The sequence below is a fragment of the Xenopus tropicalis genome, chromosome 5 (genome assembly GCF_000004195.4).
Source record: "Xenopus tropicalis strain Nigerian chromosome 5, UCB_Xtro_10.0, whole genome shotgun sequence".
Taxonomy (NCBI): domain Eukaryota; kingdom Metazoa; phylum Chordata; class Amphibia; order Anura; family Pipidae; genus Xenopus; species Xenopus tropicalis.
Window position 1 is genome coordinate 125,232,751 of NC_030681.2, and position 61,176 is coordinate 125,293,926.

Here is a 61,176-nt window from a genome sequence, read left to right on the forward strand (position 1 = left end):
CGTTTTATCGCACTTTAGTGAATCGGCCCCCTGGTATATACCACTACCCAAAGGCCCTGCTGTATCTGTGCCCATTCTCATGGGAAACCCTTGGGGGGGATTTAAAGGGGCAAATGATTCAGATATTATTTTACAGACAGGTGAGATTTAGATGGAAACAGATCAGCAGGTCCCTCACTATCCGCCATCAGTTTATAGGCCTGGCCATTGGTTTCCTAGAACCAATGCTCTGCCCAGAGATTTGCCCACAGTTATTTTGCTCCTATATATATATATATTAGGCAGGTAGGAGGTCAGTACAAGATGGCACATCTGCCCCATCAGCTGCTCCTTACAGCTGGGTGCCATGTATAATGCCAGGCATGACATGAGCGCATTGGAGTATAACAGTGTCAGTTCCCCAACCTGTGGCCCCCCAGCTGTTGCTGAACTACGGCTCCCTGCTTCCCTGTCAGATCTCCAACCTATGGCGCTCAGTTATTTGTGACCAATAAAGTTTGGTGGGGATATCGTGCTGCTGTGAGGCTGCTCCTCATCAGCAGGGACTGGGCCTCATGTTATAATAGAAGGGAGGAGGGATGGGGCCAAATACAACCTGTTTCACTCTCATTTCAAGGGGAACTTCACCTTATATGCTGTTATTGCACAGATTTATGTTTAGGATGCCAACCTGAGACAGTGTCACATTGCAGAAAAATATCATTTCACAATTTTGACTGAACAACAAATTCATTTAGGGTCTGTTTGTAAAATGGGAGAACTGGTCGAGGGTGCGAGTACTTATATAAAGCAGTGTATCCTGATGTGTGTAGCAGAGAGGGCCGGCGCATGTGAGCTCACAATGTCTTTTTTCCTTCACCCCATAAAGTGAAAATTGTGAGCGATTCCGAGCGATTCCGAGTGATTCCGAGCGATTCTGAGCGATTCCGATCGACTTTGGCGAGATTATTTGTGATTTTTTTTTAGAGATATTCAGCGAGTTTCCAACTCATTTTTGACGTTTCTTAGGAAATAACATCTTCCATAGACGTCGCTGATATCTCTTTTTTATACCCAACTGCTCTTTTAAGAGCAAGAAGATCGGGGCGCAATGCCATCCTGCGCCCCCTGGAGGAAGGTAAGGGAGCCGATATGGTTACATTTGAATGAAGGGTCTGGATGTGCAGAGTATAGAATGTAATAGAATCTTTCTCTTTTCCCTCAGCGAGAGGCAGGATCCAGACCCCTCTCCGAGATTTATAAGGTGAGTAGAAAAGAGGGTAAAACTGTGCCCCACTCACTGCTACTGCTGTAGGGGCTGCAGGTTTTGTACCCCGGGGAATATTATGTTATCAATAAAATCCCCCTTTTATTCTATTTTCCAGCCTCCTGATGGTCGGCTGACCAAGGGTGTGCTCCTCGGAGAGGGCGGCGCTGCAGCCGTTTACAAGGTAAGGGCCCCAGCAAATTCCTAGAGGGGTGAAAGTGCTGCCCCTGCTGTGCCCAGGATCCCAATCACTAATAACCAGATAGTTCTGTGCCCTGAGCCTAAAGAACAAATACCGGCTCATCACACATTGGGCTGCTTTAGGCAGACATATCAGACTGCTGTTTTAGGGCCACATGGGGCCCTTTCTTGAATGTAAGTGACAGCTTTGTGTCTGTGTTACAGGGTCTCCATCATCGCAGAGGAGTGGTGGCCGTGAAGATGGGGAACATCAGCTGGGTAGGGTATCTTTCTAGTTCCATTCTCCATATCATTCCTATTGGTGGGGTTGCCTATGGGAGCTAAAGGGGTTTTTTATTATTCCACCCCAGGATGAGGAGTCGGTGCGTAGGGAGCTGAGGTTTCTCCGGCAGTTCGGCGGCCACAAGAACGTCGCCGATTTCCATGGAGCCTATTACCGGGCTTCCCTGGAGGAGGACAAATCGGATCTTCTGGAAGTAAGGAATTATTTGCTGTATCTTGTTCCACCCTCTTGTGTCAAAGAGATCTCCATTGGAGGAGATATAATCTCTGGTCTGACACCATTTCTTTCTATTGCAGATTGTTCTTGAGCTCTGTGAGGGCGGCTCCCTCCACGATCTCATCAACAACAATGGCCAATCCCTGAAGGAGCCCTGGATTGGCTACATCTGCAGGGAAGTATTAAAGGTAAGGCCAGAATAACCCCTTATGGACTCATCTATGATTTTGCATTACATACATATATATATATATTTATTTATTATAGATCATCATTCTGCTAAAATGTCTTACACTCTTGGGAATATTTAGATTTATGTCTGTTATATTCTTATAACCTACATCTCAATCCCCCCAGGGGCTCCACCACATCCACCAGCACCGGGCCGTACATAGGGACATCAAGAGCCCGAACATCATGCTGACAAAGGAGGGGAGAGTGAAGCTGAGTGAGTAAAACGTCATCATTCAGGTTTTTATTGTATTGCATTTAAAAATATGTATTTTTTCATTGATAAATATAATCTGGCATTTCAGTCGATTTTGGACTCTGCTGGGACCTGGACCCACGGACTGGACTTTGCAAGGAGCCTGACGGGACTGCACACTGGATGGCACCCGAGACCTTTAGGAGGAACGGCGAGGAACCGGCGTACGACACCAAAGTGAGTTGTTCTTATAATACTTGGCACAACAGGGTGTATTTACCTATCAATGTTAATGGGACATAGAAGCAGTGGGAGGAGCCGATGGCACTTTCCTTCAGCCTCTCCCATCCTCTCTACACAAATGGATGCTGCATTCAGTTAGGGGCAGTTCAGGTTACAAGGGAACTAAACATAAAGCCATCGGGGCCATTTCTTCCATCAGTGCTAAGCAGGCCCGGACGGGGATTCACAATAGGTCCTGGTATTCCAAGTGCACAGAGGCCCAAACAGCCCCCCAGCAGCCCAATAAATAGTGACTGTCTATGGTATCTTACAGCAGCCCCTTTGGCATTTGCCAGCATCCACAGATTGCCAGTCTGGGCCTGGTGCTAAGTGGCCCAGTTCTAATTGATTCTACATTTTCCATTCATTGTATGCAGGCACTGATGGAAGAACCACCCCAGTAACAACTGAATCACCCACTAACCCAGTTCTCTCCTTCTAATGCTCTTTGGTGTCTCTTTTCCAGTGTGACATCTGGTCGCTGGGGATAACCGCCATCGAAATGGCCGAGGGAGAGCCACGTAAGTAAATCACAACAATTATGGGTACTTGTGGATATTTATTCTATACTTTGAGCAGCAGATATTCTGTAGCAGAATGGGAAGAACTGGGATTTATTTGCTATTTTCAGCTAAAATATGCATCTGATATATGTGTTTTTGTCTTTCAGCACACTACGACCATCGTAATCCAGAGGACATCATAATCGAGAGCCAACCCCCGAAGCTTCGAGCCAACACCTGGTGAGTCCTTCCCAGCTCATGTCACTAGATGTTCCCACAACTCAGAGCTGAACTGAATGAAATGGGCTCTGTATTCACCAGATAAAGCTAAAAGCTCTTTTTCTTTTTTTTCCAGGTCTCAACAATTCGTGTCCTTTTTGGACTCCTGCCTGAAGAAGGATCCTGTGGAGCGATGGAGCGCCAAGGAACTCCTGCAGCACCCCTTCATCGCTGGACTGCCGCCCAAGAAGATCATCAGGGCTGAGATTCGGGAACATCTTCAGGTCCCGCAGAAGCAGCCGGCCAGGATATACACCATTCTATCTGGTATGACCGCACCATCATGAACACTAAACTGAGAAGCTGTTGGGCTTATTATAGTGGTGCTAGGGATAATGAACATATTTTGAGGGCTACATCACCTGAATATTACATTTTATTATAATAGGGACAATGGGATGCTAAGACAATTTAGAATAGGAAAAAATAGGAATTTAATTTCAGTTCTGATTATTTTTATCTATACAGGAGTGATGGAAGCAGCTCTCTGGGCCAGGAAACAGCTGCGTCGTGCCGCTTGGGACTTCTGTGCTTGTGCCTGTGCCTTCGGCGCTCGTGCCTGTGCCTTCTGCGCTCGTGCCTGTGCCTTCTGCGCTCGTGCCTGTGCCTTCTGCGCTCGTGCCTGTGCCTTCCGTGCACACAAGACCTCGGCAGAAGAAAAAGTGGCTCAGCAAATGGCACTGGAGGGCTTTCCTTGTTGTTGATCCTGTGGCCAATAACATCTAAAGCCCAGGATGAGTCTCCGCAATAACATCCTAGGAGAAACACCCACAGAGAAAGGTACGGTCTCCATTAAATATCCCTATACATTGGGCCTACAGAGCCTTAGGCCAACACTTTTTCCAGTATATAGTTCAAATGGTTAATTTTAGGCCCTCCTGTCCTAATGGACACTCTATAATTAATTGTATACACATATGAAATAAGACTCTCAGCATCCTCACCTTGGTTAATGGTATTTGTATAGAGGAGGTTTTAGTTCAAACATAGCTACACGTCTGATATCCCAGAACTGCCACCCCAAGGGGATTTCTCACATTTATTTGACCTATAAAAGCTTAGACATACACATGAATCTGTATTATAATTCTTTTCCTGCCTGCACCCCTTGTACTATTGCCCAATGCAAAGGAGAATTCAGTGTGAGCATAAAATCCTTTGTAATGCCATTGTTCTTAATGAATATTCATAATGACACATTACTTATTGGTTTTCATTCTATTTTACAGCTCCACCAGCAGAGCCTGCACCTCCATCTGAAGCTCCAGGAGAATCCGCTTTTCAGACACCCATAACTCCACCAGTGGCGTCTCCTCTCCCAATTACAGCTACACCCCCAGCAGTGTATGTAACACTCTATACACAACCTCCACCCACCATCTCTATCTCCCCTTCAGCCATAGTTCCACCAGTGGCCCTTTTTCTCCAACATCTACACCAGCACAGACTTTACATTTCAATAGTGGGATCCAATTTTAACATGTGCAGCTCCACCAGTTGGATTCCTGCTTTTAGAGAGCACAATTCCAGCAGTGGCACCACACTCTGTAGCTCTCATTCTCCTTTTCTTTCTTTGGCTCCACCACCAGCCCCTCTTTCTTTTCCTGCTGCTCCTCTACCAACAGACCACCATACTAATACATCATACAGTATTTACAGTTTCACCAACCTTAGCACAAACAGTGCACCCACCGCCGTCAGTCTTAGCCTCCAACATCTACATTTCAGACAAGCACAGCTCCAACACCCCCTTACAGAACCCTACAGAGGCTCCTCCCTTCATAATCCACAAAAAATACTGCCCGTACATTAGATAGCTTTAACAAAGGGTTACATGCCTTTTAGCAAGGTAAAAATACAGGGACACTGACATAAACCCTTAGTAGAAGTTGATCCAGGGACTTGTCCGATTGCCCTTTGGGAGTCAGGAAGGAATTTTGTCCCCCTCTGAGGCAAATTGGCTCTGGCTTCAGATGGGGGTTTTTGCCTTCCTCTGTATCAACTATTAAATAGGAACATTCCATCTACACTAAAACTTAAAATAAATGAGTCCTTTCCAACCTAAACTAATATGCATAACTTAAATATATCTAAACTATAAATAAATATTTTAATACATATTTGAATGGTGTTTTTCATTTTTATAGTATTGCCAGGGAAGTTTAGAGAGGTAGGAGACCTGTGGTGCAAGGGAAAAGGGTAACTAAAAAGAGAAGGTGGAATCAGGGGGCAGGGGTGGGAGAGATGGGTGAGGGGAGATCCTAAGGTGAAGAAATGTGGAATAAGGGGAATAAGCCATGTTTGAACCCAGACCTAGTGACCGTCACTGAGCTCAGAGCTTTGGTCAGTGGCCAACTCAACACATATTTAAAATTCACATAAAATGATAGATAGTGCATATATATATCTGGGTTTAGGAGGAACAGACTTATTATTAAATTAATACCCTTAGTACATTTTGGGCTCAAGGACCATCAATATGTCTATGCCACTAGTGATCTTTGGGCCTAGGAGAAACAGACCCATAAACATGTCTCTGCCAATAGAACTCTTTGGGCCTAGGAGAAACACACCCATAAACATGTCACTGTTAGCAGAAGAATATTGCCCTGGATGAGAGCAGCTGATAAACATGCCATTGCCATGAGTATTATTATTGGGACAGAGGAATGGCAGGTCCCAACAGGCAAACAGGTGATTTAACTGCATGGGGGGGGGGCATGCCCTTGATCTGCATTGGCTTTCCATCATTAGCAGTCACGCCATAAGTTTTAATGTAGAGACTGGAGGCTGTTAGTGGGTGGGGGGCAATTTGTTAGGCACCCACCATTGGCTATAACTTTACCCCAGCACATGCGCTTTGATGCTGCTGCAAAGTTCTCCTGTATTTTCAAATGCAAAAGTGTCATTGGTTGGAAAGGCAATTGGGCCTGTTTCCGGCATTGGCTGGTAAACCAATCAGGTCTGCAGGCAAACCAAGCTCAGCACCCTTTAGAATCACTATGGACGTTATATGGTCTCTCCTTTGTAACAATGGGCTGCTAAATAGTTGTACGATGCTATGGTATAGCACAATCTCTTTGGTAAGGTGGCGGGCGTGTAATTTGGGGGTAAAGAGATGTAAGACTGAAACTCAGCAACAACTACAGAAGAACGTATCCTCTGTGGCCCATCTCTCATTGTGGCCCTCTCCTCCTCTCACATTGTTCGTGGCTGCAGTGTCAAAGCAAAGGTAACAACCCCACATTGTCAAACAAAAGCAAAATGACACACTAACCTGGAAGCAAATGGGGGGAGGAAGCAGCTTCATTAAAATCACTGCAGCTGGAGGGACTGGGAATACTCCGCCAGGAACAGGAGGTGTTACAGAATAGAAAAACATTGTTTTTAGCAGTTATTACACACGGCTGTTCTGCAAGCCAACTCTATCAGCCCTATAAAAAGGAAAGGGAGTGCAATTACTAAAGTGACCAATGGCAGCAGGCCAATGTGCAGCACTACCAGGCAGATAACATGGTGCGCATGGAGGCATGGCACCCCCAGGAATGGATTAGTAGACAAAGAAGCAACTAGTTACAATCAAAATAAAATAAAAGTGCTCAAAAGATTTTCCTAGTTGAAGCAATCAGTTTGCTTTACAAATGTCGCGGCTGGAAAGGGATCATCTGAACGTGTCAGGTTTGGGATACTCTGGTTATCGGTCAACATCATCCTTCAGCAAAGGGGCTATGGATGGAGCTACCACAGGGTCTGGGATTAGTGCTGCCACTTTGGCTCTCGGTACATCCTAGAAATAAGAATGAGACATTACTGGCAATAAGTTAGGAGTGAGGCAAAGACACATTTTCTTGTGCTAATTGACAATACTGCAAGCCACCAATAGCAACCAGCCATATCTGTTCCTTTATTAGTTAATCAAGCAGCAGTTTGCTGTTGCCTGAGAATCTTGAAAAAGAGAAGCAAACGTGAAGGGAGTGAAAGAAATAAATGTGTCTCTGCTAGGTATAAAGGCATGGGAGCGGTAAGGGACAGCAGCTGCTGGCACATATACTAGAGACAAAAGATAAGCCTAAGCACCACGTTAATATATGAATTTAACATTATTCCCATAATGGAGAAAAGGCGGGATATCTATATGCAGGTACAAACCCTGATCCTGACATACCTTGTATCCCAAAGCTTTCAGTTCACTTGTGGAGCAGGGGTACATGTCCATAAATTTGTATCTATCCACAAGAAGTGCCGTCTCCTTCCCTTCATACTCCTCCTTGAATGCTGTGTATCTCCTTTTTCCCACGTTCAGTATACTACTAGCTAAATCTCCAATATTACTTTCCAAGGCCAGGAAGCGTGCCCAAATCTCACTGCAGAAATCAAGGGGGGAAAAAAACAAGGAAATTCAGTATTCCCAAATAGGGACAAAGTGAGGTTTCCAGTTTGTCAGACATTGTTTGCTGTTCTTCCCATCCCTCTTCACTTTCCCCTTCCCCTGTGCTGTCCTTGTACACTTGCACCACTTGCACGGGGATGAAGCCTGAGCAATGAGCAGGCAGGATTTAGTCTGAGCAGGGGAATGACAATACTGTTGCAAGTTAAGCAAAATCTGCACAGGGGCAGTGTATGAACTGAATAGAGTTTTATAGGAATTCTACCATATAAATATATGATGTTTCCCATGATACAGTTGAGGGTACAGGCCTGCTTAGGGCTCCACTGTGTAAAGCTTTTATGCTGCACTGGGAAAAGGATCATAAAAATATCGAAGGCCTCCGATGTATCCTGGACTAAAGTAAAGTAAAACTTTGGAAAGAAGGTCTTTGATTGTAGAGATTCTGCTTTCATGATAAAATCAGTTATAAAATCTTGTATTAGGAGATGTCAAAGGCTTTGCACACATTCCTGTTGCATGTGAGGCACTTACATATTGATGAAATGCAGCACTATTTGCCATTGACTGGTACAATGTTATTAGGAGGGGAGCCTAGACCCAGCCCACAGCATGACTGATACATCATTTCCCATGACCGTTACGGGACTGCAAGTGGTGGGCCCCTGATCCAAGAGAATGTTAAACAATGTATATTTACTCTCACCTTGCTACAGTAATACTCCATTAAGGCTGCAGTGACGTAAACTTGATGTCGGGTCCTGGGATCTTCCCTGACTTTCTTGAAAATCATTCTCCCAGATTTGATGCCCTCAGCTCTCCAAGCAAACTCCATGTACTGGATATAGACCTGAATGAAAAACATAAAGAAATATGAGAACCTTTTAAAACAACTACAAAAGATCTAATTTTGTTGTGGTGAGATCAGTGCTGCAGTAATGCCATACAGGATAATAAAAAAGATGATCAGTCTTACCAAGGTGGGATCCTTATCTTCTATGGAGAGCAATCTGTTGTATATGCCGTGTGTTTTTTCGGCTCTGGAGAGAGAATAGAAGGTTTTTTCAATATTTTGTATGGAAGTTAAGTTTGGCAGTTAAAAGATTAACAAAAGCAATTGAGAATATGTAAGCCTTATACAGCCTTATACAGTTTTAATGCATATCTTTGAGACATTTTAGCAGTCTTGAGCAGTAATAAAAAAAAGCTATTCTAAAAGCATCAACATCCCACTAATATAAAAAGGAATATACCTTTCCATCGTTTCTAAAGTTTTATAGGTGAAAAAGAAAGAAAAACCAAGCATATTTCAGATGTAACCTATGAGGTAAAGTAAACTGTGAGTTTAAAAGACACTAAATACTGCGCGCTGCTGTGCTTCTTCATGTTCTTGGCTAAAGCTGCCAATCATGGAAATCACTAATTTGGCTCGAGCCCATACTTGCTCAAGTCTGCCGCACCAAATTCACAAAACACTGATTAAACTCATTACTATGTAAAATAATAAGGATAAGCACAAGCATTAGCCCCAGATTTTAATGGTATTTGTGTAAAGAAAGTACAGTTCCCATAATGTATTTCCCATTATGTATGCATAGCCTACAATCACAGTTTCTTTTAATAATGTATAAGAATATAAAATAGATGTAGCATCCCAAAGAAAATACTATTCACATGGGTGGAGTGGGCAGCGCCGGATTTGTAGTGGGGACGCCCCGAGGCCGCCCCCATTTGGCGCCCCCTATCCCCCCCCCGCGCTAATACGCATGCGTGAACCCCCCCTTCCCCCGCCCGATGAGCGAACGCGCATGCGCAAGCGCCAAAGTTGAATCTCCCATACGGAGCAGTGGGGAGAGTTCCCCATTGCTCCGTATGGGAGCAAAATGTTAAAATTTGCCTGCGGCGGGGCGGCATGCCGCCCCTATGCTTGTGCCGCCCTAGGCCCGGGCCTTTGTGGCCTCGCCACAAATCCGGGCCTGGGAGTGGGAAGGTAGAGTATGAGAACCAAAGGGTCCTAATAATGCTGTTCAAATAATGGAAAATATAAAGTGTGCCTAAAAGTTTTGAACAAAACTATTGGAAATGGATTGGCTGTTGGTGCATAGAAAAGCACAAGCAACCTGCTCCACTATAGGGCGAAGAAGTGTGGGGAGTTTGGGTTTTGTACCCCTAAAACTGTAGGAGGAGTAGCGTTTAGAAAATGGGGGGCGCTAAGAATAATAATAAGAAAAAGCGGAAGAATAAGCTGAAGGGGAAGAACAGTCCATTGGGATTTTCAAGCCAACATAATTCTGACTGTGTGGGAACATTTTAGAATCTCCTGAATACAGCCACCTTTGGTACTCAAGAGAATACATAATGTCACTAAACCTGTGCCTCGCGAATGAGAATGCTCCGTGCATCAAGGTCATACGGATTGTCTTCCAATTTCTTTTCCGCTTTCTTCACCTTTTCCAGAACATATTCAGCAGCCTTGTGGGGAGAAACAGATAACAGGATTATGAACAGAATTAGAGGTAATTTGGCTATCCGTGTATCAAGCAGTTTCTGATGCATTTTGCTCAGCAATAACATTCAACACATTCCATAAAATTTATTATATAAAAACTACTATATAGTTTATGTCACTCTGGATGTGTAATTGTAATATGGCATTCACACATCCAGCACCTTTATGAAAGAGAACCTTCAGTGAACTAAAAGCATACAGTAAGCAGCTTTGCTCAAACATACCCAATACCTTTTATTTAATGTCAGGGCTGCCCAAGAGAAGGACCGCAGGCTGGATATTGCCCCCCACCATGAATGTTGAAGGGACCCAGTTTTACCCAGGAGTGCACAGAGCAATAATCAACTAATTATAAAACCCCAGAAAGCAAGTGTAGCCAACCAGCAGGCACTGAGTAGTATGTAATCATTACGGAATTATGAGTATTTCTGGTCAGCCAGCTATAAAGTTTTAGGTAGGCAATAACAATAGGATGGTATAGAAGTAAAAGACTCAAAGATAATGTAACAACAAGAAAAAAAAAACTATATGAAGGCACATCCTTAAGTGGTGACTGTCACCTCCACATGGTCTCTCTGAAGTTGAAAGTCATTGCCCCAAGAGCTTGCAGGTCTTACTCTTGACTCCTCGCAGTCCCACCTGCAAGTCTAATAAACCATACACTATACATGCAAATGGCCTCAGTATCAGAATTAACTACAAAACGATCAAAGCTGCACGTGACCCAATATACATTACAATAAAGGACACATATTTACATCAATGTTGCCCAGGATTTATTTAGTTCAACTTTTTGCTGTAACCTAAACCTACCTTCAATCAGTTCTATCAATTTGCACAAAGAGCTTTGGGAACAAGAGACCCCATAGAATCAATCCTGCAATACCCTCAGCTTGTACTACAGATATCATTGTGGTTTATTTTCTTGTTTTTTCAAAAATAGGGGGGGGCACACATTTATTTATTTCTCACCAAGCCCAATTTTTTTGTGCCCCTCTTTTTCCCTGGGGAGAACACTGCATTGCACTGTATTGCTGGCCTGTCTGGTATAAGATACAGTCTACTGAAATGTCCCTGTTGCTGGTCTAGGAAATGTCACTGCACTGTATTTCTGCTCTTACTGCATTTACACTGTGCATATTACACCATACTTACTATAAGTCCTTTGCACAACATTACTGGGCTGATGGATGTAAGAAATACAAAGAGCCAAGTAGAGAAATGCTGCAGGGTCTGTACATGGTATTACACAAAGCTCCCCTGTATTTCTGACCAGTCTGGTATCATATAAATAAAAATGCGTGGCTTGGAATAAGTGCAGGTAAAAAGAATAAAACGTGGTGTCTGGATTATTTTTTAAATTCTGTAAAAAGACTGTACTAACTGATGGGACAGAACAAGTACCTAAACCATTCAAGTACTTGTTCTGTCCCATCAGTTAGTACAGATTTTTTATATTTATTTTTAAAATTTCACATGGGGCTAGTCATATTCTTCATTTCCCTTGTGCTCTGATAAACTTCAGTCACACTTTACTGCTGAGCTGCAAGTTGAAGTGATATTCCCCCCCCAGCAGCCGATCAGCAGAACAATGGGAAGGGAGCAAGATAGCAGCTCCCAGTAGGTATCAGAATAGCACTCAATAGTAAGAAATCCAAGTCCGGCTTGGGACTCCTCCAGTTACATAGGAGTAGGAGAAACAATAGGTTAGCTGAAAGCAGTTCTAATGTGTAGCGCTGGCTCCTTCTGAAAGCTCAGACTCAGGCACAATGCACTGAGATGGCGCCTACACACCAATATTACAGCTACAAATACATTTGTTGGTTCAAGAATAAAAGTTTAAATCGCAGAGGGAATTACAGTATTTGCTATGTAAACAATGTAATTTAGAAATAAAAAGTACCCCATAAAAATCATGGCAGTATCCCTTACGGATGTCTGTAGCATGGCTGTCATTGGGTTTATATAGAGCAGCCATTAGAATGATACATTTTGGGAGCTCACCTAATCAAACTCGCTGCAGAGATTTGTAAGTATGAAAATGCAAGCTGTGCACCCATATAAGTGCCAAATATGAAAAGTGAAAATCTAATTACGTCTTTTTACACAATTTAAAAAATAATCCAAACACCACCTTTTATTCTTTTTACTTATTCCAAGCCACGCATTTTTATTTATATGATACCAGACAGGCCAGAAATACAGGGGAGCTTTGTGTAATACCATGTACAGACCCGGCAGCATTACTGTACTTGGCTCTTTGTATTTCTTACCTCCATCAGCCCAGTAATGTTGTGCAAAGGACCTATAGTAAGTATGGTGTAATATGCACAGTGTAAATGCAGTAAGAGCAGAAATACAGTGCAGTGACGTTTCCTAGACCAGCAAGAGGGACATTTCAGTAGACTGTGGGTCTTCATCTACCTCCAGCTTCCATTCAGATTCACTCATGAGGGCCATTTAAAGCCCTTCAGACTGTGTATGGCTGCCATATCTCATGTGTACAGTCACTTGTACATATATTCATGCTAAATAATATGGCAACTTTTTGCAAAGGCATAAAGTGAGAATGAAAAGAATAAAGGCACCAAACCACATTACACAACTTGTAATTTTGCTTTATTCTCTATCTGAGAACAGCGAAGGATGGCTTCACATGCTAGAATGCTAGAAGAGGAATTATTTATAGAAAGGAAGCCTGCTGCTATATCTCAAAATGATATTTGGTTTGGAATGATACTTTTAGATTTATCTTTAGGTTTACTTATCCTTATTCTGGTTTATTCAGCTCTGAGCATGCACTCTGTTTTGGTATTTCATCCGTTTATACTGCATTTGGCAGCACTTAATTTAAAAGCCCATTTTCCTATTTTTACCACTGCTGTGGAATATATGTGAGGACATGTATCTATGCAAGGGATAGTCTCTACATTGCTACAGTGCCCAGGCATGTACAAAGCTTTTAGCTTAGGTATGATATGATCTATTTACATAATTGTCTGGGAAAGTTATAAACAAGAAAACTTTAGAATATTCAGCTGGTTATGCATCTTTTATAGTGTATTAATATGCATGCAAAAGATGCATATTGAAGTGCAGTTCTCCTTTGAACCCTCGCTCGTGCATCTGAATGACTCTCAAGATAGGGGACAGAAGAGGGGATACCTATGTGCCTTATAAACTTGTGCAAAATGATAATGCTTCTCCCTCTAGGGTTCAACACTAAATATATATATAATACCTTAAACAGATCCCAGATCCACATTCCTGGGCTGTCAACAAAATGAAATATCTCAAAGCCGTAACTGACCAAGGGAAATGATAACCATTTCCAGCACTTCAAACCAATCATAAACTTCCCAATCACATGTTCTTTAGGGATTTGCAATAAAGACACGCCGCGACTGTACAGTGTGGAGCAGGAGCACTGGATACCTTCCTGTGAAGGTTCTAAGTACTTTTCCACACAGAAGGCTTTCCTAAACCTCTTGAAAGCTTTGGGATAAATGGGCATTGGCTACAATGTTAATAAAGCTGGCCATACACTCGCCAATCAAATCAGACCGTGTGTGGGCTCCGCATTATCGTCCTGATAATTTTTGTACCATGGTGATCAGTTGTTTAGTCCATTGGCAAGATTAGAAATTTTCAGTTGGATAACGATAACATCTGCGCATCTGCATACATGCACATCTGTGTGCCAATGTCTGTTACTGTGTGCAGCAACAAATACAGGTCCTACTACTAATATCTAATTTACTGTGCTGACCCTTACTAATTTGTGTCTCCCTAGACAGCCATAGCAGGAAGAGAGGATGGCATTAAGAAGGTCTTTCAGTCCTGAACATAAGCTCAGGGGCGTTTCTTGTCCCTGAGTTGCCTGAGGCGGTTCCTCTGATGCCTCCCCCCCTCTTACCTTTACAGCACTGAATTGGGTTCAGGGGGGGCCACATCGCTAGTGTAGAGAGCACAATTGTGCTGTCCGCATGGCTGCACTATTTGAGGCAAATTTCCGTTTTTGCCGCCCCTGGTACATTTGGGGGCACTGCCCCTGAGGCGAGTTTCTCAACTCGCCATATGGTAGCAGCGCCCCTGCATATGCTCAGTAACAAATTAGCCCCTGCTGGGACACTAACTGTTCAGGCAATGGTCAGGCATTCCTGCTGAAACATTACTTCACTTGTGAGTAGAGTAGAGAGACTTCAGTAGAACCACTACTGGAACACACAGTGAAAGGAAATGGGTGCTCATTAGATAAGAAATGTTAAAAATATTTTTATCTGTTCCACGGAGGATCTTAGCGTTCTGCCAAAGAAGTGATTATGGGTAGATCCGATGCAGCAATCCCATTAGTTCCGCATATAAAATATTTATATTTGTTTGTGTAATAAGCAATTTAATAAATGTAACCCGCTTCCTACAATTTAAAAGAAAATCATGTTATCTATTAGACTGCTGGTAGCTATGAAGACAAAAACTATGCTGACAACAGTATATTCTGCAGAGAATTTGTAAACAAGCTAATGTAAAATTGCCCAAAGCGCTCTTCTAAGCACTGTTGCAGTTTACATGAATTATTTGTCGTTTCCAAGCTATCTGACATTTTAGAGAACCAAAAACTGCTAATGTTGTGAATTTTGGCACAATGGTGCCACCTGGCGGTCATTTTGGTAGATTGACAATAAAGGTGTTGTGACGTTGCTATGCTCATAAAATTAAGTTAGAAGCATCATCTGATGTCTCTAGTTAGAATTAAACAGTGAAACACCTTTATTTTCCCTTACACATGGGCTTTTTTTCTTGTCTTATGCACCCAAGTGTGATTTAGTCAAATCCAAAGCAACACTCTGTTCTATTGTCTTCTGAACATGAACCAAGGGCAAGTGACCGGTGACCCGTAGCAGGGCGTAGGGAAGCAGGGGCATGACAGCGTCGTGGGGGGGTGTAGGCCACTCCCAGCTGGTTTGGGATTGGTGGTTTCAAATAGCAGCAAGGGAGGGTATAAATAGGCAGTTGGTGTTTCCCGCTTCCAGTCCATTTTAGACAGTGCAGGAAAACGCCCACCCTCCCTCCCCTAACAGGTGAGTTGGTATTATAGTTTGGCTGGCGGAGTGGTTGAGTCCGGGAACCAATGGTTGCATGGTTATTGGTGGTTGGCACGCCTGGCACCTCAGGGGTAAGGAGGTGTGTCAGGAAGTGAGTTTGTTGAGGAGTAGGTGGTCCCGGGCTAGGATGGCAGCTGGCAGCGCTAGTGGCGTTGCGCAGTTATTAGATTGTTACAGTTGTTTGTTATACAAACATTCAAGTTATCATATGTTCATGATATGTTATCTTATTTTCATGTTGTTATGTTTGTTTATGTTTATCATATGTTCGTGTTATGCTATTTGCTTACGGTACGTGTTAAATTAAACTTCAGTGTTAATAAATGTTCTGCGGCCCTTTCCATCCAAAAGTTGGTGTCTGTGTGATTCTTCTGGGTTAGGAGGGGTGGTGTGGTAGGTTGATAAGAGGTGGAACAAATCCCAACGATGCGCCTGTCAAGAAAATGCAACGTGTGATGCTGCAATGGAATGGCATTCCTGTCAGATTGATGCTCTCCTCATCCTGGTGGCAGTGGTGTAACAACACAGTGCCAGGCCCACCCAAAATAAAATGTAATCCATCTATCTACTCTCCAGCTTTTGTCCCCTGTTCCCCTGCCCCTCAGCCAAGAAGGTAGGAGAGCGGTTGGAGAGGGGAGATTTTTTTAGAGCTAAAGAGGAAGCAGACCCCATGGTCCAGGCCCCCTTGTCTCCCAGGCCCCCCTGCAGGGTCTGCTTTCCTCTATAGAGGGCCAAGCAATCGGATCACATGACATCTTAAAAATTGAGAGCTTGGTTTACCCATTCAGCAGCTCCATTCAACTGGGGGTGATAAGCAGAGGAAAATTGAGAGAGATGCTAACGGATTTGCAACAAGAAATACCAAAATTTGCACATTTTTGACCACGCCCACTTTTGTGGCCACGCCCCAATTACCACACCCCATTTTTTTAAAAAAATACTCCTTTTATATAGATGAAATGGCGGGATCAGACGCAAATGTGCTATACCCTCATACTGTACTACCTAAGGAAAACAATATAGCAACTCCTACATATAAAATACAAATATAGAGAGAAGGCAGTGAGTGAGTTATAACTATGTATCAGCTTTGCCCCCCATACACAGGTGCCCCCCCATACAGAGTAGCCCCCCCCCACAGTGTCCCCCATACACATTAGCCCCCATACACAGGTGCCCCCCATACACAGTAGCCCCCCCATACACAGTAGCCCCCCCCACACAGTGTCCCCCATACACATTAGCCCCCCCCACACAGTCCCCCCCCCCCCCAATACACAGAGCCTCCATACATGCTGCTGCTTCTGCTGCTTCTTCTTCTTCAGCGTCTCCTCTCCATATGCGGCTCCTTGTTCGGCGGAGTCAGGCCCTTTTATAAGGTTGCGCCCGTGCGTGCGTGTGGCGTCAATACGCACGGGCGCAACCTTATAAAAGGGCCTGGCTCCGCCGAACAAGGAGCCGCATATAGAGAGGAGACGCTGAAGAAGAGGAACACCTGACTACAGCCAGCGCATCCCACTGTCAGGGATAGTTCCATGAATGTCCCGCATTACGGAAATGCGGGACATTCATGGAACTATCCGGGACAGCGGGATGCGCTACCAAAATCGGGACTGTCCCGCGGAAAGCGGGACAGTTGGGCGGTATGCTCAGACACAATCTGCACTAAAAATCCATGGAGGCTAAAAATGTGTTTCATTAGTATACATTAAACATTATGAAAAGGCTGTATATTTTTAATTGTAAAAAACAATGCAAAGTTGCTTGAAATTATGTTTATTTTTCAAAAAGCTTAAGTGGTGCCTGGGTGAAGTTCCCCTTTAAATGTAATTTCAGTTCATAAGCACAAGAGGCATGTGTGCTCATACCAACACAGAGATGTTTCTGAAAGAAAACTGCTCCTTCATAGAATGTTTGCGCTGCGGATAATAACAGCTCTATAAAAGCACTAAGTGAATCTATGAATCGGATATTGAAGCTGCTCTCAGCAGACCAGAATGAAATTGCCCTCCTCCTTCTTTTTTACATAGAGAAAGGTTCCAGAAATGATATGCTGGAGCTGGTAGCTCACTCGCTCTGTTTGTCTTGAAGGCTTCACTATTAGAGATTGATAGGTGGCTTCTTCATAATGTCAGTCACCATGGTTACAGCTGCTTTCCTAAGGATCTGGGCTGGGTTGCTAGGCCTGAGAGTGTGTTCCCTTTGGTGCTGAGAGAATATTGTAAGAGGTATTCCAGTCATGAAGCGCTCAGGAGAAGGCAGGACAAGGATTTTATGTAAGCCACTAAAAAGACTATTGAAATTGAAAATACAGAGCTATAATTAACTATATAACTATATTAACTATATAAACATGTGCCCTGTTGCCCTGTTGCACTATTTCACCCTAAATTGCTGAGGCTGTGAAGCCAATACCCTGTTTGTATGAGTATTTAAATACATAGCATGGCACACACAGGCAGCTAAGGGCAGGCAGAGTATGGCACAAAGGCTGCATAGGACAGGCAGAGTATGGCACACACAGACAGCCATACTCTGCCTGCCCTACCCTGCCTGTGTGTGGCATACTCTGCCTGCCCTACCCTGCCTGTGTGTGCCATACTCTGCTTGCCCTACCCTGCCTGTGTGTGCCATACTCTGCCTGCCCTACCCTGCCTGTGTGTGCCATACTCTGCCTGCCCTACCCTGCCTGTGTGTGCCATACTCTGCCTGCCCTACCCTGCCTGTGTGTGCCATACTCTGCCTGCCCTACCCTGCCTGTGTGTGCCATACTCTGCCTGCCCTACCCTGCCTGTGTGTGCCATACTCTGCCTGCCCTACCCTGCCTGTATGTGCCATACTCTGCCTGCCCTACCCTGCCTGTGTGTGCCATACTCTGCCTGCCCTACCCTGCCTGTGTGTGCCATACTCTGCCTGCCCTACCCTGCCTGTGTGTGCCATACTCTGCCTGCCCTACCCTGCCTGTGTGTGCCATACTCTGCCTGCCCCATGTTGCCTGTGTGTGCCATACTCTGCCTAGCCTTGGGCTGTTTGGGCCTCTGTGTACTTGAAATGCCAAGGTGTATTTTAAATGCCAGTCTGGGCCTGCCTGGTCCTACAAACCGCTCCCACAGCTAGGGTTGCCACCTGTCCGGTTTTGACCCAGACATCCTGGTTTTCGGAAGGGCTGCTTGGGTCAAAACCTCCTGCCCAGTTTCCAAATTAGGAAAACTGGACAGGACTCAGTAACACTGACGTGGCGATCCGGCAATCGGAGATCATTGCGTCATGGTCCCCATCCCCGTGATGTCACGGCCCCTGAGTCCTGTTACTGGTCAGGGCTCAGTAACACTGATGTGGCGATCGGTGATGTCAGTAATTTACCTCTTATGTGGAAATATGCCCCACCCATTTTATTTTAGCCCAGCAATATGCACTACATTTTGAAATCAACACCCCTCAATTTTAAACTGATCCACCCTCTCAGAGGGCCCTTCCCTTTACCAAACTGCACAATATCCCCTGAACGTTGAACAGCTTAGTTGATGAGAAGGTGAGGCAATTCTGGGTATATTTATTATATGATTATTCTATATATCTTCAACATAGCATCTTCATACCTAAAGGGTATATTTCATCACTGTCTCAAGTCGCTGATCTTAGAACCTCATTTAATCAGGAACACATGATATTGACAGTAATACAGATGTAATTACAATGATTAAAAGTCTCTTATTCTAATTTTTGGCTGACAAAATATTATGTTCATTCTTGCACTAAAGCAATTTAGCAACAAACAGCTGCATGGAGATGGGCTTGGCTCTTACGTAGCATTTCCTGCAGACTCCCATGGGACTCTGAGAATTCTTTCACCTCTCATAATAAATTAAAAACAACAGAAAATTGGATAATGGATAATGTTTTTGATAGGATTGCCATTGAGTGATATTTTTTAGTCCTTTAGTGTATTTAACCCTTTTATATGTAAGGAATTTAGCTAAGAATCCTTTACCACAAGAGGCAGTCTCCTAAGTGCCTCTCTCTGATCAGCCATAACTAACCTGGGGGCACTGTAATGCACATGTGATACATGAATAACTATAGTAATTAAATTGCACACATAATATGAGATAAGGGAAAACCATACAAATACTGCTTCCTGCTTTAATGGCATAACCCCACAGCTTTCATTATGAGTATTATTTATAATACTAAGTATTATTATTAATAATAATAAGTTTAATAATATATATAGCACACTGATTTGAGCAATTGCAATCAGGGAATCTGGCAGCTTATGATCTCTGACTCAATCCCAGCATTTTCCTGTATTTGATATTTGGAAAATGGCAGCAAGTAAATGCTACCGGAAATACCATAAGATATGTAATGGCTTGACTTCTACACTCCACCAAATGTGTGCCTGATGAATAAAGGCAGGATAATGGATTGCAGGTCAGAGCATAATGTAATTTAATGCATGACTTGAAAGCGTGGTTTGCTATTATAGGCTTCTGATGCAAAATGTTTTGAAATCTAGAGATATTTTTAAAACGTACCTGTGAATGTAAATTAAGCAGACACTCATGGAAAGACTCACCATAACATATCACAATACTGGACTAAATTACCCCACCAAAGAACAGGAAGGAAACAAGCAGGTTGGTGCCTTGGTGCAGTGACACATAGCACTAGGGAAACTGGTGTTAATAGCAACATGCATTCACCCTAATAGTATTGTTACTTACTAATATCCCAGATATATCACTGTTGTCTAATGCTTACCAAGCTTTTATAATGTGCTTGACTTCTCAACTGCAGCTACTATGGTCTTTACTCAACATATCATCCATTTTAATCTTTTTATATCTATGACTGTTCTTAGGATCATCTTTAATTATTGAGGCCTTGGGTGAAAATAGACTTTGTGATCTCCATTAATTATATAATATAAGTATACTCAGCATAGGGCCCTACGGAAATTTTTACTACAGGCTGCATGTGCTAATATCAAGAATGTAATTGTTGCCATTGATCAGCCTGCTCTAGGCGGTTTCCACATGAACACTAACGAAAGGCAGGAAGGACTCATGGGTGCCAAACTCTGAGTACATATTGACGTAAGTACATTTAATGAAAGTGGTTTTACACACAACTCACTGTGGGCAACGTGCATCTGCAGACATAAATGAGCCATACAGTGTATACTTTACATGGGCACCAAAGGGGGGCACAAAGAACACATAGGGAAGCTGTAAATGAATAAGACACACATAGAACATTAGCATTGTTTGCCATGAATTCCTGCCCAGTGCAAGTTTGCCCAAAGATCCATATCCTAACTCATTGGCACCTCTTCCAAGACTGAAGCTGGCCATACACATTAAGAATTTTAAAAGATCTTTTCATTATCGTAGGACCAAGCTTATCCTGAAACGATTGTTTAAAAATATGATTTGTCCATCAACGAAAATGACCATTTCAAGTGATATTGTTTAGCTGAAGCTAAAAAATGACCAGCTTGGTCCTGCAAACATTTGGACAATGGACAAATTTCATTGTTAATGACAAAAACTGCCGATAAATTTTCTGAGTGATATTGCTAGATGTACCACACTAACCTTTCCAACGGTTTTGTTGGATCTCACTAAAAATTGGTTGTTAAGAAAGGAAAAATCATTACGTGTATGGGCAGCTTTAGATGTTTTTATGGTCTCCTTCCCTAGACTATCTCCTTTATTCATTCTTTCACCACCAAAATAGTGAGGCAAATAATTCATCACTGCTACTCCCTATTTTATATATTGCTGTGGGAGAGACAGCTGATCCTGTCTGACAGATGGGACTACCCTGACATTTAACATACTGAATGCACATCACTAGACTATGGTTCTACCCTGTTACCTTTATCTTGAGGGCACCACACATATCTTCCAAGCATCCTCTGTCAGTAATGATATCCTGTATCTGTAGATTAAGCTCTTAAAATGCATTGTGATGCTTATATATTTGTGGGTTTTTTTCCATTTCAGTTATTCAGTTATTATTATTATTATTATTCAGTAATTGAGTCAGTACATGTTCTTGGCTAGGTTTGGTTCATAAAGGGGACCTGTCACCCAGACATAAAAAGCTGTATAATAAAAGTCCTTTTCAAATTAAACATGAAACCAAAATTCCTTTTTTATTAACACATCCATACCCATTGTAAAGGCATTTAAAATCCCATAATCATATATTGCCTGCGTGCTTATATGCCTTAGGTGGGGCAGACAATAACTTTAACTTTCTATTCAGCATTTCTGAATGGTAACAAAGAGGAGAAATAGATGGAAGAATAGATGCTAGCATGTAAATAAAAGAGACTAGGAGAATAAAGAGGTTGAGTGAAGAAAGGAGGAAAAATAGTTTGGAGAGTGGGCCTATGGTCTAAGTTTTTCTGGTGGGCCTCTGGGGTCCCAGTCCGACACTGGGCATGATGCAAAGCTTTCCTCAATAACAGTGTCTACAAAATGGCCCCTGCCTGCTTGCTGTGATTGTGAAATTCCAGGACTAAAGGAAACAGTATTTATATTATTTATACAGTGTAAGTAAAGTTTATTTTGCTCAACTAACATGATAGAAATACATTTTGACTTATTTCTTAGGGTGACAGGTCCTCTTTAATGAGCCAGAAACACCAAAACATGTATATCCTCTCTGTCCGCACAGGGGTTAAGGTACATGCAGCTCTTGATGACCTATAAAGAGGGTACGTTTTCTCAGTCAGCACAGGGGTTAAGAGTCTCTCCTCCCTCTCCATCACTTATTTTCCCTTGTGCTGCAGTGAATGAGTCAGACATTAGTCACAGTGTTGTTGTAGCTCTTCTTGTGGAGGACTGGACTTTAATGTGAGACAGCTGACGTAGGCTGCTTGCTGTTGAAATACATTAATACTAGAGATACAAATGTATAATACTTTTGAGTCTAGAGAAGGTCTTCATATGACCAGTTAACCCCTTTATGCAGGAAAAATGCACCCGGTACAGCAATGCTGATTACAAATGATTCTTTTGTTTTTAAAAAGCATCCCTGGTTATCCAGTCAGAATATCATTACTAAAACACAGACTCCATGATCTAAAGCACAATCTGGCTGTAGCAGTAGAGTTACAAATATATGTCTTATTAATACATGGTATGTCACTGGATAGATTATGGCCCTCTCCACTAAATGATCTTATATTCCATAAGGGTCATAGGAGCGTAGAATAGGGTTAGTGGCCTTTCATTTAATAATACAAGCAAACAGTTCTTAGACAAGAAGAAGTGTTTGTGTGAGGGTGACAGGTCAGTACTATGAAATAATTATATAAACTTGTGTTCAAAGAATGCATGCAGTGCATGTGTTTGTTTCTGGCACCATAGATTCACAGTAACGTTCCTTATTTGACCCCTTAGGGACAGGGACAGCAGCTCAGGGGCAGTATATTGCTAGGAAATGATGAAAATGAATGAATCTAGGTTTTTTGCAGGAAAAGGATTGCAACAAGAGTTTCATGAACATCCTGCTTTCCAATTTAAAAAGTAAAATGGCAAACATACCAGCAGTTGCATCCTTATGTGCCTATCATTCATTCCTACCTGAGCATGGGCCCAAATACACCATGTACAAATACTTTTTTTTAAAAATGAAGCATTGTGTATTGAAAAGTACACAAACAGTCCATTAGTGGCATTTGTAAGCCTTTGTGCCATAATGCATAGCAATATATGATAAGATCTATAAAATACCAGGACTGGGTCATAATCTAAGATGATTGATCAGATAAAATGGAGTTAATCTGTATCTTTTTTATGACTCACAAACAAGCCACATACAGGCAATGGGGGATATGAGTGCATAGAAGGGGCTGAATAAAAAAAACAACTTATAGTGATTGAGAGAATTGATATCTGGGCAACAAGCTTGCTATTCATGAGCTAGAGCTAGAAGGTCGCCTCTAACTGAGGAAATCCCCAAAAGCAGTGGTTCCCAAGCTGTGTGGCCACCCTGGATGGACTTGGAAAAAGATGGGTTCACCCTTAATATTAGTTTGGATAATAATTGGGGGAAATAATTATTTGATCTTCAGCTTGATGGTCATTTAGGCTTATATTTAGGGTGAAAATGTGTTTGCTTTACTGGTTAACCTTGAGACTATTTTTCCTATATCCGTAAACTTTTTTATGAGATTAGGGAGCATTGACCAAATATTAGACCTTTCAGTGGGGCTTTGAACTAAAAAAGATAATCACTTCCCTAGACAGTGTAACTTATGCCATCATCAAAAAAGTGTTCCTAATGGCCCAGCTGTGCTATTGCCTATAAAGACAAGGTCTATGTAAAGTTGGGAGGAACACGGGTAAAAAAAATTTAATTACAGTAATGATGCTTCATTGTTATTTGTATATGACAGTAAACTTGAAACTTGAACTATCCAATGTTCACAGAACTTTATTAGAGAGCTAGGCTCCCCAGAGAATAAATGCTACTCACTACTAGTAACAGGGTTCCAATGATACTGTGCTTCTGCTATGTTAGAATGGAACACTTGAACAGGCTCTTACATAGGGGTCTCTTTATACAAGATCTCTACAGAGTTCACCAGAGAGAGACTTTACAGTTGTCTATAATATTCTTTAGAAGTCAATAGAGAGCTGTGAATTTTCTGTTTGGCAAACTGTGGTGAGCTCTACCTTGGCCCCAAGATACAAATGCACCATATTCTATTAGTGGACTGGTATATCCACTTTACTGAACAAAAACCTGTGTGGCAGCCATTGCTTTCCTCACTTGGCCCTGTCTGAGGACATAAGCCCCCAAAGTGTCTGTCAGCCTGCAGGTGGATTTAGCTCTTTTATAGCCAGACCTTTGATTTGCCCCATCCTGCTGCAGGTATGGGATCCGTCATCTAAAAACCTGTTATCCTGAAAGTTCCAAATTATGAAAAGGCAATTTTCCATAGACTCCATTACATAGTGAGTTAGTTTAAAAAAGACAAACATCCATCAAGTTAAATCTCTTATGCCTAATTTTATGCATCATTTTGAATCATTCTTGAATTTTTTTATAAGCAAATAATTCTAATGTTTAAAAAGGATTTCCTGTTTCTCTATAATAATAAAACAGTACTTGATCCCAACTAAGATATATTGAATTCTTACTGTAAGCAGAACAATTCTATTGGCTTAACTTGTTATCCGAAAAACCCCAGGTCCTGAGCATTCTGGATAATAGGTTCCATACCTGCACCTCCAAGTGTTCTGGTACAATGTGCATGTGGTGTTCCCCTGTGCCTCATAATTGATCTAGCTCCTGGTGCTTCATTGGTGAGACCCCATAGAGACCCCTTTTTATCCTTATTCCTTGTCCATTGTGCTGTTGCATACACAGGCTGCTGAAATGTAGTTTTCCATGAACACGCAGAACATGCATAACAGCTCTCAGATGTCTCTTGGGATTTCTCACCCAGAAAACACTCCTCTCATTCTGTGCTAATGCTAAGCTAATGACACTTATTTCCAGTCTAAAGTACGTCATGCCTTGCCTACAGTATTTACTTTTCTAGGTAAATAAAGCACTAGATATATGACTGTATACCATGATTAAAGGGATATAGTAGTTATAAAATAATAATAGCTTATTAATTGCCTTCTGATATTCGTTTTGTTTATCCTAAACCGTGCTACTGTAGTAACATCACAAGGTGCCTTTATTGTTCAATAAATTAGGACTGCCCAGTCTATGGCCATTTAGCTGTTGCACAATTACAGCTACACAGATTTGTTTTGCAATAAAACTGATGAACAAATACTGCGATACTTATTTGGAGAAAACTTATTTGGGGTCCTAACTATTTTTAAAACTATGGTTTAATATTTTCCTTTATCTGTAACTTTGTTATTATCTAAGGGAACTCAAAAACCATTCAGATTGGGGGCATTCCTGTTGTGACATCTTCTTGATACCTAAGGCGGTTAGAGGCATCAGATACTGTATAAGCAGATTTAATCTTCCCAGTGGCAGTGGAGCCAGACACACTACCATCTCTGTAGCTTAGATCTATGGAAATTCATAGTTAAAACGAAATTATGTCAAAATATGAATATAGAGGTGATTTGGGATATTCGGCAAATCTCAAGTATAATTCATAATTTCACCTTCCAAATAAGAATTTAAATATGGCACAAAAATCTCCTATATCTCATTTTGATTCAATAGGAAAGAACATTTAATCAAGTCTTGAATAATCATTTCTTTGATTTTCCAGTAACAGATGTGTAACCTTCTTCCTTTCTAGCTTCATGAGCTTCTGACGCAGGCAGCCTGGCTTATGTGCTGAACATCTCCAGTAGAAACAGGGAGTATGTGCTACAGAATGTTATCAAATGTCTGTGAGCTTTATTAAAATGGAATTTGTTTCCAGCATGAGAATATGTAAGCAATTCTCCTGAATAGAATCCCAAACTTTAACCATCTGCCAGAATTACACAACTATCATTTTTCTTAATGTATTACAAAACATAAGCTGTACCTTTCCTTTCTGAGCAGAATGAGACCAGCTTTGCCCCTGATGACAGGCTATATGCGTGTAAAATGATTTCATCTTGTTATTTTTAGATGTACGGTAAGCATTTCTGTGCTGCTGTGTGATCTTAACCTCTATTTAAATGAGTGTATGTATTAACCCTGTGTAGCTAAGCATTTGGTGAAGTGCTGCTGTTTTGTGTTTCAATGATCTTGTCCAGGCAACCCGCTGCTAACATTACTGGCCTCAAGCAATGTTCTCTAGAACAAGGGCTCTGAAATAGTGGGGCTGGCAGGATTTAAAGCAGTGGCAAGAAAATGTAGCCTAAGGGCCAATTTAGGTGAGATTTAGGGTCAGTATATAGTATACTTGTTGTTCTAGTTATTCTCAAAGCTATGACTGATACACTAATACTTTCCTATATCTTAACTCATCTCATGAGCTCATGAAAGGCCCTTCAGCAGGGGCTTTGGACTATTCAAATTAAGACATAAATAGGAGATAATCTGGCCACTAATAATAACCTCTTTTAATATCTCAGGGCAGGGGTCCCCAACCACTGGGCCGGGGACCAGTGCCAGGCCGTGGGCTGTGCTGAACCGGGCCACCTCTGGTCCCAGTTACCTATGATTCCAACTCCCTGATGTATTACACAGCCATGACAACAGCTATGTGAAGCCAGGGAAGCTTTCTACTGATCACGACAAGGTCCAAAATACCTAAAGCTCCATACTAAGCAGCAGGGGAATAATAAAAATAAAGTGTATAATATAAAATGTAATAATTACATTTACATTATATATGTAATAATTAAATTATATACTATGCACTATTTGTAAGATTGTACAGCGCAGAATATTATTATATATAAAGTTATACATACATATTTGCTCTCTTGAATATTTCTGGAACCACAGCCATAAATATTAACAGTGGGGTCTACACCAAACAAATCTTTCTGGGGTCCCAAAATGAATATATTTATAATATATATGTAACAAACAGACAGTCCTATGATATATTCATTTTTGGAAGTCTGTATCATGGCTAAATAGGTCTGTTCCCACACAGCTTATTGCTGATTTAAGTGATTTTGCAACCTATAGAAGACACATTTACTCACATGAGATTGGCCATTTCTATCCTGTTGCGTAGTGCACCCCAAAGCAATGATGGTCATCCGACTTTGTGTATAAGAAAATGTATAATGTATAATATTAAGAAATAAATCTGCTGGATATTTAAGTTGTGTTGGAAAGATTCTTCTCAAAGTTGGACTGAGCCAATAAGCTCTTCAGCTGGATCTGAGGAAGATACGGGAGGACAGAAACATAAACACATCTGTGCGCCCAGGAACTCTCAGTCAATCTTCACTTTTATGCAGCTCTATGTAACTGTCTTGTAAACAATTAGGGACAGATTTATCAAAATATGAAATAAGAGCTCACTATTTGCTAAATACATTTTAAAAATCCCATAGGAATGAATAGAAAGTAGAATGGCCATGATTCGATGCTTCATTATCAATTTACAGAGAATGTGCCCCTAGGGACGCTACCTGGCTGGTATTTTACTGGCTGAGTCAGTACAACACCCACCAAGGGTTGGCATTACAGATTTACTAGCAATGCAGTTACTTTGTAATATCTCATAATTTAGCTCCTGGCCCAACCACCTAAGCCCTTGACACTTACCTTTTCCCTTACCTGATCTCCCCTTGATCCACTTTCTAGTTTCCCCAAGTGTTGTAGCACTGCCTCTTATGATGTCACCCCCCATTGATGTCATCACCCACCCCCTTTTGTCACCACCCACCACCATTTTTTTCAAAAGGTGGCAACCCTATGTGCCCCTTATGCCTGGGGCCTTAGACAAGAAAAAAAGCTTTGGAAGGGTGTCAGCAATTAAGTATGCCCTTGGTGCCAGTGGCACAGATTTCTTCTTTTATGTAGGATTGTCTCTTATACTTAGAGCTGGGATGTAGGATTCAAGATAAGATCATAACTGTTTTCATTAGATTCGAAAAAGACTTCTCATCTGGAAACACTGTTCCTCCCAGGCATTCCAGCTCACACCTCTAATATGCATCTCTAGGTGTCTGGTATAAGTTACAAATTAGAATACAGAGCCTAAATTTTTTTCTTTTCATTTTGTTTTTGATTTCAGTGATACAGTCTAATGAATTTGATATATAATTTTTTTTTTAAATCAGTCTGCATTGATTTTTGCGGCTGCTTTAACAAATGTGTAAAGGGATAATTTGCTAAGGGCCTACTAAGGCAGGGCCAGGCCTGTACTGGGATTCAGAATAGGACAGTGTCAGACTGGCCCACCAGGATACCAGGAAAACTCCCGGTGGGCCCAGGTGTCAGTGGGCCCTCCTGCTCCTGATAATTTGGCCTGTTTCATGGTCATTCCCTATTTCTGAATGGGAACAAAGAGGAGAAATAGACATAAGAATAGATGCTAGCATGTAAATAAAAGAGACTAGGAGAATAAAAAGGTTGGGAGAGGAAATGAGGAAAAATAGTTTGAAGAGTGGGCCTATGGTCTATAAGGTTTTCTGGTGGGCCCCTGGGGTCCCAGTCCAGTACTTGGCATTTCAAGTATACAGAGGCCCAAACAGCCCCCACAAGCCCACTAAATAGTGACTGTCTATGGCATCGTACAGCAGCCCCTCTGGTATTTGCCAGAATCTGAAGATTGCCAGTTTGTGTCTGGGCAGGGGGGCCAGCATCAGCCCTTTTATCTACTACAACTTTAGAATAATGTATTGCCTAGCAATGACAGAACCCTCAGTTTAGCCAGCTGGAACTAGTCTATCAGCATTCGAATGAGGGTGAAACTGCCATAAATATTGGGGTGCCTGGGTAGGCTGTGAGGCTTATTAATGGGATCCATGCAAGTAAAACAAGGGCCATGTCTGAGAGATGCTTTTTAAAATAATTGCTTGGAAAAGCCATACAGGCAATCCAGCAACCTTGATGACAATCCAGCCGACGGACGACACAATTACATTAGAGTCTAATGAAGAAACTGAATTCTACTTACCAGCAAAACTAATATGGCAGCTCCCACACAAATTAATTCAAACATGCGCAGAATAACACACGCCACTATGTTTAACCAGTTACAGAATTTATTTCTAATTGCCTTCCTAAAAGGTTATGAGTTAAAGTTAACGTTTAAAACTATTTAGGAGTTTATTTATCAATATTCAAAGTGGGGAATGCCGAAGACTTCCCACGAGTTCAAATTTGATCAGATATATTTATCCTATCCTGAATGTCAAGAGAATTATAAGACTGACGGCTAAGAATCTGGCAGGAAACCTACAGGGGCCCCCAAGTGATCCTTGATATTTCTGCCCCAATAACTACCAAAACTGATTATTTATCAGAATGAGGGTGCAGAAATGTCTTTTGCTTTCACCAAATAAGCACACTCCACAAATATACAGAATGCTTTATTTTTCTTAGGTTTTTTTTTTTTTTACAGTACCACACGATACACAACAAACAGTAACAAAATAGCTTCTATGAGTAAAAAAAAACGCCAGTGAGCGGAATCTCAAAGGTGAAACCTGTCAGGCAGTGGCAGTAGGAAATGTGTAGTCTATAGAATGCAGAGTCTCGTCATATCCCAAACGCTTTATTAAACACATGAATTCGAATGTGACATCAGGCAAGGCCGGCAGTATGGTAGATATGTGTAAAAACAACTAAACAGCCCTAGGCAGAAATGATGCATTTGTTAAGGAAGCATGGAGGGCAAAGGAAATCTGCTACAGGAACCTAGGTACTGGATACAACTCAAGATATTCTTTCTAGTATATCACAACTGGGAATTACTGTTTTAACTGTTGGATATTAAATATGACTACATACAAGTACATATTACTACTGCCATCTGCAAGGGTTTTAACTTAACTGCCGACCAACATAACAATGCCAGCAATGTAGGCTGATTGCAAGAATGGACATGTACAATAACATAAATTCTCATTTGGACCCCACCAAGGTACATACCCCTCCTTACTGGAGTAAGTTGAGTATTAGCTATTTTCTCACCTTTTATATTTGTGTAACTCACAGGTTCCTATAAATAAGGCATTCTATAATACATACAGTATACCAGTCCTATGGTGGTTCTGTATTTCAAGTATTTTAAGATGGAAGTAAGGAAATTTGATAACTTTATCAAGATATTTCATATGAAATGTTAGTATTATGTAAGTGATTGTTTTCATATTTCAATATAGAAAATGTCCTATTAACTATTAACTATGAAGTATGTTCTTCCTATTAAAGAGCAATCCCCTTGCACTGGAGTCGCCCCTGAGTTGTCTGACTAAGGCCCAGTGTCAAACTGAGAACAAAAAGTTTTCACTTAATTAATTTCCAGATTTTCCAATAGACCTTAATAGAGTTTTTATGTGATAAACCAAATAAGTCAAGTTTATCTCTCCAAACTGATTGGGGCCCTAATTATGTGTTGTTCTGCAGGGAACATAGACCTCCTCTGTAGCAGGTTTTTGTGGCAGTGTCCTTGCTACGATGCAGCTGCTGTACTCACATTTTGCCAAGCATTGCCTTTTTTGGTTCAGTTAAAGTAAATGATTTATAAGAGAAAATGTAACCCTAGAAATGGCCAATGGAATGCCGACGTTGTCACATGAATATGAGCACAGTTGATGCCCAACAGAATAAATATAAAACAAACACCAGGCTACCCCAAATATCCCATTAAAATAAAGGAGAAATCTAGATATCAACATGCCTGTGCCAATAAAAGCAGGACACACAGCAAGGCCTAGAATAAGCACAAGTCTAATGTAGAGGCCAGCAATTTAGTATCTTTGCATAAGAACGATACAGATGTATTCCATTTTGACAAAGCATTGCATTCCAATATAAACTACACAGTGGTCACTCTCCTTCAGTAAGTGGCAGCTTCTCAGATCATGATCTCATGCTAAACAAACTACAAGAGACTGGAAAACAAAGCATGTTCTGTAAATTTTAAAGCCTCAGACACTCAAGCAATTTCGTCCCAACCTGAAAGAAACCTTCCCTCCCCACCTCAGGGAATTTCTACAAATGATACAGGCAATGTTCAATGGATAAATCAATATTACTATGGCAACTGACAAAAAAAAACAATAAAATAAAATCATTTTCTAAACTGTGACATCGAGAGACCATCCTCAGCAGTGGAAGAGGGACCTCATCTTTATCCACCTGAGGAAAAGAAATCAAAAGGAAAATAAATAGAACCAAAGAGGGTTGGGTGTCACAAACACATTACATATTTTCCAGTGATCTCTTAACACTTTGATCTCTAGCTTTGTCTGCTTTCTCTTGGTTTAAGTACTCCAACACCTTCATGAGCATGTCCTCATCTGCGTACAGTTTAGCCTGTGTGTCATCACCCTCCCTGGGCATAGGAAGTCTTCTGTTACCTTTGGTCAGTGTCTCATAATCCTGAAATCCTCTTGTGTTCAAATAACCTCTCAAAGCCTTTTCATACTGCTTTTCAAGTTCCTGGATGTCACCTGGTGTATATACACCTCCTACTTTCCTGTTCTGGTTGTTATTTAACAGCTCAGGGTATTTGGCTAACATCTTAACAACATACTCGGCCAAATCATCTTCTTTGTCTGATCTTGGATCATATTCCATTTGCCTCTTTTCAAAATCATTTAACCAAGCCGGTTTGTGCCCCTTAGATTTACCTTGCATAGAATAGGGTCTTTGTAAGCCATTGTTTTGGTTAAACTGGTTCAGAAAGGCAGGTTTCTGACTGGGCAGCTTATCTGCCCCCATGAGGTTCATCACATCCTCCATGGTTAAGTCTTCAGGGGCATTAGATAGCAGAGCACTGGCAGGCTGCTTCATAAATCCTTGTCTGTTTTTATAGACATCTACCTTATCCACTGTTGTTTCTGAAACCTCATCAAGATCTTCGGGTACTTCAACATCTTTATCAGGCTCCAGCCTTCCTCCATTTTTCTTCCCATCATCGTCTCGCAGCATGTCAATAAGATCTTCAGGGGGAATTTGCAAGTTTCTGGATATATCTATCAACTGGTATATTGATTCAGGGTCCAGGTCTTTCCCTATATATTTGGGTGAACGCTTTTCTGTGATCTGTTTCCCTTTTTCCATTCTGTTCATCCACATTCTTAAGTAATAACCCATCAGGTTGGATAGGTTCCCAGATTCTTGCTCCTTGTCATTTTTTTCAGTGCCTTCATCTTGCATTCCAAGTAGTCCTGACCTCTTCATTTCATCTTCTATATCATCTGTCTTCTCTACCTCCTCCTTACTCTCTTTAATTTCCTCTTGAGTTTGACTTTCAACCTTCTCTTCTATAGGGTTCCAGTCTTCCCCTCCAGCAACATCTTCATATGCAATATTGTTGGCTTTATACATGTCATCCTCATCATCTTTATACAGCTTCTGATCATCTTCTAATCTTTCTCTTTTGGGATTTGCCTGGCCTTTTAATTTTCCTAGTTCCTGGAAGACCGACTGCAGTGTAGCTAGATTTTGAGGGGTGTATTGACCTTCCACAATTTCACTGGTGCGTTTAAAAGGGCTGTCCCTAGAATAATCATCATAGTACCTAGATGGAATGTTGCTAATTTTGGGCCTTTTCTCAGGCCACTTGCTTGACTCATAATCTTCAATTAGATCAGCAGGGATGTTCTTCTCCATGTTTCCACTAAGTGGTTTATTTTTTTCTTTGGGCAAATATTTTGCCTCTTTTTCTGCCTGCATCAAGGCTTCCAACATGACTCTCATCCATTCGGATTCATCATCTATAGCTAGACTTTTTGCATTCTCTGGTGAAATGCCTGGTGTACTAATATCCTTCTGCTCTGACAGATATGGTGCCCCTTGGTAGGATACATAGTCCGGTAGACTCTCTGGTCTGTTTGCTTGCTTCCTGAGGTTCTCGATATACTCCAGAGCCTTCAGCATATCTGGGCTGGGAAGGCGCTGGATACTTTTCATTCTGTATTCGGGGTCTTGTGGCACTTGGTAATATTGAAAGGGTGCAGCATCAGCAAAAGATGTGAAAAGCAGTAAAAATGACAAGGACAGGCATTTCTCAATGTAGCAACAACCTGGAGAAGCCATTTTTAATTTTCCTAAAAAAAAATACATAATTAGGTCAATTGATAGCAATAGGTTCAAATATATTAAATGTTTTATAGTTTCAAATATCACTGTTCTTTCTGTATAGTCCCTCTACAATACTGCCAAGACATAAACATACAATAAAAAATATAGAACAGACGGTTAGCACATATCCATACAATAAAGTATCTATTCCTTTCTCAGTCTACGTTACTTTACATGCTGTAAAAATGTCCTAATAAATCTCTTTTCAGTGGCAGCCATAGCTACTTATAGTAACAATGTTGACGTATTTATAGAATTCAGGATGCTCTAAATAACTTTTTTAGATCGTGCTCTAAGGATTAAGGGAAAAGGGCTCTGCCAAAGGAGACTAGAATAACTAATGTATTACCCAGAAACCCACAGGACAACTGGCTCTTTCCCAGCACAGCTCTTAAATCTCCCTTAATCCCTTTGCTCTTGCCAGAGCCACCTACTGAGTTAAAGATCATTTATTCATCAAAAGTACAAAAGTCATCAGAAGTTCATTATATAATGAATGCATACGACATATTCTATATACTGTAGGGGTCTGTAAATGTATTCTTTACTATTATTTTATAGCATCTTGTTATCCTATACCTGAGTCCTGGGAAAATAACTACGAAAACACACACATATCCTTAAGAATCTGCCTTACTATCATTTTGGTTTTCAAAACGTAGCACCCACTTAAAACGAGTAAAAAGATCTGTACTTAATTAGACAGCTTCTCTTTATATTAATGTTTCAGCCTTAAGGGATGGAATAAACATAATCTTTGTTGACAATGTATGGGTTTTATGATAAAATGCATTTGAAATGGTTTTTCTTGGTAATGGAAATGAGGGTACAGGTACTGCAGTGTCTGACAGAAACTTTGTTTTAAAGAAAAAATAATTGCCCTGTGAGTTTAAGCAACCATTTCTATGGCAGTTTTGCCAGTGGAGTTAATGGAAGATATCTCAATTCATCATTCAGCAAATAGTGTGGCCCTTAAATGCACTAATAAATTAGATTTGTTTTTGCAATATACCCAGGGTCATATTATTTATGGAACATCTTTAGAAAAACAAATATTTTACCTTACATTTTAAAATCAATACTGAAAATGCAGCTAGAAGCCAGAACTACAGGATATTTATTAGCGAGAAGCATTAAAATAAATTGTATTAAACTAGCCAAACACACAAAACCTGCCCATTTCATAAGGTCCCCTAATGATCTTTGCTGATTTGGATCTCAGTGATCTAGTCTTGGATTAGGCAGATATCTATCAGGTAGTACGAAAATTGTTACTGTTGTTTTGGTCCCATACATAGGCTGATACACTGCCGGCAGTCAGGAGTGTCAGAATCAATAGACAATATTATCCTGTCTATGACCAGCTTTACTCAAAACATATGGGGATTATTTTTGGTGTTTCATTCCAATCTGCTCTACTTACAAACAATATAGTTAAAGTACTGTAAAAATGCTTTGCATGGAAGGCAAACAGCAAGCAAATGATTCCTCAGGCTTATCTAATCCTTCTGCTAAAATAATGAAGGGAAAACACCACTGCTTAGTAACAACAGCCCCAAAGTAATATGGCTAGCGACGTTAGCATATTGAATGGCATCCTTTTTCAAGCAAAGGAGAAAAATAAATCAGGGCTAATGAAACTGGAAGGCTGCTGGTCTAATGCTCCTTAACTAATTTTATGAAATCATCAATCAAGGATGGTGGCTCTTTGGCATTTAGATATTGATCTTCAAGGTATATATAGCCATGTATACATTCTAGTGTATTTATATATGTTATTATATGCATTTATATATATATATATATATATATATATATATATATATATATATATATATATACACATATATATGTTGTGCAGGAAACAATGTATGCTTCAATATGAATTTTACCACTAAAACTGACACTAAGAAATCTATGCCCTGTGGGTTTACTCAGTTCCTTCTGAATAAGAGGCTATACAATCTCCCAGCAAAGCAGATATGGGTCTTTAGTATCAGAACGCCTGTTGCTTTGGCAGACGTCTAAATATAAATGGAGCTACTGAGCTGCACTCATTTATAAGATGGCTCCGGAGATTTGTTTTATAGCCTCTCCTGCCATGGAAACAAGATAGTGTTATGTGCATAACTGGCTGTATTAAGCTACTTTTAGCATGATTCTTCACACAGCCCACTTGTTTGCTTGTTTAAGGCAAGGCAAACACATTGTTAGCTCCTATGCTAGTTTACTTAATAATCAGAATTTTTATAGCTGCCCCAGTTTATTTCTTCTACTTGTTTTATACCCTTATTGGAAATGCATTAATTCCACTGTCAGTGTTATGAACTGCATACGTGATAAAATGGCCAATTATTGTGTGTGGCTGTCTAGATAGATAAAAGACAGAGAAAGAGAAATGGATAGATGATAGATAACTAGATTGATAGATAGATGATAGATAGATAGATATTTAGATAGATTGATGATAGATAGATAGATAGATAGATAGATAGATAGACAGACAGATAGATAGATAGATAGATAGATAGATAGATAGATAGATAGATAGATAGATAGACAGACAGACTGTGCAACCTGCATCCCTCCAGCTCTTTCTGAACAGCAACTCCCAGAAGAACAGCTGAAGGCAGGATATTTATGCACTAATAGCATGTTGACAATTTTAAGGCATGACTGAGCAATCTGGTCATGTGGAAATCTGTACCTTCCCATGTTAACAGGAATTTATCAGAGCCTAATCCAGTATCTTGGCAGCTTTCTGGCATAGCAACAGGCAAGTCATGGAAAGCCAGGCAGATGTCACTGAGTGAAGGAAGTACCACATCTGCAACGCCATGCTATTTATATCAGCTAACAGGACTGATTTAAGGGAAAAACATTATATATATTTGGCTTTCTTGTAGTATTTATGAGAATCCCAAGTGGCAGGGACACACAATGCCTTTAGGGGTTAGTGTGCATCAATGGCACTTCTAGTGGTAAATTCCCTTTATCTAATGCTGGCATTGAGAAATTAGGTGCATGGCAGAAGGCAGTCTCATCCCATAGCCCAGAATATTATCACACAGTAAGATCATTAATGATCAGCGGAAGTTATAAGAATCCCATGGGGGGGGCATTACATGTTATTCCATGAGATCATATGATATTTTAAACTAAACAGAAAGTGCCGGGTCCCGCTGCCCTGTGCCCCCTCCTACGTTCCCAAGAAGAAAGCAAGCGCCCGTACCTGTGTGCTTCAGGCTCAGCATTGCTCCCACTCACAATGGAGCGACGGTTTCAGCACCAGAACAGCTCCCCAGCCTTAATAGGGCTCGGTCACATGACGCCATGACGTCACCCAGCTGGGCGAGAAGAACGGGAGGAAAATGCTGGGTGGGAGCTGCCTGGGCGCTTAACCGGCTCAGTCCCGGCTGCCGCTGTCGTGGGACGGCACAAATCGCAGCAGTGGGGCTGGGGTATTGGAGGAAGCTTTATGCTATCGATCAGGGCAGGGATGGAACTATAGATAGTGCTGGGGGTAGGTGGGGTAAGGCCACATGTATCAGCGGGGATGAAGCTATAGATGCTGAGGGCTGGGACATTGCCAGAGGGTCGGACACCAGTCTAAAGGGAACAATGGAAGTTATTAATGTCCAGCCTGATGCCCCCCAGCTGAGCTTCAGATGCCAGGCAGTGCCAGCCTATATACAGCACTGCTTGTATAGCCATAAACCATGCAATGTGTCCCTTAGGGGCAATTGTCATGTGGGTGGTCAAGACTCTAAAGAATCCCCTGGCTATGAGTGTGAGTCAGAGACCTAAGTGCCACCCTCCTGTGGGGAAAGCAGAGTGGGAGGGCAGTTGCAGGGTGCAGGGCGCCTCTTTCTTGCCTATATTGGGGTACAGTGCTGTTCAGAAAGAGCTTATTTTACTTTGTGCTTTGGCCTCTAATGTTACCCAGTGGTAAGTGAATGTGCCAGTTGGGCTGTAGCTGGAGGATTGCTGGGTGGTTATCTCTTCTTTCATCTGTATTGAATGGAAGGAGAGGGTTATATAATGTATGATAGTCATAAAGGTTAGGGCATAGCTCAAGTACAACTGGGCCCTGGGACATAAGGGGCACATATAACAAGAACTTTCATCGGATTATAAAAAAAGGGATCTATTTGGTGGTTTTAGGAAACTGTTGATCACAGGGATGTTAACTTCCCAAAATATTACTGAAATTTGTTCCCCTAAGATCAGACTTGGCAAAATCCCATAATTCCTATGGGAGGATAAAAAAAAATATTGAGGCAAAATAAAATAAGCAATCCGTTTGTTTGGTGTTATATTTACACTACTTTCTTCACAACTCTTATGATCCATCTGACTCCTGTTGGAAATTTCTAAGCTTTATAAACATTTCTGATATTGTAGGGTTAGCATATTAGGGTGAAGTAGCAAATATAACTACTTTGCCATTTTATGTATAGGTTTATCTATAGTTGGGAGCAAATTCTGATGGAAGGGGGAGATGGAGATGTGAGCCGGAGGGGGAGAGAGGAGCAAACTGAGCAGACTCATGCCTGTGCCCTGAAGAATTTTTCTGAGAGCAGGAAGTCTGACGCAGAGGAACATGTATACACAAAAGAAGAAGAGAAATCCTGTGTTCTGTTTTATAGAAGACCTTTCCATATTACATATTTTTTAACTTTCCATTTCCTTTAAAATTTAAGATGTACAGATTATAGTCAGACAGGGTGAGTAATATTCCAATATAGTATGTGATCCCAAATTCTTAGTATTAGCTTCCTAGCATTAGCTTTATATTTCATATAACTGTGACTTCATGAACAGAGCCTTGCAAAGAGTATCTTCCAGCATTTACATCGGTTCTTGTCCCAGTGGAGCTTATGGACGTATTTCCCTGCCACAGCACACATACACACACATACACACACATACACACATACACACACACACACACAGACACACACACAGACACACTCACAAACACACATACACACTCACAAACACACACACATATACACACACTCACAAACACACATACACACTTACACACAGACACACACACACTCACATACACACTCACAAACACACATACACACTTACACACAGACACACACACACTCACATACACACTCACAAACACACATACACACAGACACACATAGACACACACTCACGAACACACATACATACATACACACAGACACACATACACACACAGACACACTCACAAACACACCCAAGGATCCATTATTCACGAGCCAGTTACAGTAACCAGCAGTGTGAAGTGAGGTAAGAAAGTGGAGCACCTGGAGGAAAACTCACAAAAGGACAAGGAAAGGGGGATATATGCACCTCAGAATTGCATTTTGTTCCCTACTTCAGATACAATAAATACACAATAAATGCCAGATATAAATATGGAATCATTTCCCTTTATATCAAGAATTTCAACAATTTTATTTTAATCCCTTCTGGTTTTATATATTTCAATGAAATTAAATATATATTTCAAAGACAATGAAATGTTTACAAGACCCTTGGCAGCATTTTCTTTGTATGATTTAAATTCATGTCATAAAATATATATTTATTGAGATGTAAGGTATTAGTTAGATATTAGACATTTAGACATTGTTAATATTGTTTCATGTGGGTATTTCCTGTGGCTGATGCTAGAAAGAGGAAGAAATGGCTATAATGTAGTGAAAAGGTCTCAGAGCCATATAAAGTCAAATGATTGTCCATGTGAATGGTTCAGATAACCAATTGGCACAGTTATACTGGGGGCAATAAAGGGTGTGAGAGATAAGATAGCCCTGCTGTGGCCGAGAAAGAGCAAGCAGAACTGCCCTACAGCTAAATGATATGATTGAAAAGAAAGAACAAGCATTTAACGTCTGTGTAAAGACATAGATTTATAACAAGGATAATTATATGTTGACAGTATCCCTTGAAATCAGTCTTCTCCAAAGCGTTCAGTTGTACAACCTGAATGAACCAGAATGGAGAGAAAAGAGCTGGTACAAAGAGCTAAAACGTAGAGAAGAGAAATGTTTGTACACACTGTGTTAAGTTATGCTTTCTACACAGTCACCTTCCTTACACAAAGTCACTTTGCCCAAGGACATGGCCAGCCTTAGGGGCCCTATGCTTAGTACTTCAATGACAGCACATAACATTATCTTCTCTTTCAATGCATACTCTTAAGGTGGCCATACACGTGGCGATCCGACGATGTTTCGTACGACCATCGGTCGCACGAAACATCGTAAGATCCGCCACACACCATTCAGGGCTGAATCGGCAGGTAAGGAGGTAGAAACAATAGGATTTCTACCTCCTTCTGCCGATTCAGCTCTGAAGGGAGAATTTTGGTCAGGCGCCTTCTATGGCGCCCGATCAAAATTTTCAAACTTGTCCGATCGGCGAGTCGTCCGATATCGGCAGCTTCCTGCGATATCGGTCGACTCGCCGACATGCCATACACGCACCGATTATCGTACGAAACGAGGTTTCGTACGATAATATCGGTGCGTGTATGGCCACCTTTAGGGTGATATTAAATAATATGCAGTCCATTGTAGGTAGTTTGTGTTATAAGAACATAGTGAAACCTTTAGTGGCTTTCTGCGTAGCACCAAGGCAGGGTTATTAACCCACATTGCAATGTTACCTGTGTTTGGACCGTGAAGCAGGGATGCAGGTAGTATGTTAGTTTCCAGGATTAAAGGTATATATCCCATATATTATATCTATAAGGTAAAGGTAAACAGTTCAGCAGAATCACAACTATCCAGTTTTAAGCCCAATGAACCAGATGCAATCATTTAGGGTACTATTATGGTCTTCGGTTGGATTTAGGGTTCCATAAACTTCTTTGTGTTATATCACCAATTGCTATGTAAATAAAACATGATACTGTATGTAAATAAAAATATACACACATATGTATATATGTATATATATCAAACACGATATGGCAAATAATCTGCCCACTACATGTTAAACATTGTGCAAAATATTTGCCATTAGCCATTCTAGTAGGAACAGCATTGCCCACTAAGAACTAAAAGATACCCAGATTATGGATGGGGTTAGCTATGCACTTTATGACATTAAAACTGAAGGCTTGTATTTATTTATTGTTATTGTTATTGTTTGGTGAAAATAAATTAAGCATGAAATGCTGAAAGCTTTAACTGCATGTATTTACCCTTATTACTCAGTTATGAAAGTGAAAAAGAACCTCAGTGCAGGTCTTTCATTAAAATGAAGTCTTCAGAATACAAAAGAGATATGAGAAAAACATTTAATCAGGGCCCATTGTGCTGTGGCCAAGCCATTTAGCTGTGTAGGGTTGAATGATTTCTGATAGCAGCCCTGCATATATAGTACATATATATATATTTAATGTACTGTACTGTAGGTCAGGTACTGAAATGAAAAGGTTTCTCTTAGAGACAGTATAATGACGCTGACGTTATAAAGGAGTGTCAGACAAATACAAACAGGCCATGTATATGCCACTTTACTAATATTAAATTAAGGAGTCAATTACCACAGTTTCACACAAGAGAGTGAGAAATGTCACATTTACATAAAGTTTATCATGCCTATTGGTAGCAACATGAAGAATATCAGGCCAAAAAAAACCCCAATGATGTATATTAAAATATATCGACAAAAGAAATGGAAACACTAAAATCTGTTCTTTTTGTTTGATATTTAGAATTAGAATTTTTAGAATTAGAATTATAAACATTTGCCTGTAAATAATACTGGGATCCGACCCCCTGTTATTAGTTAAATATACCACTGGTACAGAGCAATAGAGTATGTATTTACTGTAACCTGCTAAATATACCACCTGTGATTAATAATAGGGGTATGGACCAGTGGTGTGCATGCCGGCCCCTCTGAACATTTTGTTGTGGGGGGGCAGCATTACATAGTTCTGCTGCTATGCACTACTATAAAGGTATAAATGACAATAAATTAGATCAGGAGTTATACTGTTATCTGAACTACAACAAAAACAGAGCTCTAGACTGGATTATACCATTACTTAATGATATAGGAATCAATGCACTTCTCTGTTATCCTGTAATGATAAGGGAACATGTTAAAGTCCTGCATTCCAGCACATATTATGGCCCAAAGCTTTGGTCCAGACTGGGATTCAAAATAGGCCCTGGCATTTAAAGTAAACAGAGGCCCAGACAGCCCCCACCAGCCCAAATAGTGACTGTCTATGGCAGGGATCCCCAACCTTTTATACCTGTGAGCCACATTCAAATGGAAAAAGTGTTGGGGAGCAACACAAGCATGGAAAAAGTTCCTGGGGGGTGAAAATATAGGCTATTTGGTAGCCCCTATGTAGACTGGCAGCCTATAGAAGGTTCTCTTTGGCTTTACACTGGGTTTTATGCCTCCAAACCAGAAATTCAAAAATTAACACCTACTTTGAAGCCCTTGAGAGCAACATCCAAGGGGTTGGCGAGCAACATGTTGCTCACGAACCACTGGTTGGGGATCATTGGTCTATGGCATCTTACAGCAGCCCCTCTGGCATTTGCCACAATCCATGGATTGCCAGCCCAAGGCTGCCAGAGCTCTATCCTGAGATATTCAATCTGGAGTAGTTGGGGGCCACATCAATCACTATTCAATCATTTGCTCATTGAGCTACTATTTTCTCTGCCAGTATCCAGATGGATTTACTTTCTTGTTTCCACTTGGCACTGGGTAATGTTCTGTAATGTGCGGTTAAAAAAAAGCCAATTTAGAGCTATAAGCTAATTCAGTATGTCTCCCACTACATCTGTCTGTAATGACTATATGACACAAACCCAACAGATTTAAAAACATGGAGGTACATTGTGGCAGACACAACAGAAGGGCTAATTGCTTGTCACATTGAGTCAGACTGAGATACCAATATGGCATTGCTTTAACACTGTGCAAAGCGTTATACAGGCAGCTATGTTGCTCCACTGCCTATTCCGTTATGGAGAGGTTTTCCGATACTTTATATTCAAGTGCCCCTTTGGAAACCAACCCTTAATGGGGCCAAGCGTCTCGTGCCACTAGTTCTGGTAATTGCCAAGACAGCATGTAAGTGTTGTCCCCAAATCTCACCAAGACTGGCTTCCTCAAAAGATAAAAAGAGACCAGTTAAGGTAAAGTAAATAAAATACATGCATGCTTTATCCCCCTTCTGCTTAAAACAACCCACAAGAGATCCATAAGCACCTATTGCACAGATGCTATCCAGGCTGTTCATCTCATCTATCTCTCCCTGCTACACTCCTCTGTACAGGTGGCCTGGGTTCCAGAATGAACCCAGTTGTATTTATTTATGTTGCTAAAGAGTCAATGTCGGATTTTCCATTCATACCACCCTACTCAAATCTTTTTTGATGCCTCTGATATTTGGTTTGCAAGTACAGTGACCCATAGCTCCAAATCCCACTACCATATATAAAATATACTGAGACCATCTCAACACACTTTTCAGTCTATGGTTAAAAAATATAAACCAATCATATTTCATTTTAAAGCAGGTTCAGCATGACATTCCTTTATCATGTTCTGCACTACTTAGGCCCAGGCTTCTGAGGCCTTTCCATGAATTTGGAATTGAGAAGACACTGTTATAGACTCTTTTAAATAAAAGCAAATTTGTAAGTGTGCACCCCTTCCTCTTTAAGCCAGTTATATCCCATATATCTCTAAAACTCCTCTGCAAAGGATGACACAAGTACTTAATCACTAGCTGAATGCCAGCGACACCATACTTTACTGAGTTGCAAAGATCAGCTCCTCTCCAGAGACAGCCACTGCCTCAGACCTCTCACTTGTGCAGCTACCTGTTTTACGTCAGCTGAATGAAGAGGAAAGTCTAAAGATATGCAAAGATTTGGAGAGAGAGAAAGAGCAAGGGCGTCTGACTCATCTCTCCTGAGAATTCCGACTCATCCGCAATGAATGAGGGGGGGGCAGCATTGTAGTCGTGCTTCTTCCTGACTCAAAATAGTTTGATGAAGGAGATATTTCTGGATATGGCCAATTATTATCCATTTCTGATACATGTGATAAATGGGATCCAGTACATAAGAATAAAAACAATAAAGTTGAAACAGCATTAGACACTCAAGTCAACCATCCCAACCATGGTGCGTCCTCTCTCACTGAGAACACGTCAAAGAGATAAAAAAAAACATGGTGACATTGAGACACAGATAGCAACAAGGTCCTTTCAAACCTACGCTAGACGCCATATGTCCTTCTGGATTCTGAGTGTCAGTGGCACAACTAGCAAAGCCTTTTGTGTTTGTTAACTGCAAGAAGATATTTTATGGCTTATTAACAAGAGAATAGACTCCTGTCTGGCACTGTGGAGGCTTAATTGTCAGATGAAAAGCATAAATGTGAAATGAAATATTTGATATGAATTAATACAGCGTTGAGAGGTAAAACTGTCTATTTTACTTCTGAAAAAGATATAAGGGCTTATTTAGGGAAGAAGTAAGGGGTTAAGATTTGTGCATGACAGTGAGTGGCGCTCATGCAGCCTGTGGCCAGCCTATGAGTATTGGTCTTGGGGCGGGTTAAGCCCCCCTCAAAACTCATATAATGAACAGATAATCAGCTCAGCAAGTCATTGCAGTGAAGGGAAGTTCCTCTGGTTTTATTCCAACACACAAACACAATGTTTCGTGGGCACACACAACAGAGTCCTCCCCAAAAGGTTGTGTCTGATACAATAAATGCAGAGGAAGCTCCCCGCCCTGCAGTGCCTTGCTGTGCCAGTTATCTGTTTATAATATATCAACATACGTGCCACATTGCAGCATGTCAGTACATAGACACTAGAAGGAACCCATTTATATGCCAGAATCTGTACTTTCCCTTTAATAAGGGATCACTCTAGTCATTTGTTGGGTTGGCAGTTCTGGTAGTCGTGTGAATGTAAGTTATTTCTGGCAAAAAGACAACAGCAACTCTTTTTTGCTTTATGGCAGGATTCTAAATAGAGCAAAGTTTCACAAGGCACGTGGCATTATGAATTACCCTTTACATTTACTGTATTATTGCTGCCAAAAATGTTATTTGCAACATATTGGTTGGAGTTATTGATAGCACGGTTATCTAAGGGTAGATAAAAATGCAGTTACTTAAATCATTTAACCTGCAGGAAATATTCATTCCCCAGCTCTACTTAATGCTCCCTGTTATGTATGAATGTGTGACACCAGAATTTATGAAGCCCCTTTGTGTGTATGTATTGATATTTATGGCACCACAGAGCTCCTTAATGCAATAGATAGCACACACATTTTACTGCCTTTGTTGTATTGTTGCACATGAATACACAGATGCTAGCACATAACTAGTGTTCAGTTACAGTGTGCTTGCAATTAGATTTGCAGGGTATTAGAACTAGAATTTCTAAGGTATTGGTTGATTGTCCTTAAAAGGTTACATCTATCCCGATATTTGGAAACGTGGCATAGAGGATTTAACAGAGCCACTGTGATATGCTAAGAAATGTAGCTGAAACACATTGGTCTGTTCTTCATAATTTACTGTTGCACCATGCAGCCTGGAAACCTCAAAAATCAAACTATGGAATCTAGCACCATCTTCAGCATGAATCCTTATTACTTTATTGGTGCAGAGACCCTGGAACTGAGAAACAAGATCCAGAGCAACTACCTGCCTGGTTACATTTGGTTTATGTGTTCAGGAAGATTTTAAGGTGTGGAAGATTCTATACATGGAACTGTATTATAGTATAAAGGGCAACTTATGTAAGCTGGTAATCTTCATAGGTGCTGAAGACAAAATGTACGGCCTTTGGTGGATAGTAGCAGAAGGGAATTCCCTTTGCAAGGCGTTCCCTAGCTCTTATAAGGATTTGTGCAGGTTTTTGCCTTTTAAATCCATCTAATAAAAACTTGAATCTAATTAGTCATATCGAATATATCTGTATGGCAAGCACTGTTAAAGGTGGTACAAATAGAAGGTGACTCCTCTGGACATATATGAGCATAAGCTGCAGATATGAAAAGTGTGGGGGAACTACAGGTAGATCTTCAGCTTCAGTAGAACACAGTAACAGACTATTGTCCTTAGAGAACCCCAATAAATCACACCCTTACTTGCTTTCCATTATACAGAATTTGAAAAAATAAACTGAGGGATGTATCCATCCTATGTATGTATGCATCCTAACTTCCTTTCTCCTGGTGCTCTAACTGCATCCCAACAATGCTTTCATGAGCTGGCTTCTTGATTGGGATGCTGTGGGTGTCTTCATTTTGTCATGCATTCTAAACTATGGTGTTAGCCAGACTGCCCGCCATTTAGCTATTTATTAATGAGCAGACTCATGAATCTTTAAAACAGCAATAGCACTGATTATTGGTATCTGCAATGAATGTTAAGGCTCTTGTGGGCAGATTTGTAGGGATTTGGAATTAAGAACGCATTTTATATTGGCTATACCAATTAAGTTATATTTTAGGTGACTAAGTGAGATATAGTACCTCTTTGCAATACAGATATGATAAATAAAAATATATAGCAGTGTGTTCTTTATGGCCAACAGTTTTACTCAACTTGAGGATGGTATTAATAAAGATCATAAAAGGGCTGTAGGGCACATAGAGCTTGTTCTTGGCTTCTCATAAATTACAGATGGTTTGGCAGGAAGTTGTTTATTTTTCCTTTTGTACAGATAAAACTGGTTTTAAATAGAAATTGAGATTTTTGTAGCTGGAGCCTAATGCTCTTGTATATATAACTATATACCATCATGTGCTCAGTCAGTTAAGCCTGGCCTTTATACAAGTTACATTATATAGTTGACCAGTTTTATTATTGTATTATTATTAAATTAATCATAAAATATTTATAAAACTCAGGGCTGCTACAATCTGTAGATCTATGTATTTGTACAATAAAATTGCCTTGTAACAAGAGGGCATCCCTTGTTTTTAATGATAATTTATAAATTAATAAAATATCAGTATAAAAATAAAACCCTAAATAACCGTTTATTATAGCTGTTAGTATATTGGGTATGGCAGAAGTGAACCACAGGTATTTTTAATAGGCACTTAGTGATTCTTATTGCCATTTAGGGAGTGGTTAATTATGTTTTTTATTTATATTGGTATTTTATTATAGTTATATGTTATCATAAAAAGGGGTGTTTTCTCGTTATGAGTCAACCCTATTGCTTGAGACTGGGAGTCATTTATTTTCTATTAATATGCTGGCATCTTGGTCAGAAGGAATAACTGTTGGCTAAACCCTGTCTCCCTTGTCATCACCTTTAGATGTATTCTCACTTTTATTACTAAATAATTTAATTAGAGTACAGAAAGCTTGAAGCTACAAGGGATAGTGTTTGTGATAGGAGAAATGATGCTGTTTATAAATTGTTCCCAATGTCCCCAGTTAGGGATTCAGGGACCCTACTCACCGATGAATTAACAGAAATTGAACCCATTATTTGGATTATGATGCCCTTCAAATGCCAGATCCCCATTAGGATTTTTTCCACTCAGTTTTAAAAATACTTAGTCTCTATGCACCATAAATGTTTTAGTCTGTAACATTCCTACTGCCAGACTTTACTGTATGATGTTGCCAAGCACCTCAGCTACTGGCACTAGTATATCATTAGCACATTAAGAGAATGCCCATCTAACACTTATATTCAGCAGGCTGCCTTATCGCATGTTGTTAAATCTGGCATTTGCAGTGCTGATCAGTGCTGGAACTGGAGCAAATACAGAAACAGCGTACAGAAACTAATGCTTTTCTGTGAGTGTGTTTTTGGCATAGTATCAGATAATCATAAAGCATTTGGTCATTAGATTCTGAGGGAAAGGGTCTTTGCACACAGCAGTTGGACAATTTAATCAAACACATATGAAATCAATGCACTGAATAACTAGATAATATTTACTACCAAGCTGCATGGAAATATGTGTAGTCTGAAGCATGAATTGATAATTAGCCCATTCATCATGTTTATTTCACAGTCCCAGGATTTGAAGGAAAGAGGAGGCAAGTCTGAGTTGGCTGTAGCTAATGGATTTTTGTATTAGTACCCATACAAAACTACCATGCCAAAGATCCGCTCAGACAGAAAAAGTTCTAAATTGAGGTTCAGGCTAAGAAGCAAAATCAAAGTACAGGTAAAAGTACAAAAACAAAGAGACACACAAGAGATAAGCGTGTTCCAGGAATTGATGAGAAGTCCGGTTTATGTATGTAGCAGTTGGCACAGCTGGAGAGACAATAAGCTGAAGAATAGCCAGAATAGCACAAAAGCTGCACAGCCATGACAAAACTCAACCTGCCAAGCTCTTCCTTACATCTAGGGGCCATCAAAATCATGTAAAATGCTACATGCTGCCACGGGCCACCAGCTGCACAGTCCTAACTTAAAGGAATACTGTCATGGGAAAACATCAGTTAATAGAGCTTCTTCAGCAGAATCCTGCACTGAAATCCGTTTTTATATTTCATGTTGAAATTTCGCATGGGGCTAGCCATATTCTTAATTTCCCAGGGTGCTACAGCCTTGTGATAAACTTCAGTCACAGTTTACTACTGAGCTGCTAGTTGAAGTTATATCCCCCCCCCCCCCAGCAGCCGATCAGCAGAACAATGGGAAGGGAGCAAGATAGCAGCTCCCAGCAGGTATCAGAATAGCACTCAATAGTAAGAAATCCAAGTCCGGCTTGGGACTCCTCCAGTTACATGGGAGTAGGAGAAACAATAGCTTATCAGAAAGCAGTTCTAATGTGTAGCGCTGGCTCCTTCTGAAAGCTCAGACTAAAGCTGGCCATACACGTGGCGATCCGACGATGTTTCGTACGACCATCGGTCGCACGAAACATCGTAAGATCCGCCACACACCATTCAGGGCTGAATCGGCAGGTAAGGAGGTAGAAACAATAGGATTTCTACCTCCTTCTGCCGATTCAGCTCTGAAGGGAGAATTTTGGTCAGGCGCCTTCTATGGCGCCCGATCAAAATTTTCAAACTTGTCCGATCGGCGAGTCGTCCGATATCGGCAGCTTCCTGCGATATCGGTCGACTCGCCGACATGCCATACACGCACCGATTATCGTACGAAACGAGGTTTCGTACGATAATATCGGTGCGTGTATGGCCACCTTAAGGCACAATGCACTCTATTAGAATTAGAGTGAATTATTTGCTATGTAAACAGTGTAATTTAGAGATAAAAAGTATACCATATACATTATAACACATTTAGTTAACCCCATGTTGCTAATTTTCGTTGTACACCCCTGTGTGGCCATATTTAGTCAGCCTGAATGGTCATATGTGGGCATTTTAACAGCTCAAGTGAGCCAGACCATGGTGGTGGCTGATCCAACAGGTTAAGGTTGGGTTCCCACAATTACATTGCTTATGTTTAGAGGAGGGTGGCATATGATAATAAATTGTTAGCTGAGGTTGGAAAAATATGTGTCTATTAAATGCAGCCTATTACTAACCTATATCCTACCTATGAGTTAATGGGAAATCTCTGTTGGTAAGTAACGCATTAGAGTATATTTTATGGCATCTATGGCATTAGTGGCAAATACTCCAGCCCACAGTGCAATTTTATTTGGGTTTTGTACATGTGAGACATGCTTCTTGTAATTCCAGCCACTATTGCCTGTTTAAAAACTCATAATAGTAAAATATATTGGCATACCTTGTAGGACAAGACTATCTAATCTAGAGTTCACTAAAGGTATATTGAATCCACTGCAGGCTACTGGTAGTCATGGACAGCAGGTGCAGTCACTTAAATGCTTCAGTACTACTCATACCTGACCAAGACTTTGCACCAGGATTTATGTAGAAGGAACAGGTCACAGCATTGTTGTTTATGCCAAAGCAGAACCAACAGTGACTCCATTGCAGAAACTAAATCTAGGATGATAAATTATATATTGCAGCACAGGGACTTTCTCTGTTCTTTGATGGCCCCCGTTACAGTATGTGAAACTATAAGCCCACACCAATACAGCCCTTACTATTTTCCTTCATTGTATTTACTCTCTCTGATAAGAGCACAATTGTTTCTAATTGCTAGCTAGACACACAACGCGTTGCATCTGTGCGGGGAGAGACTAATGAATTGGAAGTAAAATCAGCAATATCTTTATTTGGAAACACTAAGGGATTAGTGGGCAAACACGAAGCTGAAAGTCTGCTTCTCAATACTAATGTGCTGTAACAAAGATAAGGCTTGACCAAATTGTGACCCTAGTTAAAGCTAAAACTTTTTGACAACCAGATATGGAGCACATTGCCCAGCAACAGCCACTGGAGTCTCAGTTTGCATAGAGATATACAGAATGGAACCCTGGTTTCTACAGAATGGAGAGATTTTGACTTCCTGAGAGATGCAAGAGAGGGTCTCTTGGCTTGAGTACCAGGGAGAACTCGAAGAAAGGATTTCTTGGCGGGAGTACCGGGGAATGAGAGGGTCTCATAAGGGAAGAAAGGAGAAAGTACCTGAACCTGCATGTCATAATACTGGAAGTTTATTTGGTTAATCAGCACTTCCGGTCTCCTGGTCAGTTCCTCAAAGAGTGGATCCTCAACTGCCTGGTAAGCAACCACCCGAAGGGGGGCAAGGTCCCAGGAGTTGCAGGGAGTCCCTACATCTGGAGGACTGCACAGAGTAACATAGAGAAGTTTCCCAGGGAGGGGTGTTACAGTTCAACCTCTCCCTACCATGGGTGGAGGCACGCCAAGAAACAGCATACCTGCTCCCCCATAGTAAGCGGGGACACGGGGCTCCTGTAGCGCCACACACATACACCTGCGTGTTAGAAGTAAAACATAGCCAAAAGTGGGCTACATCTATAATCAAACAATTCAGACAAAGCTTCACGTTATATCCTTGAGGGGCTGTTATCTGCATAGAATCCATCATGCAACAAAAAATTTGCAAAGAAGCAGAATGCGTCTAAATTTATATTCTAAAGCATTTAACCAGGAGAGTATTGCATTCACCCTTACACACAAGCACACTTATTTCCATATTCTTCCCAGTCCTATACACTCTGTGCCTGAGAAACAAGGTACTACGGGGGGGGTAAGGCCCCAAAACCACAGGTCCTGCTTTTGCAAAGGCACCATAGCTACAGTTCTTTGTGCCCCGTGGTTCATCCCGTGACATATCAGATATGCAGTTGTTTTGGAAGTTATATGAAGCATTTTATTAAGAACGTGAGAATCGAAGCAAGATGAACAATAACAATCTGATGCTTGCATTGAAAAGATGACTTGAATGGCCGACCAGTATCTTATATAATCAACTTGTGCATTTGCATGACAATGAGCTGGTGGCGGTGTATCCGTGCCCACCTTGTTTGCCTCGGCATCAGGCATCTGCAGATCAGTGCTGAGTACACACCAGGCTGTTTGCACATGGATCAGTAGCCAGTAGAAGAAGCCAGTGTTCTATCTTATCTGGTTGCCATGCCTACCAAATAAAAGGGACACACAGGGGCTTGGTGTGCCCAGCTCACAAGTTTGAAAAAACATAAAAGAGGCCGCTAGAAGGCTCGGCTATTGTGCACTTCATGTCTTTATTGCAGCCGTTATGCCACAATCTATCTCTCATGAAACAAGAAGAAACAAATAATATATATGGCTCCATTTGGAACAGAATTTACAAATGCAATTGCCTGTATTTCCTGAGATCCTGGTAATTACCCACGAGTGGAGGACACTACAGTTTTACATCCCCTGATTTTAAGCTTTCCCTCATTCTATACTTTTTTTGTGGTCCCACCAATATATAATGCATAATGCATTTCCCTGATTTTACTTTTTCCTGGATTTTATACCATTCAGTGGGGGATATAGTGTATTCTGTCTACATTGTGGCACATGTTTATTGTAAATTAAAAAAAAACATAATTCCAAGCCAATTGTTTACAACGTGTTTCCATTATTTCTCAGCCTTGTACCAGTGGTTCCTTATCAGTGGGGGCTGGGGGTCTAAGGAGCTAACAGGGAGTCTAAGGGCTCTGGCACACGGGGAGATTACTTACCCGCGACAAATCTCCCTGTTCGCGGGTGACTAATCTCCCCGAAATACCGGTGAAAATGTAAATCGCTGGTGGGATGGCATACGCAGTGGCGTGATTTCAGTGATTTCACTGAAATCGCACGGCCGAGTATGCCATCCCACAGGCAATTTACATTTTCACCGGTGGGATGGTGTTTCAGGGAGATTAGTCGCCCGCGAACAGGGAGATTTATCGCGGGCGACTAATCTCCCCGTGTGCCAGAGCCCTAAGGGCTAATGGGGAATATCAAATGAGCCCAAGTCCCAAGTGATTGTGTGGGGCAGATAGGGATTATGTCAATTGTAAAGTTTAAGAGCATGTCCCATTGTTAAGACCATGTGGAGATCCCAATTGCCATGGGACTTATTTATTAAAATAAGAACAAGAGTATTAAATTGCCACATTGCAGTTACCCATGGCAACCAATTAAAACTAGTTTTGATCAGTCTGCTACAAGTTAGACAATGTATCAAGAGATTTACTGGAGAGCCCTGTAAACGGTTTATATACAGTGTTGGAGTGAGATGGCAGGGGCCCATCAGAAAACAATGGACCATGGGCCCACTCTCAAAACTTTAATTCCTTCTCTCCTCTCTCAAACTCTTTATTATCCTAGTCTCTTTTCTCTGCATACTATACTCTATTCCAGTGTTTTTCAACCTTTTTTGGGCAAAAGCACACTTGTTTCATGAAAAAAATCACGAGGCACACCACCATTAGAAAATGTTAAAAAATTTAACTCTGTGCCCAGCAGCAGTGCCCCCCTAGTACACTGGTGCCCAGCAGCAGTGCCCCCTAGTACATTGGTGCCAAGAGCAGTGCCCCCCTAGTACATTGGTGCCCAGCAGCAGTGCCCCTCTAGTACATTGGTGCCAAGAGCAGTGCCCCCCTAGTACATTGGTGCCCAGCAGCAGTGCCCCTCTAGTACATTGGTGCCAAGAGCAGTGCCCCCCTAGTACATTGGTGCCCAGCAGCAGTGCCCCCCAGTACATTGGTGCCAAGAGCCAGCCCCCCTAGTACATTGGTGCCAAGAGCAGTGCCCCCCTAGTACATTGGTGCCCAGCAGCAGTGCCCCCCAGTACATTGGTGCCAAGAGCCAGCCCCCCTAGTACATTGGTGCCAGGAGCCAGCCCCCCTAGTACATTGGTGCCAAGAGCAGTGCCCCCCTAGTACATTGGTGCCCAGCAGCAGTGCCCCCCAGTACATTGGTGCCAAGAGCCAGCCCCCCTAGTACATTGGTGCCCAGCAGCAGTGCCCCCATAAGTCAGTGTGCCCCGTGGCCCCCCCTAATACATTGGTGCCCAGCAGCATTTTACTCTTCGGCGGCTTCAGCAGCATCTTCCCCTCACGCGCGCCGCCTCTGCACTTCTGCCTACACGCGACCGCACACAGGCCCTTTTATAACGTTGCGCCCTGTGCGTACTGACGTCACCCGTACACACGGGGCGCAACCAATGACAGGGCCCGGATTTTTTTTTAAAGTAAAAATTGCGGCCCTGCCTATGGCACACCAGGCAACTTCTCAGTGTGCCGCGGAACAGCGGTTGAAAAACGCTGCTCTATTCTTCCACCTATCAATAGGGAATAACCATGAAATAGGCTAAATAGTTAGAAGCAACCGGTATCCTGCTGTCCTGGTGGGCCGGTCTGACACTGTATATATAAATAAAAAGGAAAGGTAGAATATTTGGTGGGTGCCATGTTCATAGGCATCCCCACCCCCCAGTGATTCCAGCTGCTTTCTTCAGACCAGTTCAGTGCACTTTTAAAAGTAGGGTGGTCTAAAGGGGTCTGAAGGAAATTCTTTAGATTTACTAGCACCCCTCAGTGATTCTACTGTCCCTTACCTTTTAAAGTGCATGGCACACCGTGTTTAGGAGCTGTGTCTTCCTCAAGAGAAAGTATTTTGGCATAGAAGTTAGAATATGAAACAAATACAGTAGAACCCCAACTTTTATGTTTCCCCAGGGTCCATGTCAAAACAGGGTAAATCTTTAAATCTGGGAAAGAAAAATGCAGCTTGTCTGAATGGGACAGGAACACAAACAAAGGGAGTTGCTGATAAGCTGTTTGTTTACTGGGAGTAAATATGGGTCATGTACGGTTCTAGTAGGAAAAGGCATTTGACCTTATGGTTGTGTCATCAAAACCAGGGCCGGAACTAGGGGTAGGCAGAAGAGGCAGCTGCCTAGGGCTCAACGATTGAGGGGCGCCAGGCAGGAGCCTCTCCTGCCTACCCCTAGTGCTACTTTGTCATGGCCTCCGCCGCTTGTCATTAGCGGCGGAGGCAGTGACCGATCTAATCGCACCGCCCCACCCCCTGCACCCCCTCCTGTGCTTTGGCGCACATGCGCCGTTTGGGGGGGTGGGTAGGTGGGCGGAGTTGGGGCTTGGCCCGCCCCTGATCAAAACAATCAGTTGCAATATGTCATTGAGTATATGGGTGTATGTGGGTTGGTGACGTAGCTCTCATAGTGTATATAGAATCTCAGCACTAGAATTTGGCACTTAGCTCTCTAGCTATCCTATCCTATACACTCTGGGGCAGATATAACAGGCTGAAGGCATTTACTGCATCGTGAAAGATGTAGTGTATCAGTATGCTGTTAGTATATTATATAAGGCATATATGACATGGATATTGTGTTATTACCATGTGGAATCTCCCTCTATGCAAATCCTGTGCTTTCTGTTCTCACACCTACTTGCCATATGCCACCCTGGCTTTCGCAAGCTGCACCCATTCAAATCTGTACTTTCCTACATTTAGATACAACATCTGTGCAATAATCTCACCACTATATCACTGCCAATATTTAAAACATTGTTTCATATAAATAAAGCCTTTTCATGAAAAATATATATGTTCAAAATGATGTGTCTTTGGATAATTTAAGTACTAAAGTCTATTGCTCTTGCTCATATGATGCACTGTGCTCACATACAAACGAAACGCACACATACAGTACATGCTAATGTACAATGAATGGACAGCTCTGATCCGTGAGTGACACATACAACAAAACAATTATATAAAAGGGCAAATTTACTGATATTTATATGCCAATTTGGTAAGATTTTTTAATGTCACTTATTAGCATGGTTACCAGCTTTTTCTCACAGGCCTCACATTTTTATACTGTCCTCCATGATTTGGGACCCGAAGGGTTGAGACACACAAGTCTTACGTGATGCTGATTAGAGGGCAATGTACATCTATATACACTTTTGTTCAACATGACTACAATAATCACTATTAGAAACATTTATTTTCCCTGAAAGGGGAGAGAAGGTACTTTTATAAACTGTGATAATGAGCTCTATGTAAACAACCCCCTTCTCTAAGCTGCAGACTATGTTAGACACTGAAACAAGGAGCAGCTCATTATAGAGAGGGTTTATCTGAGGACTGGTTATTTTGTTTATCAGCTCTTTCTTCTTCTGATCAGCAGGACAGAGAGTTAGGGCTCTGGCACACGCGGAGACTAGTCGGCCGCAACAAATCTCCCTTGTCGCGAGCGACTAATCTCCCCGAAATGCCATCCCACCGGCGAGAATGTAAATCGCCGGTGGGATGGCATACACGGCACCACGATGTATGTATGTATGTATAACTTTATTTATAAAGCGCCACAAGGGTACGCAGCGCTGTACAGTCTTACAGAATACAAAATTACACACAGGGAGGACGAGTGATATAATAAATAAATACAATAAATACATATATGTATATATATATATAAGTGCCATGTGGTATGAGACACAGTAGGAAGGAGGTCCCTGCCCCGTAGAGCTTACAATCTGAGTGGTTGGGTAACATACAGGCACAAACTGGAAGGTAAGAGTGCACCAGGTATGGGCATTTGCCCTTAAGCGCAGGACTGGGCAAAATAATGTCTTAGTGCTCCAGAAGGTAACAGCTGAGTTTTTTCTTAAAGGGAGTTAGTGAGTGTTCCCTACGGAGGGATTCAGGGATAGAGATCCAGAGGTAAGGAGCAGCGAGATAGAAAGGTTTAAGATGAGAGAGCGCAGTGGGTGTGGGTGGTGTAAAGAGACGGAGGCTCTGAGAGGAGCGGAGAAGACGACCAGGAATATGCAGGGAGACCAGTGAAGAAATGTAGTGAGGAGCAGAGGAGTGAAGGGCTGTAATGTCAGCAGAAGGATTTTGTAAGCTATCCTTTGCTTGACAGGCAGCCATGCTAGTGAGCTTAATTGAGGCTGAGCAGGATCCCTCTTAGGAGAGAGCAGGAGGATCCTGGCAGCAGAGTTTAAGATTGATTGCAGGGGAGAGAGGTGGGAGTCTGGGAGGCCGGTTAGTAGGAGATTGCAGTAATCTAAGCGGGAAAGGATAAGGGCATAGATTAGTGTTTTAGTTGTTGCTTGTGAAAGAAAGGGGCATATCTTGGCAATATTGCGGAGGAAAAAGCGGCAGGTTTTGGCAGTGTTATTAATATGGTTAGAGAAGGAGAGAGACTGGTCAAAGATAAACCCAAGGCAGCGTGCAGAATTTACAGGGTTGATGGTCATGCCATCAATAGTAATGGTGAAAGGAGGAGGAGGGCCAGGTTTGGGCGGGAAGACCATGAGCTCTGTTTTAGCTAGGTTAAGTTTGAGCTGGCGTCGGTTCATCCAGGAGGAGATAGCCAGGAGGCAGTTACCAATCTGGGTTTGAACATCAGCAGTTAGTGCAGGGGGGTCTAAATATATCTGGATATCATCTGCATATAGGTGGTATTTAAGACCAAAAGAAGAAATAAGGTCTCCTAGAGAGAGAGTGTACAGGGAGAACAGCAAAGGACCAAGCACAGAGCCCTGAGGGACCCCCACACTAAGCGAAACCGGGGTAGTGGATTTGTTAGTAAGAGTGACAGAGAAGGAGCGGTTAGAGAGATAGGAAGAGAACCAGGATGCAGCCTGATCCCGGATACCCAGAGAATGGAGAATTTGCATAAGAATAGAATGGTCGACAGTATCAAAAGCAGAGGAAAGGTCTAGGAGAATGAGAACCGAGTAGCGTCCTTTGGCCTTGGCAGTCTGGAGATCATTTGCCACTCTACATAAGGCCGTCTAAGTGGAGTGCGCAGGCCGAAAACCAGACTGCATAGGGTCCAGCAGATTATGGGTGCAGAGGAAGTTAGTTACACGAGAAAAGACAAGACGTTCCAGGAATTTAGAGGCTAGGGGCAGGAGAGAGACAGGACGGTAGTTAGAAAGGCAGGACGGGTCCAGTGTAGCCTTTTTAAGAATGGGTTTGACACATGCTTGTTTGAAGAGAGAGGGAAAAGTACCAGAAGCCAGAGAGGAATTGAATATGTGGGTAAGAGCTGGAGTAAGGGCAGGGGCACACTGTTTTAGTAGGGATGAGGGCATAGGATCCAGCGAGCAGGTAGTAGGCGGAGAGGATCGGAGAAGCTGAGAAACTTCAGACTCTGTTACGAGACTGAAGGAGCTGAATAGGGAGAGAGGAGATTTAGGAAGGTTGAGATTACCGGTATCTGAGGGTTGGGAAAATTGATTGCGGATAGAATCGACTTTGCTTTTAAAGAAGTCAGCAAAGTCCTGGGGGGTATGTTCAGATATGATTGATTCATTAGGTGAGGGATGAAGTAGCACGTTAAATATGGAGAATAAGCGCCGCGGGTTTGATTTATTATTATTAATAAATCAATAATTTCCCCCAAATCACGGAAGTTGCCTTGAGAGGAAACTTCCGCAGTTTCGGGGAAAATGTGGCGCCGCGTATGCCATCCCACTGGCGATTTACATTCTCGCCGGTGGGATGGCATTTCGGGGGGGATTTGTCGCTCGCGACAAGGGAGACTAGTCTCCCCGTGTGCCAGAGCCCTTAAGGTTGCCATACACACTACAATTACAACCATTGGTCGTAGGAAAAATCATTCTACTAACAGTTAAAAACAAATACTTTATCTGTCGATTCAGTATTAACGTTCCAATGATTGGGCACCTTCAAAGGCGCCTGATCAAAATTTTCATTCATTCCCAAAAGATGAGGTGGCAATTAATCAAGGCTTTTACTTGTATTGTTCGCCTCCTCTCCCACATGCACTGATTATCATATGAAACTTAGATTCCACTTTGGCCACCTTTAGAAAGTGACATTGGTTTTTATATTCTTGTTTAGTGAAAGAAGTAACAAAATCACATTTATTTATTACAACAATAGGCAAAACACTATTCATTGATGCCTCTTTAGTCCAGGAAGATCTTACTTTTCTACTGAAGGTGAGAGTCAGGAAGCTGAGCTCTTTTTCTGTTATTGCCAGTAAGAGCCATGCAGCAGAAGATGCTACAGTAATACAGGATTTTTTTATTTGTTATATTTTCTTTGTATTATCAAAGAAACGTTTGTTACACAATTTATTACGATGCAATCGTCCTTCATATTTTCTGCATTTTGTTTTTTCACTCGGGGTTGGAGGTTTTGTGAGTGGCAGCCATTTTGTTTGGATGTGCGTACCATATTGTTTGCTCATATACAATCAGCAGGTTACTGTAGCAACCTGAGGTCATGTTTTTCTCAAACCAACGTGATAAGGATACACCATGGCAACACAAGCCTGCATTAAATGCCTCCTGCCTGGATCCCAAGGCCATTTTTTATTAAAAAAAAAATGTTGCCTCATTAGCACCAGAAGGAATAAAATATAGGAACAAAGTAAACTTAACCTGGGCTCAATGGAATCATTTGCATCAATTACTTATTCTTATGTACATCCTGTTTTCATTTAAAGGGGTTGCAAACCCAAAAATACAGTTTTGCCTAAATAAAGAAATTACTATTGCCAAAATACATTAATTGCAAATGTTAGGTTTTAAAAATTGTGTGTGTTGAGCAATGGCTGGACACAAGCAAATACTGTATTATGTATTTGCCTAAAGAATAATCTGTGTGCTACACACTTTTTGTATGCACAGTCACATTGGCATTGGTTACATTGGCACAGGCGCAGCAAATGAAGGTGGGATTAATATATTGTCAGTGGCGAGCTTGCTGTCAAGGGCACAGCTTAGATGGAAATTTGGTTCCAGAGGTTCAACAGGAAAGGCCCAAGAGAGATTTTGGTGGTGGTGTAGAAAGGCTTAAAAAGTTGCTGGTAGGGAAGGCAAATGGAACAGCTGGGTGAAATGGAGGGGATACTGGGGAAGCAGAAGCATTGGCAGGCATGTGCGCCCAGTTCTGCCCTCTCCTGACTTCGCCTTCTGAACACTGCTGTCTATGGCCAAAACATGGTGGCTGGTTTGGTAGAGGTGGAAGCCAGCAGCTTTCTGACCCAAAACTTTCACTTAGTTATAACCTGGAAATTGAACTTTTTCATGTAAATTAATAATATTTTACAGAGTAAAAGAATACAAATATAAGACATAACAGATTTCATATGCAGACAGACAGAAATACACAGAATAGCCTATATATCTATATATATATGGTGCTAAGCTATAAAGAGACTTTATTAAGCAATGGAAACACCAAAAACTTGCAATTCACAATATATTTTTGCCAGGATGCATTGATTTTTTCCAGAATTCCACCAAAATGAACAGAATCTGCAAAAAAGCATTACTCATTGCACCAGTGCCAAACCCTCCATCTGCTTGCTCCCACACATACATGTCCTTGCAGCAAAACCACCCAGTGTACCCAGCGTACTGCCCCCTTGCCCTCACTACATATTTTCCATGTGTTTACACAAAAAAACAAACTTCCCAGGTTTACATTTAAGGCCACATTTACTAAGCAATTTTGAGAAAAAGTCAATATTTTTTTAACTTCTAGATAATTAGGAGATTTACAAATGGGTTTTCACCAGTACATCGATTTTTTTAATATTGTTTCTCGAAAAATTCAAGTTTTTTAGAAATGTTCCCTGGAAAAATTCCAGCTTTTAGAAAATAACTCCCATAATTTGTGATTTATTCATTTTTAGTTAACTTTTTTGGCAAAAGAAAATTCGTCAGGTTTGATCTCTTGAGTATCATTGAGTCATAGAGGCTTAGAATAGTAGAGGAATAGAATAGTCAGTGGGGGTCATTTATCAACACTGAGCAAATGTGCCCATGGGCAGTAACCCATGGCAACCAATCAAATTGTTGTTTTTATTGTTCTACCTGCAGCAGGCTGAAAAAAGCCAATCGCTGATTGGTTGCTATGGGTTACTACCCATGGGCACGTTTGACCAGTGTTGATAAATGAGCCCCATTGACAGCCTGTCAGCCTGACACATTTTCATGGGGAAGTTAATCCTATCATTGTTTTTTATTTCACCCAGTTTCAAGTGACACTAAAACACATTATTATTTTCCAAGAATGAGCTCGAATGCTCCTAAAATGGCTGCTGGAGAAATTCCTGCTTGGGAAAAAATAAAGAGGATTCATGGAAACGAACATTTGGCACCCCCAAGTGACTAACATTTTGGCACCCCCAAGTGACTTTGCCTTTCCTTGTCTTTTAATGATGCTGCGTATCAAGCCCACTGGGGAGGCCCAAAGATACATTTTCTATTCACAAGCTTAAATGTATTGTATCTGCCCAGAATTTATCTGTGGAAAACCACCTGGCAGCCTACAGGCAGCAGATTTTGCCTTTAAATATATCATAAAAATGTTTCTACACCTATAGTTTGTGTCTATTTACAACTTTATCCACTATGTAGCTATAAGGGAATATTACAAAATACTACAACATAGTTGCTAGGAAGGTCTAATTTTCCTTTGGGTTGAGAGTGGGATCCAGGTTAGATTAGAATTGGATCACAGCACTGATATTTAGCAACATTTGTACCAAATCACATGGGGCACCCTTCTGTGCTCTCCCACTAATGTCTTGGCCATTTGTAAATGACCCCTTATGTCTTACCTGTGGCCAATAGTGAGAAGATAACCATTGTAGTAGTAGTAGTAGTAGTTTCAACAGAGCTGAGGAAAGTTACAATCACATACTGACTGGAGTAAAAGGAAAGTGTAAACAAAACTGCTGCATAACTGTTAGTTTAACAGAAGAAGGTCCATCCTGAAAAAAAAATCTATATACACTATAACACAGGATGTACAAAGCACAAAATTTACACCTTGGCATTTTGGTGCTAATATGGATAGGTGCAGATCCGCTCCCATCAGCTTCTGAGAAACAGCGTAGTGTGACATTAAGCTACAGCTAAAATGTGTTCCATGTGCCTGCACCCGGGCCGAAGCAGGGCAATAAGTTATATTTAGCTAATGCAGCTCAGTTTATATTTAGCCCTGCACTTATTATTATTCCATCCGGCAGCACCTATCACCTCTGGCTTTCTATGTACTGGGTGGAAGCTCAGTGGTTATTTGTCCCTGCTGCACGCTGATGAGTTAAGGCCTTGATAGCATTGCTAAGCAACAGGTTTCTAGGCACCAATTCTTCCTTCACCAAAGATTTTTCTCTATATGAGCATCTTTTCTCTGTGCGGCACCATCTGTTATCCTATCATCAGTGTGGGGCACTTTACTTTCTTGCATTCCTGACAGTATATTATATAACTGATGATCCGTTTGTGTGAGCAGGATCATGGGGACACAAATGAACCCCCTAACGGCTGATCAGTGTGGCCTACACACAGGCATTAAGCTAATAAATGTGCCCATAAGATCAAGTAATAGCCTGCAGTGTCTCATTCTATGTTCCAATTAAATTGTTGGCTAATTACAAATGTGCAGCTATCCATACATTTTGTTTTCTTGCATATTTGCAATCATGAAAAAAGCTGAGAAGCCCACAAGCATTTCATGGATTCTCTTTATGATATTAACTCCACATACACTTATTTAAACTGAACACAGGGCCCCAGTAATTTCCCTTTAGAAAACCTTAGACCATAGGCCCACTCTACAAACTATTTT

General features: G+C 41.4%; 1 protein-coding gene across 1 annotated transcript; it reads right to left on the reverse strand.

Annotated features, from left to right (window-relative positions):
• Positions 1–29,419: 29,419 nt before the first annotated feature.
• scg2 (secretogranin II) lies at positions 29,420–36,430 on the reverse strand. Its single transcript, NM_001078843.1, is given in 2 exon segments — positions 29,420–33,122; positions 36,389–36,430. Coding segments are annotated over 2 exon segments (1,875 nt in total). The 5' UTR covers positions 36,411–36,430; the 3' UTR covers positions 29,420–31,269.
• Positions 36,431–61,176: the final 24,746 nt, after the last annotated feature.